The following is a 61,317-nucleotide window of genomic DNA, read 5'->3' on the forward strand; positions in this document are numbered from 1 at the left end:
GCTTAGAACCTTTAAACAAGAATAAATGATGCATTCGGATCTTCAGCCAACACATCTCATGTCACCTAAAAAATAGAGGCAGGAGGATATACTGTAAATGCTTTACTTTTTTCCAGTAGATGTTTTCAGCACTAAACAATGGCAGTTTCATATCTAGTAGCATCTCCCTCCAAGTTAAAACAACAATTAAAGGAGAAAAACCAACAACGCTAAAGCCGCAAACCAAAAGATACAAAATGCAAACAAACAAACAACACCCTAAACAAGTAAAAAACTAACACACACACGCTGTTTTCGGCTACACAGTGGGCCACCTAGCCAGTAACGCGGGATCTTCTTTCTTTTCTTTTCTTTTTCTTTCTTTAACAACAAAGCTGTTTTCGGCAATCCGAATGATGTACACTGGACCACCTATAGCCAGTAATGTGGGATCCTCCCTCTTTCTTTCTTTCTTTCTTTCTCCCTTTCTTTTTTTTCCTTTCTTTCTTTCTTCTTTCTTCTTTTCTTCTTTCTTTCTTTCTTTCTTTCTTTCTCTTCTTTCTTCTTTCTCTTTCTTTCTTTCTCTCTTTCTTTCTTTCTTTCTTTCTTTCTTTCTTTCTTTCTTTCTTTCTTTTCTTTCTTTCTTTCTTTCTTTCTTTCTTTCTTTCTTTCTTTCTTTCTTCTTTCTTTCTTTCTTTCTTTCTTTCTTTCTTTCTTTTCTTTCTTTCTTTCTTTCTTTCTTTCTTTCTTTCTTTCTTTCTTTCTTTCTTTCTTTCTTTCTTCTTTTCTTTCTTTCTTTCTTTCTTTCTTCTTTCTTTCTTTCTTTCTTTCTTTCTTTCTTTCTTTCTTTCTTTCTTTCTTTCTTCTTTCTTTCTTTCTTCTTTCTTTCTTTCTTTCTTTCTTTCTTTCTTTCTTTCTTTCTTTCTTTCTTCTTTCTTTCTTTCTTTCTTTCTTTCACGCGATGTCCTGTTGCCTGGAAGAAACCCACGCTAGTGAATGGAGAGGCACGAACTCGTCGGAAGCCTTTTTCCCGGAATTTCTAGGGTAGCACCCAGCCCACGTGGTGAAACCACTCTGCGGTTTGCAGTGGCATTCTGAATTCTGTGGGCGGTGTTAGGAATTTCCTCTCAAACCACGTTTTCACTGCTGCGTGTCTTATCGAAGCCCATACAAGTACACGAAGTGCAGAGCTTCGGAAGAATAAGAAGTGAATCTGGCTGGTTAAGGTTTTGAAATATGCCAATAATTCGTCGAAATCGAGCGAACGGCCGCAACAGCAGGAGAGAGCAGCGTTACACCGGTGCGGGAGGATTCAGGCGCCTAGATTCTGCGAATTATCCGGGAATGTCGACGGCACCATGGTCTGCACGTGTAGTTACTGCTGGTTTGCCAAGTAGCAATGGAGCTTCAGCCCGCCGCCACTGGACCCGCAACTGGGGGGCTCGGGTTTACGCGGCGGTGCAGCAGGTGCAGTCGACTCTATGGGGCAGAGTGGGTACGAGGCAAGATTCAAAACGCCCCTGGACCAGAAGTACTTATGTCCAGTCTGCCTTGCTGCTCTCCGCGACCCTATGCAGACAAAGTGTGGCCACCGATTCTGTAGAGCTTGTCTGACCAGAGCCAGTGGGTGAGATGATATATTTTGAGTTTGCAAATATAGAAGAGTAAATCACAAAACCATTTCTGTTTTTTAGTCACGTGACATGCACTTCGTTGGTATTTTACTCGGTGACACTACTGACAGATGCCAGATTGTATAATGCTGATCGATAAATTGAAATAGTTGCAAGTCTTCGTCATATGCCATTTCCATATAATGTAGGAAGTTGTCTTCTTTTCCCTTCACCAATGCTAAAAATTTCTTTTTTTTTTCTATGTAACAGAAAAATGCACAGCACTGACATATTATTGGCTATTATTTTCTGTGTGTGGTTTGTATTTCACAAAATCGAATTACAAAGAACAGTTAAATAGTGCTTACAATTGTATTGCACATATCTGTGAATACTTCCTCAGTAAATTGCAATATCTACGGATGATCTGTGAATACTTCCTCAGTAAATTGCAATATCTATGGATGATCTCTGAATACTTCCTCAATAAAATGTATTACTGATATTTCGCCTCCCCATGTAATGTATGAACAATGTTATACAGGGGCAAATCCAGAAATTCCGTAAAGGGGAGGCGCCTTTTCAATATCAAAAGGGGGCGCAGGCACCCCACCCATTTTTCTCTTTTTATTTCTTTTGTTTCCAAAAATAAAGAGGGGGCACGTGCGCCTGTTGTACCCCCCTCTTGATCCGGCACTGTTTAATATATCATGAAGTGTATTGTTTGTTTCTATGACATCAATTGCTTTCAATTTACACCAGATCTGGTACCACCGCCAAGTGCCCCCTGGACAAGCTTTGGTTTGATGTCAGGTCTGAGGTCAGTGTTACTATCACTTTACATCTTTTAACCTGTTGCGATGAGGACAAGTCCCGAGTATACTCGGGCAGACCATGTCTATGGGAAATGCGTGTTGTAGTAGCAAATCAAATTGTCCTCAATGGGTTAACAAACATGGCCGGTGGAACCGTGTGGACTGTTGGGGCTCAGGCCCCCACACACTTTTTGTGCATCATACAAAGGAATACATAAGCTGTCTTCACTATGGGCTCCCACTCTTTATTTTAACCCGGAAGTATGTAAGTGGCACTAGATAGCAAACATATCTTTTTTTTTAGTCAGCTGAAAAAAAAAAAAAAACTGGAAATGGAAGGGGAGAGATGAGCTGAGGACCGTTTTGTTTTGTTTTGTTTTGTTTTGTTTTGTTTTGTTTTTTTGCTTGTCAGCTGAAGAAACCCGGAAATGGAGAGATGAGCTGGGGACCTTTTATTGCTTGTTAGCTCATGAAACCCGGAAGTGGGCCCCACACTTTTGAAAATGCTCCGCCGGCCCTGTTAATAGTTTGACAGTGATGGTGGTTTTGTATCTCCATCAAGATCCAACTAGATAATGAAGCTGGGCAATGTAAATATTACTGGTATGATAATTTTGAAATTGCAAAATGTCTGGAAACAAAGCAAAACAACAAAACAACACAGTTAAAGCTACAAACACTTTGCATTTGAAAACTGTAATAAACTAGTAAGCGATGCCTGTGAACTTTGTCTCAGTTTTTATCAGTAATACTCTCGTATCATTTGAATGCATAACTCTGGTTACTGTGTAAGGAATAGGTTTGGTTGAAAAAAAAAGTCAAGTTAACATTTCATGATGTGGCATCTTTGCTGTTGCTTTCTTTATCTATATCATTCCTAGCATCCCAGTTTGGCATGCAATAACATCAGCCTTGAACTTATACCCTTCTACCTCCAAATGTCTGCCTTATGGGCAGATGTTTTGCTTTAGGACAATTCTAACCAAATAAATGATTATAAAGATCTATAACAATCAGCAAAATTTGACCTTGCACCACCCAGACATGCAGAGATCACTTAATGTTTTGTTACCACATAGACAAAGATCATCTAATGGTTTGTAAAAAGCATCACCTTTTGAGATGTAACTCTGTTTCTTCCCTGGTAGGTCTTTGAAGATGTAGCAATGAAAAGAGAGGTGCTATCTCTTACAGTGCTCTGTTCCAATGTGGACCATGGATGCAAGTGGGAAGGAGAGCTCCGAGTGATGGAGGTTTGTATACCCACTTCAAGATTTGGTATATCCTACACTTGAAAAACAAACTCTTCGGTGATTTCATACCTTGATTTGTACAACAAAACATCTTTTTGAGATATTGAATTATGCTTACAAACAACTTCTTGATTCATAGAATTGAGGGAACTGTAATCCACCAAGATATGTATTTTACATGATGAAGATAAACTGAAAAGCAGCAGAACAGTTAGTTCTTTTTTCTTTTCTTTTTCTGCTCTTTAATAGGTCAGGCATGTTTACAAATATGCTTGTCACTTCACCAAAATATGAAGAGTTGCCATTTTGGTAAATATTTTGTGTAATCACTTTACAGTGGTTAAAACCATAGCTGAAATACATATTGTATGTAGATATTGCATGGAATAATAGCATTGATTCAAGGAGCATCATTTTGCACACATTCACCTGATTCAGCTTCATTTGTTTACAGTACAACCATGGAGATACTTATCTAGATGAATGCTGTCCTGAATAAGACCTTGTCATTTGTCATTTTTTTTTTGTATGTTTTATTGAGGGATCAAAACACAATACAATCTACACAGGCAGATATAAATAGGTATGGTCAGTGGAAAAAAAAAACGGAAAAAAAAAAACAAACATCATTTGTTGTTTTGACGAGGTAAGTCAGGATGTGTATGTTGATTGTGCCGAGGCAATGATAATAGATATGTGTTATATATACCACCTTAAGGGAATTCTCTGTCACAATGCAGAATCCTCTCAGCCCAATGGCCTAATTAGCCTAATCAGCTAGTTTTTTATATATGCACAAAAAATAAAACATGTAAATTTCATGATGCCTATTATGATATGGACAAAGCGCATGTGTGTATTTTTTGTAAACATAGACCATACGGTGTGTATTTTTTTTAACATAGCCCCTCATTTCAAGAGGTGTAGGCCTATTTCTAGCTTCTAGTGATTATTCATCTAACTATGTACTTGTAGTTATCAGATGTAAGATAAACTTTTGATCCTGAAGACTTTTGAAGCATTGTGTAATTACCGTCATCATCATTCAATATGACACCACCTCAGAGAGATCATTTTCATGGGAATTTTCTGTTATTCTGATATTTTGTCTGTTTTGTATTACTTCTTCCTTTGATAGAGCCACCTCAGTGAGTGCCCTCATGCAATGATACTGTGCACAAATGGATGCCTGGCTCATCACAAGAGGATGGATACCGAGGAGCACCACAGGGACTGCCCCTCCCGTTTGGTGGAGTGTTCCTACTGCCAGCAGCAGGTTACCTTTAAGTGCCTCAATGTGAGTGGTTTTGTTTTTGTTTGTTGGTTGTTGGGTTTTTTTTTTAGTGAGTGGTTTTGTTTTTGTTTTTGTTTTTTATTTCAAGATTACTTTTGTTTAAAATTGATGTTGTCCGGCAGAACTCAGTCCACCATGTTGATTCTCAGGATTTGAGCATTCCATGTGATTTCAAGCAACGCTGCACACTGGCACTGGTCTGACGGTCCCTGACCAGAAAAAAATCACTGTCGGACTAGTAACTTTTTCAGGAATTGACCAGTGAAAAGTGGAAAGACTGGTTACCTCCTGGTTCGACCTGTCTGTCGGACCACTAGGAAAAAAATGAGCTAGTGTGCAGCCCTGTTTTAAATATGCACATCAGTGAGGCCAAAGATCAAGTTTTGATTCTCATTAGACAGGAGTTGAAATTCAAATTGGTATGTTGACCAATCAATTTCTTCTTTGAGATAATTTGTCATTTTTACAGTGAGAACCTCCAATTATTCCATTTGTATCCACCATAAAGTACATTCGGCAAGAAAATTATAATCAAATTGCCCACACTATTAGCATTGGGAAGAATCTACATAATATTCTTCTCTTTTCTCCACTACATGAACTTTGTGTTGAATTCATCATTTGTTCATTACAATGATGACTTATGTTAATCTGACCTTTTGAATTGGTATTAGTTTAGTAAATCCTTCTGACAGTGGACAAATCCCAATAACTCTTTACAAATGAAAGATTTGATGGTGGTGGAATTTCCACAAAATGTTGAAATATCTCCTCTTCCAACTTCAGCAACACCAGGTTCTGCTCTGTCCACGGTACATCTTGGACTGTCCTCTCTGCGGAAAGACAGGCTTTGTGCGTGAGGAGGTGAATACTTCCATCCTATTCTAAAATTTGTATTATCATTGACATTAAAATGATAAATTGATATTATTTTTGGGGTAAGTCTGTCAATTTATTTGATGTATGCATTGTTCTAAACGTCTGAATTATCTTTGCTTGTGCATTGTGAATCCATGGAGAGTGGATGCTTGCAGAAAGAAATCAAATCAACCAATCGTGTACATTTTTAAAAACATAAATAAAACATGTAGGGCAAGTCCAAGATAACACGCGCGTTACGTATGGGACATTCAGAGACTTTTATGACCTGAAAAACAGTGTTAATGGCTTTTGATCATATTGAACTTTATCATGGTGATTGATATCTAGGAGAAGTATAATCATGCAAAAAATGGAGAAAAATGACCTTCACAATTATATTCTAGAAGAGAAAATATGTGCCGTTACGTATGGGACCAGAAAAATTTTGTTTTTTTGAACATTTTTTTCAACCTCAAAACTCTCTGAAAGTATTTCATTCTTCAACTTGTAACTCACTGTGATGAAAGTCACAACACTCAAGATTATCACAGGTAAGTTTCGTGTCATTAGGTACAAAGCTCTAATTACAGGTTCTAATTAAAGACAGACATGACGTGTTACGTATGGGACAGTTACGTATGGGACAGTCTGTCCCCCATTCATTTAGTGTGTGAAGAACCATGTTTATGGGTATTTTGCATAATTATTGAAGTAAAATCAGTTGAAACTACTCAAATACTGATCCAGATTGTCAAGGAAACAATATTCCCCAAATATTCACCATCCTAATCATATTCAATCATATTTTTATATTTTTATGACCAACCTGAGTATGCATGCCCTTTGTCCCCCATTCGTTTAGTGTGTGGAGAGACATGTTTATGGGTATTTTGCAAAATAATTGTGCACAATACCCATAAACAAATTTTTGCATATTTTCTATTGAAATGGAATCAGTTAAAACTACTCAAATACTGATCCAGATAGACAAGGGAACAATATTCCCCAAATATTTACCATCATAATCATATCTAATCATATTCTATACTTTTATGACCAACCTGAGTATGTATGCCCTATTTTTATCAGGATAGTTACTACTGAAAAATTGAATAGTTTAAAGTGTTTACTTCCATTGATGAAGGGCAGTTTGCCATTTTGTTTCAATAAAAAACAACTTGACACAAGAAATATTAATTTTTATAAATAAGCAATACCTGCTGCGTGGAACCCCAGTGATCGAGTAGATATATGATGTCTGTCTAGCAGTCAGGTCATTGATACGAGTCACACCTTAGTATGTATACCCATGAATTTTGTCGTGGCTATTATTGAAACCTGAATAAGGACAATTTGTGTATCACTTGCAATTTAAAAAAAAATCATTTTACTTTATATTTTTTTTAAATATTTATATCACGACCATTTCAAATTGGATCTCAATCACTAAACTTTGAATTCCTCTAGTCTTAGGATTGTATGCTCTTTAGTAATTCATATAATTGGTTTCCAATCATCTCATTAAATGTTGAAAACTGAATCCCCATTTCTACAAAAAACTATACCATCCCTTTAATGCTGATTTTTCATTGTGTATTTTGCCATTTTCCCCTCCCCCTTTCTGAAAATTGTTCAGTCAAGTACATGTATTGTCTAAAGTGTCTATAACTCAAAAAGTAGCTACAATGTTGGGATGCTTTCTGCAGGATGATTGACCATTTGTGTACTGAGAGACCTTCCCAGCTAGCTACATGCATTCACATGCATTATGTATGAGGATGTCCCATACGTAACGCATTTGTCCCATACGTAATATTATTTCAATGCCTAATAAAAAATATTCCTTTTACTGTTTTTTCTTTTTTCTATGGTATTTAATTTTTCTAAACAATAAATTAGAACTTTCCAAAAGGGCATTAATATAACCTTAGCAATTTCAGAATAAACCTAAAAAAATGACCTCAATTTGTTACGTATGGGACATCTCATGATAGGACACGAGCTAATTTGCATAATAATTTGCATAATCCCTAAATTTTCATACCAAGTTAAACTATTTGATGAACTTCTTATGTCCACATATTAATCAAATATCATTTGCTTTCCTTTGAATTAATATGAATTTTTATAAATGTCCCATACGTAACGCTGTGTTTCACATTTATGCAAATGAAGCCCTTGAAATTTGCATAAATTTACGTAATATAATTTTTTCGTCCATGGAAATCAAAACTTCAACTCATAAGCTTCAAAATGATACCAAACATGTCAATATTGAGCAAAGATGAAATTTTGCCTTCTGAGGGGACCTTATCTTGGACTTGCCCTGTAGCATTGTAAACATCTAAATGTCATTAAAATCACAAGCCAAAATGATTATAATAACTCTGTCACTTGATTATTATATCCCCTTAACAACTATTCATGCTCATGTGAACAAAAGACTAGAATTAGATTGTGTTCAATTTTGTAATTAAAAAAAAAGAATAATAAAGTAAGAAAACTATAACAAATGGCAAATGACATGTATACATACAATGCTTATGTAAAATTAACGCAATGAATGAAAATGCTGTCTACGAAGTATTTAGTTTTATATTGTTTTAAATGATGCAAGAGAAGAAAGTGTTCATAGCAATGAGACAGACACTCAAAATACATGACCATAGTGTTTATTCAATTCATCAAACAAAATGAATGTAATGGTCTGTTTAAGATAAAAGCTTTCAGAAATTGTCAAAATTTGATGTAGATTTGTGCTCAGTTCACACAGTAAAGCCTCTTTTGGAACTGAAATGAACTGAAGACAATTATCAGAAAAAGAAACACCTCTCGCTGTCTCCCCCCTCCCCCCCTTTTTTTTTCTATGAGAAGAGATATTTTTCTTGTTGGCTGATACAGAACACAGATTTGGGTATTGGCTGCTCTGGCAGTGCAAATAGCATTCTTGATCTTCTTTGACCTTTGACCTTGAACCATATCCTCTCTTCTACATCATATTTGGCAGCTGCCGAAGCACACAGACCACAAGGATGGGGACTGTCCCAAGGCTGTGGTGCCCTGCCTGTTTGCAGAAATGGGATGCCAGATCCAGGTAAACTTTTACACTATACAGGGGTGGATCCAGGAATTCCATAAATAGGGGGTGCATTTATAAAATTAAAGGGGGGGGGGCAAACACACCTCTCCCCCTTTTTTTAACTTTTCATTTCTTTTATTTTAACAAAAATATAAGGGGGCACGCCCGTTGCACTCTCCCCTGGATCCACCACTGCAATAGGTTTTACTTGTCTGTCTGTCAGTTAGTCCGTCTGTCTCTGTCTGTTGGTCTGTCTTCATGTCTTTTGATTTTAAATTTGAATTGGATTTATGATATGTTTTACATGGCTCTTTAAGAAGCATTGGATGCTTGTAAGCCAACTACCGTGGGGCTGATGATTTTCACTCCCCTTGGAAGGACTAGGCAAGGAGGAGAAAATGTCCTGCCTATTTAGACACAACCACTGCAGCGAAGGGAAATTGTCACATAGTGACCTAGCACCTTGTCACTCTGTGGTTTTATTTTTTTTTAGACCTGCTAGTTCATCTACTAATAGCAATAATAACTACCGTTATCGCTACACAGCCACAATAAAACTTTAATAGGCCCATGATGTAAACACGATTGAATTCACGTGCACACAAATCAATGTTTGACTGACCGTTTAACACCACTTTGTTTATTTACTCATGTGTAAATTCTACAACAGGGTAATGATGCCTTGTGAAGGAGCTTGGCATTAAGTCTATGCAATCACATAAAAATTATCATTAGTGTGAGCACTCAACTTAGATACTGTAGTCGACGTCTGCATTGGCTATACCAATACACGCAGCCTCTAATACACCACACGTCCAATACAGCACTGCCTCAGTCTGTGTTCGCAAGATGTCCCCACAAAACGTCTCGACATCGTCCGTCCTTCCCCAGCCGGATCCAGATCGTCGACCTCCACTGCTAAACCCTCAGCACAGCACGACGAGCGTCACGATCATTGTCTTCGATGAGAGCTCACCGACCTCCACTGGTAAACCGTTAGCACAACGAGCGTCACGGTCATTGTCCATGATGAGAGCTGACTTGCCTATCGTGGTCGTCCATGCTTCCTGCTTATCCTCTCCCCTCAGCTGTATCTAATTTCCCGCACGTCTACCTTACCAATCTCCCGACTATAAAATGCATAACCTCCCATACCGAATGTACGACACTACAATACGTCCTATACAGACCGCGGCGCACGGAATGTGGTCGCGTGTCAGCTGTTTACCTATGGTCTACTGATTTGCATACGATAAACACACAACTACGCAAATTTTCAAACCCACCATATCTTGGCTATAATACTTCCATTGATCTAAACTTACACTGTTCTCTGTAATAAAAAAAAACAACTATCGTGATCTATCAATACATGCTTGGAAACCTAAGGAAATACATGTTTCATCCTGACAGACTTGAACCAGGAGCCTCATGATTGAGAGTCCATAGCCATATCCACTGAGCCACAAGAGTTCTGTGCTAGTTTCTTCACTTGCTCTTAGTAGTCTTCAAACATAAATGTATTCTTGGATGAGCCCATTGTTGTTTTTTCCTTGTGCAAATCCGTACATGCTTCCTATGTAATATAGATCAAGTTTTATCGCATGTGATGCTTTCTATAAATTGCAACAAAGAAAACATGTATGCATACGGTCAGGTGTCAAAACAGCCTGATTCTTGGCACCAGTTTTGCAGTCTGGCCAATGTATGTCAGAGGTGCTTTGAACAGTTTCAGTTTTATCACGTTTCCTTTAGATAATTCCTTTCATGTTTCCCCCCCCCTTTTTTTTTTGATATTCTTCCTGGTTTTTCTTGTTATAGATTCTCTCCATGAGCTTGTGCCCTCTCACATGATTATCTTCTCATTCTCTTCTCCTCCACTGTCCCTTCCTCCTCTTTAAAGAGGAATTCCATCCAGAGTATTTATTCATTTATTTATTTATTTATTTATTTATTTATTCATTCATTCATTTCCATTTCAAAACATAACATTCACAAAAATCAAAATACAATTGTCTTGGTACAATTTATACATTTTGAATGGAGGGATCATAAAAAAACACACAAAAGGCTCGTTGAAAATGATCCTGTACAAATAATAATAATTTTGAAAAAAGTATTATGTTGCTTTGCATGAAAACAAAAGAGAAAAATTAGGAAAGTACATCGGTGAAAATTTTGGGAAAAAATAAGACATGCAAACAAGTTATGAATTGGTAAGAGTAGAGAGGAGCACAAATTGGCAACTCTGTGTGATATTTGTGTTGATCAGCTCTCCGTTTGTTTTGTACACACAATTGCTTTTATTGTTCTTTTTTTTTTCTCAAATATTTGGGCATGGACAGAAGTTGTACACTGAGGAGAACATGCAAAAAACAAAACAAAAAAGAAGCAAAAAACAAAAACAAAATAAACCCAGACTTCTTATGATTTACCAAGCACAGGTCTGAAGAAAATTTTTCTTGTGGGGAAAAAATGAAAATCGCTTAGTTTTTTTGTACAAATCTAATGGAGAGCAGCTCAGTCAGCACCTGCCGTATGCCACGTAGAGTTACCAATATGTCTTACTCTCTAAACTTATCGGTTCATAACTCTTTTTTGTGTCTGATTTATTTCCCAAATCTTCACTAATTTACTTATCTGATTTTTCTGTTTTCATACAAAGCAATATAATATTAAGATGGACTTTCCCTTTCATCTCACTTTCCATCCCATTTAATTATATTCATTATTCCCCACATTTCTACCACCTTCATGACCGTATTCCATCATGTTCCTTTATTTCTATTTCATTATTTCCCTTTGTTTCCCTTTCATCAATCTTCCCTGTTTTTTTATAGCCACTTCATATCTTCGCCTTTATTTGATTTGATATTCCTATTTGTGTCATTCTCTTATGATCCCTCTTATCTCCCCCCACAATGTTTTATACAGCTGTATAATTCTTTATCCTTTTTTTAATGTAGTTAGGTGTTGCATCTTTTTATCATGATGTTTAGTGTTATAGTTTCATATGGTAAAGTAAAAAAAAAAGAATTTCTTTACTTGTGCCCATTTTCTTATGTAGTAATTGAGTATTACTTCAGTTCCTTAAATTATGTTATATAATATGATATGATATGATATAATATAATATAATATAATATAATCTTATATTATATTATATTATATTATATTTATTATATTATATTATATTATATTATATTATATTATATTATATTATATTATATTATATTATATTATATTATATTATATTATAACATATCATATCATATTATATCTTATATTATACTATACTATATTATACTATGTTATATTATATGATTATAATTGACAACACATTGTGGAAGATCAGATTTCTTTCTGTCTATCTCGGTCTCTCTGTCTTTCAATAAATTCCTTTTTCATTTTGTGCAGATCTAATGAATGTAGCTATTTCCATCTAATATTTCTCCAGTATAAGAGGATAAAACTCGGAGGTGCCAATGCTTTGATGAAAAGATGATAATCCCTGCAGCAAAATTCCTTTGGGACTTCATGGTTTAACTTGCACATTCCCTGTTGTGTTCCAGGTAGGGCGCTCCGATCTCCAGCATCACTGCCAGGAGTCCCTGGGATGCCATCTGGAGCTGCTCCTGACTAACCATGTGACACAGGTTGAAAGGATGCGGGAGCAGAACTCTGTGATGCAGGAGCTCAGGGAGACCTGCTCCAGACTGATGTGCCAGAAGACAGAGACAGACGGGTATCATCAATATCAGGGGGGCGTTTCATGAAGCAACTTGTCGGATAAAATATCTGACAAGTCAATTATATCCGACAAGTTTTGAGAAATCCTGTAGTCTGATTGGCTGATTTCTCTGAACATGAAACACCCCCCAGGGGGGCGTTTCATGAAGGAACTTGTCGGATAAAATATCTGACAAGTCAATTATGTCCGACAAGTTTTGAGAAATCCTTTAGTCTGATTGGCTGATTTCTCTGAACATGAAACAGCCCCCAGGGGGGCGTTTCATGAAGGAACTTGTCGGATAAAATGTCTGACAAGTCAATTATATCCGACAAGTTCAGAGGGATCAGCCAATCAGAATAAAGAATTTCTCAAAACTTGTCGGATAAAAGAGACTTGTCAGATATTTTATCTGACAAGTTCCTTCATAAAATGCCCCCCAGATCTTGAAATTCACTGCTGCTCTCTTTTACATAGCACACCTTTCAATAAATTTCCAGTAGGATGTTTGTTTTCAAAACAACAATAAAAGCAAAAATCTGCTGTAAAATACGAAATATATTCATTATGATTTGTGTTTGATATCAGATCTAACTATTGGTAATAATGTTCTCCCTTTGCAGTTCACAAACTGAAATTTTCAAGGGAGACTTCTGAGCTCAAACTTTGCTCCAAGATCTGTGAATACAGACTAAAGATTTACCACTCAAAATGGTGTATGTTTTATGAATATGCATAAAGATTGATTTTTTTTCTTGTCAAATTTGAAGGAAGCATGTCCATCCATCCTATGAGGAATGTTTTGTAGAAGATTTTTTTTCTTTACTCTTTCTCTCTCTCTTTCTCTCAAATATGTATGTATTTTGTTGTTGTTGTTGTTGTTGTTGTTGTTGTATTTGATACCAAAATGCACGGAAAGGTTGATCTCATCTTTAAGATGATATACCTGAAGTTTTCGTAATGCAGTGCGTGATTGGACATAGAGGGCTCACTCCATATCAAGGAAATTTAACTATGTCATACATGTGCATTTCATATGGGGCATATGATTGTCAAACATCTGCACATGAAATGGAAAGAAGAAACATAACTTGAAAGTGAACCAATTCTTTTAAGCTTCGACTCATCAGGTAGACCAGATATGTAGCTTGTTTGAATTTCTTCATATATAATTATTCTCGTTAAATGCAACCGAAGTGTGCGGCCTATACCGTAAGCTGACGGTAGAGAAACTGTTACTTAAAGAATAATTTTTATGATTGTTAAATTAAAGGGAAACACTATGTCAATGAATTGATTTGCATACATGAAAATGTAAGTATGGATGTATGGACATAGGATAAAGAATCCTAATGTTCGCTGACTGTTTTTGAATGGTTGTAATCTTGCAGCAAGATAGCCACCTTGACTGAGGAAGTGGATCTCCTGAGGGAGGAGCTAGCCTTGTCACGGAGCATCAACTACACTGGCCAGCTCCTTTGGAAAGTCCAGATCTCCTCTCGGGACTTCACCACACCCCTCTTGAGCCCTCCTTTCTTCACCGCCCCCTGCGGTTACAAGCTACGCCTCTGCCTGGAGCTACGTGGCCACGTCACCCGCTCGGATTCCTACACCTCGCTCTTCGTCATGCTGTGCAAAGGGGAACACGATAACAGCCTCTTCTTTCCTTTCAGCGCGGTCTGTGCGCTGACTCTCTTTGACCAGAGCGAGGGCAGCAATCACCTGACAACCAACATCACGTGCCAGAAGATGCCACGCCCCCAAGAGGAGCAGAGCCAGATGCAGAGTCGGGGACGGCTTAAATTCATGAAGACCGACACACTAGTAAATGGCCGCTTCTGCAAGGGAGGGACCCTTTACTTTCAGGCCAGGGTGACCACTCAACCAATGCTGCCCAGTATAGGTAGGCAGGACTGACCTCACAGTGTTCACTGTCCAGCACAGCTAGGCCAAACTGACCATTCAGTTTGCATCGCCAACCTAGATATTCAAATCCAAAGCAGGGTGAAGAGTCAAACAACTCTATGATCTTTGTCCATTGGGCCAAATCTATTGCCATGCAACATCCTGTTCATAATCAGCAAGTGAAAACCACAAGTATGCTATATTTCCTGGCCATCATAATCCAGTTCACTCCAGCCATAATACTGCACTTCTTATTTGCCAAATTTAACGCAAGATAACAAAATCACGGTCCTTTACATCCACAGTGGCCATTGAAACATAACTGCCTATTTGAGCTAATATAGAATGTCAGTTCAAATGACGATAGCTGTTATTTTTGCATGTACCATAAAGTGATAATGATAAAATGCTGATCAGTATTTTTAGGCCATAGTGAACTACAAGCTGAAAGAGCCCACCACTTGCCTTCCAGATGAACAATTCATTGGACACCTGTCATACTTTCAGAAGAGAATGACTACAAAAAAATGTGTCCTGCCATACTGACCACTTGATTGGTAATTTTCACATTTTGGCTTGATACATCAGCACAGAACTTTGACTGCGCAAGAAAAGCTGTCCCTCAAAAAGCTTTATCTCTGATGAATGGGCAATAAAGGGTCAACATGTTTGATGATTAAGCTTGCAAGGTTGAAGTTGCTCAGGTTCCAGAATGTGAAATCTTTGTGTTTCCACCATGAAATGGTGCCAGAGATGTCATGTCTTTTCCTGTTTGCCCATCTGTATTTACTATTTCTGTTATCCATAACATTACAGAGTGACTTGAGATATCAGTACAACATAACAAATTAAATGGTGCATGGTCCAGTGTCGCCAAACCAAAGTTGATGCCCAAAAATAGAGTTTGAAAGAAATATACATGTTAAGAAGACTTGGTCCAGTAATTATCTATCAAAATCTATTTTCATTTGTGAAATCATAGATGGAAGTTGAAGATGAGATTCTGAAAGTTTACTCTTTTTTTTCAGTGACATGGCAAATAGATAATGAAATTAGAGCAGATATTGTAAAATTGTTAAGAGCGACAAGGCAGTTGGCTAGTTTGATTTTGCAATTAATCTTTTGATTGTTAATGTCATATGTAGAATTTTAGAGGTATTTGACTGAACATTTCCAAAGTTAATACATTGACACTGTAACAAAGTGCAATATGTGTGTAGAGCAGAATATTGTGATGGCTTGTTTAGTGTATTCTCCATAAAAACGTATCTGTCATATGATTGTCTGTGAGTCATGATGTGTAGTCTTGCAATATTTTATGTGCGCTTATTTATTTTTGTGTATTCATGTTCCATGCAACTGAGTTTAGCATGAGGAAAATAATGTGTGATTGAAAAAGAAGTTATTTTATTTCACTTAAGCAGTTCTTGAGTGGTTTAATTTGTGATGTGTGATTTTAGGTTGTTTGAGCTTTGGGGAAAAATATATGGTTGATCACCAAAATCTTTCATATCATTGTAAATGAATGCTACCTCCATATTGTCCTGCCAAGAGGAGTAATAATACTATACAAGCAGCTCCAGGCTGACTCAATGTTTTCTCAAAAAGGGACTCTGAAAACAGGCTTTGCCATTTTGACAGCTGAAAGCAGTGTACCATATTCCTGTGTCATTTTGTTTGTTGACATGTATTTGTGCATATTAGTCTTGTTTATATGTAGTGCACGATATGTTTTATATATTGTATTGATCTTTGAAGACTTGAAAGTATTTTCTGTCCTACTGTTTTGTCTTTTATGACTGCAGCTAATCCTTGGATCTATTTTCCATTTAAAAAAAAATACTGAAAGCAATGGTATAAACCTATTGTACAGCAGTATGAACTGTCCTGGACTTGAAACATTTTGATATAATTGATCTCCATAATGCTAATTCTATTTTGTTTTAGGCTAAGGATAGAATCATTGCATTTATCAATACAGAAGCTGTATGGGTGTTTTATAGTCTGCAAATGTAATGTCAATTTTTAGTGTGCTCTGTGCAATGCTTTTAAATTCTAAGTCATTAAAATTATATTCTGATGTGAAAAAAACCCCCGAAGTCTACAGGTTATCGTAACTGGTGCTTGAACAGAAGACATCAATTTCATGTTGGGTGTGAGTAATTTTCGTCATAGATACATGTATGCTTGTGTGATTGCCTACAATGATTTACTGTGATATATGTAGTATTATGCCCAGCGTTAATGTTTTGTTTGTGAATTCAAAGTGTCACTCAAAAGAATGCATAATATAGACACATATGCATCACTATGCATGTGATCACGAAGGTCACGCCACTACATCTGTGAAGGAATGTCATAATTAATTGATGGGCTTAATATGAAAACAATAATGAAAATCATTTTGGAAAATATGCTTACCAATTTCATGAGAGAGTGTGTGTGTGTGTGTGTGGATGTTTATACCGGTATTCTTGAAGTATTGAGGTGTATTCAATGAATTTCACCAGTATTAATGGCTGTAAGATCGCCATTTAACATTCAATAACAGGGGCGGATCCAAGAATTCCGTAAAGGGGAGGTGCCTTTACAAAGTTAAAGGGGGCGCACATGCCCCCTCCCACATTTTGCTTGCTATTTCTTTTGTTTAAACCAAAAAAAAGATAAAGAGGGGGAGTGCGCCTGGTGCAGTGGCATATCGGGGGGGGGGGGGGGGGGGGGCATGTGCCCCGGGCGCAAAAAGAAAAAAAAACTCGAATATACATAATCACAAATAAATGCATGACAAAGAAAAACAAACAAAACCTCTAAGTTTTTCAATTTACTTAATTAGCAATTCAATATACTACCACCAAATCATGTATAAGTCATCACAGACATTTCCTCATTAAAAACAACAAGAACAACAACAAATCAGTAAACACAATGTTTATAGCTGTCACATATAATTATGAGAAATTTAAAGTGCAAGTTTCATGTTTGACAACTTAGGGTGCATAATTATTCCACTTTTTTTCTGCAGTTCTGCCAAATATAAGGTACATAATTTATGTAAAGTTGCCTTGAGGTCATCACAAAAGTGATTTAAATGTTATTTTTTCAAGTCCTCAGTTTGTTGGTATAAATCGTTATCTATAAGGCCGTCACTATATCTTGATTAGAATTGTAAGATTTAATAACCCCAAAAAAATGACAAGAATTCCATGTTTTGTAAGCTGAAGTACATTTAAATCACCCTCAAAAGACCCCTTTTAAGTGCTTAAAAAAGCATATCATGTGGACTTTTTAAAGTCCCTACCGGGATGGGGTTGTGGTTGAACACGTTTTCAGAAATGAGGGGCGCAATTTTCGCCCTTGCCCCGGGCGCCGTTTTCCCTAGATCCGCCACTGACCTGGTGTGCCCCCCTCTGGATCCACTGCTGAATAAAACAAAATTGTTGGAGGAGTCTGCACCTTTTAAGGTGTTTTTTTTAAAGAAACATGGAATCATCATCGTCATCATCATCACCATCATTATCATCGTCATCATAACCATTTTGCAAAATACACCTTTATATGGTTTCTGACATCTTATTTCATAAGCATTCTAGATAACAAAAATCATTATGCAGGGTTGTCAACAAAATACTGCACATGCAGGGGCCATGGATGCGAGCGGCTTGTAGGTCAATGGTACCCTTTCTCTTCCCTCCCCCCCCCCCCCCGCTTCCTTCATTTTTTTCTTTTTTTTTACAGACCAAAAATAAGGGTTATTTCAGCCCTACAGCCTCCCCCACCCCCTTTCCGTGGTCCTGCTGCACAGCGATGAAACTTCGACTTTGGAATTAGTGACAATTAAACAGGTCTATGAAGTTTACCCTGTCTAGCACACTCACATTAATGTTAGAAGACGGGGCCCTCAACAGCATGACGGTATGCAAGTTTGTATAAGAATCATCGTCATAGTAAGTGTCGAGGTCACAGTGCAAATGCGTCTGTTTGTCTTGAGGCCATATGAAGACACCTCAAGGATATGCCCTTCGATCATCAAAGTTTCTGTTTATACAGCATGTGCTATATTTCCCTTCAAGGAATTCATGAGTAGGAGAGCGAGCACATAAATTTCCGAATTAAGTTTTATGTTATTAATGTGCTACATACATGTACCAAAGTTCGGTGCAGCTTTTACGGTGCAATGTATTATGAGATTTAAAAAGTACATTACTCATGGGCATTGATACACATAGCAAGTCCAGTTTTTTATATAACACGTCCTTATTGTATATTTAGGCAAATCTATATATCAATATCATCGTATTATATTTCAAAGTCAGTATACTTTCAACTTAAAGAATATAAGACATTTCATTCACCAAACATTTTGATTAGAGCGATATCAAGTGAAAATGTTACAACGCGGCTGTTGCAAGTTAAAATGAGTTACCTTTTCTCCATACCACGGATTTCAGGAACTTGAACTTCAGGAACAGGACTGTATACTTTCAGAAATGAAAAGGTCCATAGGCCAGACCGAGACTACCTCCAAAGTCTCATCTTAGCCGACCTTGAGCTTGCTCAGCTGTCTACCCCCTCCCCCCCAAAAAAAAAATAAAATACAAATAAAATAAAAAATAAATAAATAAAAGCTTTCCGTGATTGTTTTTTATTCAGGATGATATTAGTTGACAGAGGTCTTTAAAAAAAGCAAGCACTTGGAGATCAGTAAGAGATTTTTTTTCTTAAATTTAGTGAGCGAATCAGCTCAAGGTTTTTATCTGCTAATCATTCTATGACGACAGTAGAGGTTCTGCTGATAAGTGAAGCATTGTGATCTCACGACTCATGCCGGTGGCAGAAGAGAAAATGAGTCATTTCTTATTGAGAATACATCGAGTGGAATTGAGAGGTGAGACAAACGCAACAAAAAGAACAGTGTTAGGCTATTATTTAATTGTGCTCGGCGAAAATGTGGCATCATTTGGATTGCTCTGAATTGAATAAGAGCCCAGATTCTGCAGCTGCCAAGAAGAATCTCTTCAGCATGATTAAATCATGGAGGTACCTGTAGCTCCATGACTAAATTGTTCGAATTTACATTTTTGAGAGGCCATTTAAGCACCTACCTAAGCTTGATTGAATTGATGCTGACATTTCAAGGAACTGTATTGTGTTTTCCCATGGCTGTGAGGAAAATTGAAACAATTATATCTCGTTCGTTTCTGTCGTTCTCTGTAAACACGCACAAGTTTATTCAGAGACAGAATCCTTGAGAGTTAAAACAATGGAAAGATCATATAGATGAAAATCGCTGTACATTATTAAGAACATACAGGACTAAACATTCATTCTCTATCTAATCTGCCATCACAAAATCAAAATGATTCTGTATACATTGCATGCCTATGCCCTTATAATACAGATTGAAAAAATAATAATAACCAGAAATGATGGTATCGTATCTGATCGAGAGTTAATACTTGTTTGAATACTTGCTTTATTTTGATGTCGTGCATGTCACATGTAGTCACGCTGAAGGTAAGCATGGTAACGGACCGAAATTGTTATTTCAAGGAATCTGCAATTCCTTGAATTAGATATAACTTTTAAACAAATCAATGTGTTCCCCTATCAGTGAAATCACAGATCACACAAACCGCAGATTGTTGATTTTAATGTCCTTCTGCATCAGACCGACTGTTTTATTATAATCACTTTGCAGATCAGTGTTGTTGTTTTCCATCGTCCTATCAGTGGTTTCATTAATTTTTAAAGATGGAAATGTATAAGCGTAAGGGTATAGCCACAAAGATATATTAATTTTCCCCTATCATTATTATAATTTATTTAGTGGAAGAGATGATTGCATTATTAGAGTGTTGACTGGAAGCAGTTTGTAACCGCATTAAAGTTCATCCTGTCTGTAAAACAACCACAGATTTATATGGTGAGTCCTTAATATATCATTCCATGTTCCTTAGTCCCTTCAATTCGGTCATTCCTTCATCTATAGATGATGATCATAATATTATAGTTGGAAAGGTTCTTGTACACCAATACTCCTTTTTCATCGTAATTCTTAAACTGCAATTCCACACTACGTTCAAGTCGACTTTGACAAATAATGTGTAATATATAGAATCAAACAAAATCTGCCAATGTGCGACCTTTTCAGTCAAAGAATTTTATATATAAATGCATAATTTCACAGTTGAAGCTCTTGCCGCAATATCATCAAGTTATATGTGACAACTAATAATAAAATAAATGCACGCACCTGTTTCTCTCTTTTTTTTTCAAATGTGCCCCAGATGTCGCAATTCCATCGGGATTATCTATCATCTTTATGTTTTGATGAATGAGTCTTTCCTGCTATCAATAAAGATACGTGCATCATTTAAAACAATCCGTATGTTACCTGATGAGCTAGACCAAGTGCCCTTTCGTTGATTTTTGTTTTTAATTGTCGTTTCGTTGTTATTTTCATACTTTCGTGTTTTATCGTTCTCCTATTCCATCTCTAATTGTTTATAGTTCCCGCCTACAGAGGGCGGCATGCATTAAGCCAAACCAGAGCCTTCTGACCAAAACCTGACCAAAGATCCTTTATCCATGCACGGAGGGGCTCGAACCAAAGCTATGAAACCAATGCCATAAACCGCACTGACCCAAACTTTGCAATTGCCTCCATTACTAATTTGGTACGCATTATCTGAGTTTCTTAAATAGGCCCTATCATTTTCATTAATCTGTTGCATACATATACACATGATTATAATTATGCATACTTTGACCACGGAACTACCCCCTCCCCCCCCCCCCCCCCAAAAAAAAGAACAAGAATTCGATGCCTTTAATGTAATCACTTGTATTTCACGTCCATTAACTCTTTCTGTACCAACGAGTCAAATGCCTGTGCACAAATTTCAAGCACATAATACTTATGGACTAGATAACTATGCATGTGAGAGGCCGAGGGTTAAACAATATCAGTGATCGGATTGGAAACAGTCAAACCTGCCTTAGCGGTCATTAAAAAAAAATAGGAAAAACGGGGGTCATCCCACTATAAGACCGACACCCACGAGTTATACAGCTCACGAGTCGACATTGAAAACAGGTCCATGAGTCATACAGCTCACGAGTCATACAGCCCATGAGTTCGACACTTACTAGGCAAAAGAAGCCATGAGTTCGACACTAGAATAAAATAGCCCACGAGTTCGGCAGATACATCACGGAGCTTCATGTGTCGGTCTTGTGGGCCTTGTTAGCTTGGTGTCGAACTCATGGGCTGTATGACTCATGAGCTGTATAACTCGTGGGCTGTATGACTTGTGAGCTTTATGACTCGTAGGCTGTATGACTCGTGGGTTGTCGGTCTCGTGACGTGCACCCGAAAAAAAATCCCCTCGAGAGAAAAGCCGTGTTAAAGGAAACTGTACAGTACTGGTTGAGGTAGGGATTCATGTTTTGAATATTCCTAATGCCCAGTCACCATGTAAACACGGATGCTCAAGGATTTACACGGTGATCCGGGGAGATCCGGGGACGTCCGGGGAGATCCGGGATTTTGGTATGACTGTACACACGGTATCAACACGGCAGCTACACGGATAAGGCTGGAAGAGCGCGGCGTCTACACGGACAAACACGGCATCTACACGGATCAACACGGCAGCTACACGGCAGCCACACGGACCACCCGAATTGCTCTGCCAAACACGGCAATCCCCGGATGACGCCGGATGTTTTTGACCTCAAAAATTGCCGTGGTTGGCCTCCCGGCGTCAACACGGATCTCTCCCCGGATCAGATCCGGGGTGGTCCGGGGTGATCCGGGATGTCTATGTGACTGGGGCTGAAGTGAGATAATAAGAAACCTGTAATGAAATATGAAAGAGCACATATATACAATATATTATTTTAAGAAGGATTCAACGTTTATTTGATGAAAATTGGTTTTCAAATGGCTGAGATATCCAAAAAAGTGATGATGATAATAAAAGGCGACAGACCATGCATTTTATTAGGATCTCTTTGTTTCACCTTGTTTTTGGATATCTCAGCCATTTCCAAACCGATTTTCATCAAATAAATTTTTGATACCCCTAAGAATTACATGCTCTTTGACGATCTCATAGTGTGGTTTCTGAATATCTCGCAAAACGTTAAAAACTAAATCCTCACGCACCTCAACCAGAACTGTACACCACCCTTTAAGACCTTGACAATAGCGACCATCTGTCTTTAACGGCCATTTGTCGTCTCCCTAATTGTGCTATATAGAGACAGGTCTGACTGATATATCTTAAGTGATGATAATCACGACGTACAATTTGCATATTGCTGGGGCCTGTGCCAAAGATAACTGTTTCACGGAAATACGTGAACTTCAAAATCTCATATCATTCTTTCGTATTTCATGTCCGATGCCAACTTCTTATTGTCCTTTCTGCTTCTTTGATTTTACTCGACCGTCATGCACTTAAGTTAATTTCTTAGTTGAATGCACGGTTTGAAACATTCTTTTTAACTCCCTCAGGCTGTGTCCTCTTGCATTTGTACTCGTATTTCAGTTTATTATGACACATTAAAAAAAATGAATGGTCCATATGATAAGTATGACATGACTGGCCTTTTATAAATTGATGCAACAGAAGATTAGGGAAAAAAAACTTGCTCAACCCTCAGCAAAATAATTAAGGTAGAATAGAGAGGTTCCAGTTATAGTTATCATTTCACATTGATACATGGATTACTGATTGTGTTTGATCGTATACAGAGAATCAGATACGACGTAATCTTACTGATCTATCCTGGCCGAAGGTTTACCAACTTTTCGTCTGTTGCAAAACATCAATGAAATACGAGAAAAAGGAGTACATTTTGATAGCTGTTTCCGATGGCTTGCTGGGGTCACTGAACCGCCAAGTTGGATGGTCGCAGCAAACAAAACAAAAACGAAAGACACCCCCACTTGAACAAGGTTCCATCCACATTCTTGCCGAACGGGGGGTGTGGGGGGGGGGGGACTTACCGGGGAACATTAACCCTTGACACAACCACTTGTAATAAGAGCGCTAACTATTCCCACTCCCAACACACGCAAGCCAGCACACACACCCACACGCACACACACGCACATAAACCATTAATAGGTATACTTGTGGGAGTACCCCATTGTTTTCTCCCATATAAAGAAATACAAATACTCCCACAATGTCATTTTTATTCCCCCACAGTGCCTGACTAAATAAAGCAAAACAGAAGATGGAACCCCCACAAAAGTACCTCTTGATCGAACACATAATACACGCACGCACACACACACACACACACACACACACACACACACACGCACACACCAAATTGTTCTGCCGTCCCTGGTAGACGAAAACCCAGCAGGCCAAATCTCTAGCCAAATCACCAGTGGAAAAAAAAAAAAAGAAGAAGAAAAAAGCATGCAGTATATGCAAGTACCTTTAAGCTCCTTGTATATATGAGATGCGCCGATCGGGCATCATCGTCATCATGCGTTGCTTAGTAACGTGCAAGTCCACCTGTCTCATCTCAGTACTGCAGCCGCGAGACGAAAGAAAAGTCCGCGTTTGTGCAGTCTACACTATAGACCTTTTTTGTTTGCTTATTTCAATGCCAAAATATATCGGATCACGTTATAATCACATCACATCGATCAATAATAATATTGATGCACAGGTCTGAGTACGTCAGTAGGAATTGTGTGAATAAGGTAACCATGGAATATCTAACCCACGACATTTTGTGCGTGTTCTTCTACTACGACGTAAATAGGCACAGAATCTAGACTATGGAGGGTGTGCAGCTCGCATGCAGCTCGCGAGGCCATAATCCTGAGTGCGGCGCGGAGGGTGGGGTGGGGTGGGGTGAAATGCCTTTGTCGTGCAAGAAAGCCAACATCCGGACTCCCCCTTTTCACAGACTCGATATTACTTGCATCGATGTTTACGTGAAATAGACCCTTTTCACTGGTCAGAAAAACATAAATGATACAAAACTGCGATTTCTATTTCCACATTTCGGCTCTTGCTAAATCTGATGACGCAAATCAATTGCTTATTTCGATACATACCGCCTTTTGTCACATTAGAATAGATACATTCTGACCCGACCCTGCGAAAGCACAAGCCCGGCATGCAGCACGTGCATCGCCGTGTGACAATCAATCCACCGCGATATCGCTTTTACCAGCAGCTATTGTGCAATGTGTATTCCGCGCATACGTGACGTGAACGTGAGTGATCCACACTGCGGAGTGTGTGTATGCTCGGACGGGCCTCGCCTCGGTCACGTTTAGTGTCGACATTTTTACGTTTACAGCGGAACTCATACCGGTAATGGAGAAAATCGGAAACAAGAACTGTCGCTAGTTGCAGAAAGAGTATGACTTCGAGACATGGACATTTCTGATCGTCTTTGAATGATCAACTTCAGCCTTGGGTGATTGAGACATCCGTCTGCGTAAACAGTTTTCGTACCCAATGCAATGTCCTATAATAAAAACAAAAGGTAAATGGACACACGAATTACCGACATGGACACCGAAAAAGTACCGTTGAGACGGGAAGACTTTGTGCTGAGGTGAGTAGGTTTTGTCTTTCGATTCCTGATGTATGCATGATGACACGTTTAGCACGTACAAAGTTTGTTTTGTATGACATAAAATACAACTGTATGTTGCGAGTGTTGACGACAGCAATCCCTGTTAAATTGAGAAAAAATAGCTTTTCACAACCTAACTTGTGATAATGTTAGACATCATGTCATTACAATTTTACATTTTGTGAATACTCATTTCTAGCACGTTAAAACAGAGTTTTTTTTAGACTTAGACACCACAGCGATACGGGATCTGCGTGGGCAGTGGAAGGCAGTGGTAGTGTTGACATGAATGAGCCTGAGTGAGGGCTGGGCTGATCTACCATTTTCTATTTTTTTAACCATTTGTTTTTGTTTTTATACATTGTAAATGTAGTAATAGACTCTACTATAATTCCTGCATAGTCTCGAGAAGTGCTCATGTTATGTGTCACAATATTATCAATTTAAACAAAATGTCTTTGATGTCATTTTCTTAAATTCTATAAAATTTACTAAACCTAACTGCGACAGCCCGCCGCACGAAGTCTCCGGGGCTATACTAAACCTACATGTAACTATACACAGCCCTGTCGCTGTACACACAAGTGTATTAAAGTCGCGATAGGGCTGTACCGTGTGGACACTACGTTACGTAATCTTATGATTCCGGGGCGCCGATACTATTTTGAATTACTGCACCATATTTGTTACTGAGACTACAGTACATGAGATGAATTCATGAATTCATGATGTACATGAATTGTTTCAGCACCATCTGTGGGGATCATTTCGAAACCGTCTAACGGTTGATCACAGTGGCTAATTAGTTTCGTCATATATTCTATGTGCTTGTAAATATCTGTAAATAAATTGTATTATAATGTAAATAGCTCCAGTCTGCAAGAATCTTCAGTCTATTGAAGGAGGCAGACTTAATCAGAAGAAGAAGAAGAAGAAGATGAAAACTTTATCTATTTAGCTACATGTACCGTCTGTAGCTATCGATAGTGACATACAGATATTGCAACTTACCGAAAATGAAGCTTTTTTAATCGTATACACTGCCGAAATTGTAGAGATCGCAGAAATGATTCGAATGTCGGCGCAGCACTGCCAAATAATGGGCAAAGGGGGTGCTGTCAACCGTTCGGGCGTTAACGCACAAACTCTAGCAGCGCAATTTGCATTGTTCAAAGCTGGGAAAGATTTACTGTATTTTGACTTCACCCAGCAATGATCACACTCATTTTTGCTCAGTGTATGTTGCGCGAGGGATTACTATGGACTGATATACCATGCTCATCAGTCTAAGCATCTCAATTCACATGAGTGATTTGTAAAATTTATGATAAGAATTTAGAAATTTTCAACAGTTCTGTTGCTGTGTGGCCGTGTTCGAGGGGTTTAGTAGATTGGTGTATCACACACCGTCAGACGCCGTGCGCTAGCACGGCGTCTGGTCGGGCTTCCTATACACTGTACTAAACCCCAAGTGATTGGCAGATTATGCTGTCACCCCTGTGAGTGTAATGGGCTCAAATGTGTTTTTTTTCATTTGCTTCTACGGAGTACTGCTACATGTACTATTAAAATCTACAGTTATACGAGCTTGACCGAAAGATCAGTCTGTACATGTATCTTGTTGTCAAGGATATGTTCTTTGGAGACCTATCCCGCGTTCACATTAGTCCCTGTGATGCGGGGAAAGTCCCCACGCTGCGGGACTTTCTCCTCAAAAAACCATAATGTGAATGCTCGCTGGGACTTGTCCCCTCGTCCCCGCGAAGCAAGTCGGGTACGGGACAAGATTTGGAGGGGAAAGTGACCTTGGGGCAAGAATTGATAGCGTCCAGCTGTTGTCATCAAATGTGCGAATGCGCTATGCCTGGTTGCAAGTGGCAGAGCTCGCCCCAAGCCCCAAATGCCCCCACAGCTCAGGGACAGATGAGATAGCAGTGTGGACGGTCGGTCATAAAAAGATAAGATCTCTTGTGGCTGTCCCCGCGTAGCAGGGACTAATGTGAACGCGGGGTATGTCTGGCTTCATGGTACAAGTTGTATCTCCCGTAAAAGTATTTCTTAAGTAAAAAAATGACGGAAAAAAAAACCTCCTCCAGACAGGTGGATTTTTCTGTCCACACACAATAACATGTATGGGCATAATCCTGATCAGAGTGATAACACTGAAGTATGTACAGCCATGTTGAGTTTGTTTGAAAAACTGGCATGATATCTAGATCCTACATAATTGTTTGTAAGTGTCTAGAACCTTCAACAAGCGTAGCCTATATGGCTATAGACTTGACTGAAAAAGTACAGTGTATTTTATCGTCAGGGATATATACCCTGTATGTTCCACCGAGACTTCATGATCTGGCTTTTGAAACCCCGCAGGAGGATGACTGTAAGAGAGTAAAACATGTCATAAATCTCCTCCGGACAGACAAATTTTTCTAACTCTAAGCGTAGACTTGACCGAAAGATCAGTCTAGATATGGTCGAGGATATACAATGTACATGTAGTATGTTCCGCGGAGACTCTGTCTCTCTCACACCTCCCTGGTCTGTCTGAACGATCAGTCTACTCTAGATATTGTCAGGGATATGTTCCACAGAGAATAGTGAAAATATCTGGCTTCATTGAATCCCTCTTGTCAAAGTCAAACAAATTTTACAAGATTCCTCCAGACAGACAGATTTTCTGTCTAAGCCAAGGCAATGTTATCATATCCATCATATTGCACCAAACACACACTAGGAAATACTGTACTTGATGGAGTGTGGATAATAATGCTGTATTTTCAATCTCTCATTTAAATTTGAACCGAATTGGTTGTTGGCAGCATTGATCTCGATGCCAGCTTTCCTGGCATCATGCAGGTCGACGTGCTCTTTGTGAGCGACGTATCGCAGGTAGCCATCTACCTGATATTACATGACTTACATTAGTTGTATCTTTCAGATAAAGTTGAATGACGAAGTTGAAAGAGGTTGTTTGAGAAATGCGCGCATGTACAGTTTGTACTTGTGCATTGTACATGTGTCTTCCTCTGTCTCAGTGTCTGTTTGTGTGTGCTATACATTTTTTGTAGGAACTGCAGTTCTCAACCGACTTCATTTAACTTGTCTTAGATTATATAGTATTGATTTCTAGCCACAGGTTAGTAGAAAGAGTGGACATCACATATATTAGCTGGCTAACTAAAGTTTCATATTGTGCAGGTAGTGTATTTAGTGTTCATCGTGATCACTCGCTGAGAGAGAGAGCTGTTTTGAGCGATGACATGAAAGTCAATATTGATATCAACGCTTTCTGTCTTCTGATAGATGATCTGTTTCAATTTTACACAAGTAATAGGAAATATTCTATCTTAAAGTATTTCCTGTGATCTTTGTGCAGTTTTAGTGGGCTGACATGGATACAAAGGTACATTAACACCGAAGGTTTATTGAGCCAGATCAGACAAACTGTGAGAAAGCAGTTGCCAGTGAATCTGAATGCATATAAGCCATCATAAAATAATAAGATATTTGTTTGATAATAAAAATCTCAGATCAAGGATGAATGATCCTTACTGCTCTGCAATTCTGGTCATGTACTGATAAATGATGTCATTACTGATCATTTACTTTTATATATTACATGTATTATTGTTTCATCCTGCTTGCTACAAAGCTGTACAGTATGTACATTGATGACAAAAAAAAAGCTTAGTATATTATAGAAGGAATTTGTATCATATCTATACTGTATAGTTAAATGGATGAAAAAAAATGTTCCTGAGATACAATTGTTATTTTTCATAGTCTTGGTTAGTGAGAAACAGCAGAGAGAGAGAGAGAGAAAAAAAAAACAAACTTATGTGAGTTTCCTGTAACTTTTACACTAATCACAATTCTTTCGTCTTTGTATAATTTTCTTATCTCTCCACTTCCCTCCTTTTTGGTAAAACATTTCCATTTGATATTGTATAGTTGATATGTGTACAACTGCATTATACAAAGTGTAGTGAGATGGGTCCCTGACTTCATTGTGTGCATAATTGTATAATAATCATAGGTCCCTTCATCACCCTTGCAATGCTGTCTTCTGCATTGTTGGTGATATAAAAAAAGAGTATATTATGATAATTTGCTCTTTTTTTTTATATCACCAACAATGCAGAAGACAACATTGCAAGGGTGATGAAGGGACCTTGTGAGCTAGTTTAAAGGTTGTGTACAGTTCTGGTCGAGGTGAAGATTTAGCTTTTAACGTTTTGTGAGATATTCAGAAACCACTCTATGAGATGTCAAAGAGCATGCAATTCTAAAGGGTATCAAAAGTTTATTCGATGAAAATCGGTTTTGAAATGGCTGAGATATCCAAAAACAAGGTGAAACAAAGAGATACTAATAAAGTTGGGGCATGTCGCCTTTTATTATTACATGCTTGTAGCACTTTTTTTGGATATCTCAGCCATTTGAAAACCAATTTTCATCAAATAAACGCTGAATCCTTCTTAAGATTACATGCTCTTTCATATTTCATACATAGGAGGCTTTTCATTTTCTCACTTAGGAATGTTCAAAACATGAATCCCTACCTCAACCAGTACTGTACAGTCCCTTTAATGGCTGGGATTATATCTGGTGTGAAATGACAACATTCACTTTCTTTTTGAGAAGCAAGGAGTTATTCAGTGGTCCCCCTTTTGCCAACAGTTGAATCCTGTTGCATGATCTTGGAACTTGTGGCTTATATTACACATGTAAATGCATATACATATATATACAATATGATTATTCGTGTATTGGGAGTAGCATGTCCCTATTAGACTTCCCAACTGACAACATTTGGATGATAAAAATTTCCTGAAAGAGTGGTGTTTTTGATAGGATAAAGGATAGGAAAAGAATCAGTTGAGCTTAACTTGTAAACATGTGTGTTTTATTTGGATTCAGTGTTCGATGCAGAAACTGTAGTGGAACACTCTGAAAATAGGTGGAATATTTGAAAATGTTAAAATTGTTGAAAGTGATCATGAATAGAATGAGCGACCCTCTCTAGATAGACCTCCTCAACAGTTTATGATATTAGAGTAGTGGAACAATCTCAAGGAAAGCTAAAAAAACCCCCACCTTCCTGGTACTTCCATTTGAAACCATGTACAAACCTCATTTTACAGCAATGTCTGTGATATTAGTAGATTTGCAGTTAAATGGTAAGAAAGTAAACATGTAATTCCTTGGATGAAACATTATACATTTTTGATTTCAGATGGTACATGTACCATTGCTTTTATATCCATGGGAAGAATGATTTGTGGGAAATATCTACTTCTTGTTAACCCGTTGAGGACGAGTCCCGAGTATACTCGGGCAAGTGTCTATGGGAAATGCGTGTTGTAGCAAAATCAAACCGTCCTCATCGGGTTAAGATGGAAACACAAATGGAAAATTGAGCCACAGTATATTTGCATGAATTACTTGCATACTTGCATGAATTATATCTATATCATTTGTTTTGTTGTATAGCCATTATATTAAGGTCACATATCAGAACAAAAAAATAATAATCTTCACAAATTTCCATATCTAATATTGTCCCCTCCCCCATCTAGTGCAAAGGATCTGGTTGAACTCCATCAGAACAAGATGGTGATTCCGCCCCGGGGTCCCAAGGAGTCCCACCCTGATGGCAGCAGGCGTCAGGAGGAGATGGCGGAGCGCCGGAGGGAGCAGCGACAGAATCTCATCAAGACTCCCAGGATCGCCAAAATGTAAGAGACCATCTCACTAAATGAAACATTCTTGTTTCATGGGATAGGCTTTCAAGGGAGAACAAGTCTTCAGCAAATTTCTGTCCTGTCTTCACAATTGGTGCCCAGTATTCCAGAGAGATCTGAAGTTACTGTATGTTTGTTACCTGTATTCCAAACTCCTCGAATGTCATTTTTTTTTTTTTTTAATGAAGGGGTAATTCTATTAACCTTTGCAGTGTAACTTTTTAGTTTCTGCAAACCACTATATCTCAATAAGTGGTTCAGCATTTGTTGCCTTTTCTTAAACTAAACCCATCAATATCCCCACAAATTGTTTGCTTCGATCAGAGGGTCGCATAGCAATGCAAATTTCTTGCACCCTCTGTGAACACCCTCAAAAAGTCAAAGATCAATTCTGAATTTATCTATTTTACTGCACATCTCCAGTCCATGCATCTTTAAGGCATATATGGTAGATTCTGTACCATATTAATTTGTGTAAATTTTGTGAGTTAACTAACCCATGAAATTATTGCATCATATAGCATAAATGAGCTACAGCTGTATATCATCTCCAAGATGGGAAATCACTACCATTCGTCCTAAAAGTGGAAGCTACTTGTGTCTCATACCATCACTGTGAATCCTAAATGCTGATTCAACAACTTGCAAAGTTTCCTTGCAAGTTCCAATTCACCAAATACTGTACTCACAAAATTCTTGCCATACAGTAATCTTCCAGATTTGTAATCTTGGTCCAATTGGCACTTTTCAACTTGAAAGCACAATCCCTTTTATGCAAGCCTTTTCAATGTTCCTTTTTTTTTTTTTTTTTTTTTTTTTATCCTAAAGGTATCACTTGTGGCAGAATTGATTGAACTGTTATTCCTTATTCGGCCAACCCCTAAGTCACTTGACAACATTACATGCTCTCTGAAGTAACTGAACATGATTTGATCACAAATTAAACATTGCTGAATAGAACAGGACACTTGCTATTTTGATACTAAATGTCATCGTATGATGTCGTTTGAGTGATATTTTGAGGAGTTAAGGAAGAGGACAAGTTTGCTCTCCCCTGGAAGACTGTTCACATGCATGTCCACAGGAAACATCCTGAGACAACCAACACAAGGGGGAGGGGGGAATTGGCCTCTTTATGATAGCAAAAGTCATAGATGATAAGTACAACTGGCTAATTCATGACATTGGGAAAGTCCTGTTACAGTGAAATGTCAAGGCAGAGTTTGTGATTCATTTTGCTGCTGTCATGATAAAGACAGTCTCATACTTCTTGAGGTATCTTGTGTACCCATCAGAGTGAGTCACGTTTTCATGGTACCTTTTTTTTTTGTCCAAAACAATAGATATTGTTTCTTAAAGGTACTGTTTACCATTGGGAGCAGTGATTTTAAAAAATGTTCAAGATATCACATTTGATGCATATGTGTTGTTCAGTTGTGTCACAAAACATCCATCCATATAAAAAATTACAAGAAAGCCTAAGATGTAATTAGATATCACTTTTTCTCAATAAACCATAACTGTAGACGGTTTAGTCTGGAAACATTTTTATTATAACCATTGTTCACATTTTGTATATCTAAAAATACTTAACATTGATTATACTGATTAAAATTTTTACATTTGGTGTTTCTATCCCTAACTCACATTTTAGAACTATTTTGAAGCACTAATGCGGGGGTTTTGTTTCATCTGCAAATAGTAAATTATGCCTTTAAAATTTTTGTTCTTCAGGTTTTGTCAAATGAGTGGTAAGTTTTATTTGTATTTGTCTTTTTTCATGTTTTAGTGGCAGCCTGTCTATGGGTGTGTGGGAGCCAGATAAGGAGTTAGTTGTGGTGAAAAGTCACAAGGTTTGTATCAATTTTCAAAATCTGTTTGACTGGTCTGTGTGTCGTCATGTTGCATTTTGAACTGTGGGAGTCAAAGCAGAGATCTGCCATCCTTGTTTGCCAGAAAAGGCAGAAATAACACCAATTCTGGATGATCATGCATTACTCACTAGTTGTTAATGAGGGCCATCGTGAACGTGAATGTCAAGAGTTGAAAATGATGGCTTGTTGTGATGAAATACACATGTATGCAGTGTTGATATTCCAAAAAGGATATAAAGAAAGAATAAGAAGGGGAAAAAAGCACTTGCAGTTGCTTCTTAATTTAGCTCCAAAGCAGTCAGTTGCCTTGCGATTTTGCGAAAGGTCATCTATCACAAACCATCTATAACTGTAGAAGGAGAATTTACACCACAAATATTCAGGAAATGTTCCATTGTGATCACCCAGAAGAGAAAGCAAAAAGGTATTTCTAATCAGGCAGTATTATGTCATTTTTCTTTGCTGTTTCCATGAGGCGACCCTGAAGTGCTCTTGACATTGTCAACTAAGTCCAACTGTTTCATCTTTTTAAAACTTTTAAAACTTTAATTCTTAACTTAAAAAGTTTTACTGCTCTGATGCATGAGATTTAGAGTTTTGTTCAAGCTCATTTCTTGCACCGTCATTGTATATCATTCCCTCGGATTTGTTGTTTTTGTTCTTTGTTTCTAGGGCAAATTCTGGCACACGATGGGATACATGTTACAGGGTCAGAAATACTTGTATCCAGAGGAAGGGCTCTTTCTCCTGGAAGTGGTAAGCTGAAAAATGCTGGCATTCAGAGACGAAAATACACACGTTTGCACTTACAGACTTGGGGAAAAGTCTTATGACATCCTGTGTCTTCATTCTGCTTAGTGCTGGAAGAAGGCATACAATGAACACTTTTAGCGTGGGTGTTGATGACGACTTCTTTTTCAATGCCTCAAACGGAGGGTCATCCTCATCAGTATACACCATACACTTTTGAAAGTTACAGGTGAACCATTTCATAAAAATGCATAAACCGTACCATATCATTTTCAGGATGACTTACGACAAAATTTAGATTACTTGCTATGCAATGAGGCAGTAGGTAAGTGGACTGTTTACACTGGTACACTGGAAGATGCATACTAATGTATCAAAAGTTGTCAAACAATATATTGTCAGTTTGATTTGTTATAGATCTCAAGGGGCAGAGTTTGGTACTAGTAGGTTTATAGTAAAAAGGACAGATTGTCAACCTGGCATGGTGAATCATAAAGGAAATGAAGGAAGGGTGAAGAATTCAATTTTTGCATGTTTATAAGTAAATTGTTGATTGAAATCTTTGATGTCCACATTTGCGCAGTTTGATCTTTTCTCTCATAGGAGGTAGACTAATTCAAATAAGATGGATTGTTGCAATTTGGAGTCAATATTTTCCTCACAATGCATTGAAAGAGTAGTATTATTCCTAATCTTAGTGACTCATCACACACAAACTTGCCAAGATTTAAGCACTAATTTTTGTACTACTTGCTCACTAAAACCAGTGAAAGAGTTATGTCATTATACTCCTCTTCTTCCTTTCTTCTTCCTTTTCTTAATTATCTTCTTCTTTTTTCTTCTACTTGTACTTCTTTTGTTCTTGTTCTTGTTGTTCTCCTCCTCCTTTTTCTTGTTTTGCTTCTTCCTCCTCCTCTTCTTCTTCTTCTTGCTCCTCCTCTTCTTCTTCTTCTTCTTCTTCTTCTTCTTCTTCTTCTTCTTCTTCTCCTCCTCCTCCTCCTCCTCCTCCTCCTCCTCCTCCTTCTTCTACTCCTTCTCCTTCATCATCATTTTTCTTCCCTTCCCATATTTGTCTTCCTCCCTCACGTTCCTTGTTTCTGTTGCCAGGGGTCCATGGAGCTCCACTATGGTGGTGTTCCGATGTCCATCCAGAGAGCCTACAGTCTTCTCATTCCAACATACTTGTCCAAAGAACATTACAGGGTAAGAAAAGGAGATGTTCTTCCTACCATGGAGCTAACATGTTGCTACTGTCTCTGGCAGGCCTTGCATGGGTTTGGCAAGTTTCATGAAAGCCACAGGGGGATGATTTAGCCACAAAACTGATGGGCTCTGATTCAATGTTCCTGAGAAAAGATGAAGGCTAGATTTTTCATACCAAGCTGCACACACACATATGCACAACCTCCTCCTGTGTCGACACACACATGTATGTTAATAGTAAGGCTTCTATTTGCGTTTGCGTTTCTATTTTGAAGGTGTTTTAGTAACTAGCCATAGCCCAGAGCCATTTTGACATTTAAAGAAGAGACCAGGGTCCCTGTGTCGATCGAACCAGTTCTTTTTTCTTTCTTTTTTACCTCCACCAAGGAGGTTATGTTTTTACTAGTGTTGGTTGGTATGTTTGTTTGTTTGTTTGTTCGTTTGCCTGTTTGCAAAATATCTCAAAAAGTTGTGAACATATTTTTGGATGAAACTTACAGGAAAAGTTGATTATGCAACCAGGAACAGATGATCAAATGTTGGTAGTGATGTGGGAATTTTTATGGATTTTTGACCTTTTGGCAGATAGAGTCAATGAACTTAGAGAGTTCAAACTGCGCATACAGTATTTGAGGTTTGCATATAGTAAAGTGTGTGATGTGGCGATGCACCGCGCAGCTGGAAGCTTATGACGTATAACAAAAGGCTTCTGTATTGGGAAATTGGGCAATTTTCAACATGCATCTATGAATGGAAATCACTGATCTCTATGGGAAGAACAAGATCAGTGGTGGAAATGATCTGCTTGGTGGAGGTCTACACTCTCAGAGCACTTTTCTAGTTTCATTTTGATTTCATTAATGCTACGTCTTACCTTATAATTGCTCTACTTACTTGAAACCTTTGACCTGCATTTTTTTTTATAATATACATCTTATCACACCCATTCTCCATTCACTGTTAATGTGTCCACAGTTGCCAGATTGTAATTACTTAATACATTGTTTTATAGAAAGTGAGAAGGTATGTAGTACAAATACATACAGAAACACAAAAACTGCTTGGGACTGAAATTGATGAATGTGTGGTTATAACAGGCATTACAATAGAGTACCAAAGTGTTGATGTCACTGTCTTTTGTTTGTTTGAGCATGGTTAGCAACCATTGTATTCATAGATGTTCCTGCTATGTGAGGTTGCTAAGAATCAGTTTCCATGGTAATGAATGGCTATGATGTCGCACTTCACTCTTTTGAGAAAACATACATTCATACTAGTGATAGGGAGAGTTTTACATACATCCATTCTATGAAATGTTGTGTATATTTGCTGATGATTCAACCCTAGGTCACAAAAGAGATGACTCTTTTTCCGTCTTGAGCAATCCATGTAGACAGAGGTCTGACTGTACAATGCAATCCCGTTATAACAAAATTCCAGTTACAACAAAGTAAAAGTTCAGGCTGCAACATTATCCGCTCTGGTTTTTTATTATATATTTGTATGGTTAGAATGAAATTTTGATGTAACTAAAAAAAGAGACCACTGTAGTTGATTGAGTCATGGCTGAAAAGTTCTATCTCATCCCACTGTTTTGAGTTTGCACAAACATAGTGGCTTCATGGCATGATAGATAATCATGTCTATCCATGTTGATAGAGTGGGCAAGTTTGGTTCATTTATTTCTGTTTTTGTTTTGTTTTTGTTTGTTTGTTTCTGCAGGTGTACTGCCATCTGATGCGCTTAGGCTACATCACCACCCGCCACATAGAGTGAGTAATCTGAATTTTAGGCAGGAACCCCAGACTGACTGAGAATGTGGAGTTGGAGTACATGTTTCACCTCCCTGGCTCTTAATGAATAGCCTCGCAGTAGCATTTTGCAATTTCATTCAATCAATACGTACACTTGCTCTACTGGTGATAGGTGTTACTGTTTCACAGGTTTAAGAAAACTTATTTGAATGTTTCTGTTAACTTTTTGTTTTGTTTTGTATTTCAACAAGGATGAAAATCAAGCATTGTTCATGACTGAATCATGTTTGAATGCAAGTACTGTATTCGCCGAATATTTCGTGAGGTTTTTATTTTCGCCAGTTTTGCAAATCAGGTGCTATTCACGAAATTAAAGACACGCGAAAATATTGACTCTGATCCCGATGTGGATGTGAGGTATGCGTGTACATTTCTCTGTTCAGTACAGGACTCCACGATCGCAAATTTAACCACTCGCGAAAACGTCGGGAATTCCCAATTTGCGAAAATGTAGACTCGCGAAATATATGGCTTTTACAGTATTCAACAACAATAACAATAACAAAATACATGTGAAATTGACATTTCGTCACACTCAAGTGCAATTTTTAACTCACGCACAAGATGACTTGTGAGAAAAAACAGAGTTCCGACGTGGGTCTGAAGATGCGATGAGATGCATCATGTTACCCCATACCAAGGCTGGGGATGTCACATAAATGTGCTTTGCAACAGACTATCCATCCTCCACAAAAGATGGTCTATTATTTCATTGAGATCTTGTTCTCCTGTTATGTGAGTAATGTTATGATAATGATAGAGATTTGTAGAACCATGATCAAGTCGTGCTTTTCTCTCCTTTCAACAGATCTGATATCACAGACTATGAGTACCGCCTGCGCATGCATCAGTACCGACACACCCAAAAGCTGGCCTACCACAAGGTCCAGGGCTGGTTCCAGCAGATAGGTGATGAGCCGATGAACTCTATCTGGCCCGACAGTGACCTCAACCTCAACAGCCTGTCCACCGACTCCCTCAAGACCTCGCGGAGGCGTGACGGGCGGATGTCAGCGACGAACAGCAACGCCAACACGCACAACAGTGGAGGCAGCGTAGTGCAGTCTGGTTGCGACTCATCCGAGGTGGGAAGTGCGGGGGAGATGTCGAGGGTGATTAAGGCACGTCAGAAGGTACACCGTGCCAGCGCCAAGTATGGCAAAATGTGCAGTGAGGACAAAGGGCAGACCGGTCTGAAGCAGAAGTCTAGTAGTCAAGCGGGAACGTACAAGTCAGATTCTCTGACGGGTGGACAATTGATGAAATTCATCAGAGATGTGAGTGCAGAAATTTCAGACGACTCGGGAGAGGCCTCCAAGGGAGAGAAGGCCGCAGCTGAAAACTCTGAGCAAGGAGGCAAAATCACTGAATTTGTTGAACCTAAGATGGCTGATATCGGCGAAAAAATTGCCAAGGCTATAAAAGAAGAGTCAGATGAAAGTTCAGAGTACTCGGATGGTCCGGTCTATCCCGAAGAAAAAGAGGCGAGTAAAGAATCAGCGTTTGATGAAACCAGCATAAGCCTTTTGGACTTCCATAGAAAAAGGCTCGGCGGCAGCAGTGAAGAAGGCTCCAACCGAAACAAGAGGCTGAAGATGAGTGACATTGAGAGCAATAGCAGCCTGGAAAGGAAAAAGCCGCCGTCATATTCTTCTGGAGGTGATCAGTGCTTGGCGACAACCAGAACTGAGAGGAAGAGCAAAACCGTTCAGGATGACAGTGGTAAGGACACCCATAGTGACATTGAGCTTTGTCCAATGCCATCCTTGGACAGGCCAAAGGGCGTGATGACCAGCCCCGATGGAGCCTGGATTCATCAGAGAGTGGGCAAGGGCAAAAAGCATGGCAAGCAGGGAGGGAAGTTGGGGATGAAGCCACCAAAGGACAAGTCCAACGAGAGCCCCTCATCCGACCTTGGCCTCTCAGACGCGGCCTCCTCCATGTCTGTAGACTTGGAGGAGTTCCTGGACATGGTGGTTCCCATGTTGCATGGAGCTCCAAAGGGAGCTGTTGGGGATAACAGTCAGGAGCTGCAAGCCTATCTGGAGTATCCTCACTGGAACTTTGACAAGATCACCCTGCCAGACATTGCATCCAACATGAAATCCTCTCTCCTTCCATTTCCAGCAAAGGAGCTGGTACCCGCCAGCATCGCGGAAAGTCGTTGCATCGAAGACTTCAGTACTGTCGAAGGCAAGCAATTAGAACTCACCAAACTCTGCAACAACAACAAAATGCTGCTTGCCAAGTCGAAGAAGATCATCAACGTCTTGGAGCTGATAGGTGACTGCAAGATGCCGGACAAAAACCAGGTTTCAAAGAATCCCTCCAAAGAGGCGTCCGTGGAACCGGACAACTGGAAGGAGTACAAGGAGAAGAAGCAGCAAGAAGACAAGAATATGACAGAGCTCCTCAACTCACCTGTGGGACATCTCTGGCAGGGTGATGTCAAACCTCTGGTGAAGCCTTCTGATGCTAAATCCACAGGTTAGTTGAGCTTTTACTTGTGTGTTCAGAGTTTATCTGTAAAAGGAAAAAACACCCCCCCAAAAAAAAAAATTAAAAAAAATAAAAAAAATAAAATTAAATAAATAAATAAATAAAAAACAAATAAAATTAAAAATAAAATAAAACAAAACAAAACAAAACAAAACTAACACACACACAAAAAACAACCCAACAAGAACAACGGAAACACACACACACATGAACAAACAACAATCCCTTTTCTATATCTTACTATCCTACTAAATGCAAGTTAGTGTATAAAGTGTCACCTTGTTGTTTTTTGACGTTTGTTTGTTTGTTTGTTTTTATTGGGTGGGGTGATTTTGCTTGTGATACATTCATTGACATTGTCTTTCATTTTTCCTGTTGCAGGCCATGTGCTGAACAAGTTGCAGGTCATCGACGGGGCCAACTTGACCTGTGAACATTCTGGACACAGGTGAGTTTAATGAGCAGAGAATGAGATATGTGTGAAATGAATACACTACTACTGCTGTTTGCATGGAAGGAGTCTTGAGTTTTTGATGAAAAATTCCTAGCTATTGGGGCTACATCTGATTATAATTTTCTGTTTTGTTGACTTGCAAGTCAGTTTTTGCTCCCCCTCCATTAGAAAAAAAGAACCTTGTCACCTCAAAGAGGTGTCATATGATGTTGATTTGAAAAGATTTTTCTCAATGAGTTTCGTGTATTAAATTGTGATGTCACAGTCAGTGCATGACTACTGCAGTACAGAACCAATAGATAGGTTTAAAGATGAACAAAGTGCAAAGTATGGCCTTTTTTTCTGAAATTTTCAAGTAAGTAAATGTATGTATGTATGTATGTATGTATGTAATGTCAAGATTGACTCAATGACTAAAAATGTCATATATTCAGGTGAAAACTTTGTATTCACTTATTCGACCTCGAGCAATGTCATAGTAATCGATCTAAGATGAATGCATCAGTATGAATTGGTACAAAAGCAAGAATTTACAGGATGAAGTCACAGCGCTTGAGCAGATGGCATGTGTTTGGCAAGAATTGCATAGCATGTATGGAGGCATCTTTGATATTCCATTGTATTACTTTTTTGTTTTTACACCTGTACCATGAAGTGTCACTGGATGCATTATGTTTTCAGGTTGTCCGTCCTTCCGTCTGTCCATAATCAATTTTGTGAACAGAGTAATTTAATAAGGTATGCAAATGAAACTTGGCATACGTATGTGTGAGTGGACGAAACTGTGTGTATCAAGTTCTGGGCACACACTCATAAGATCAAAGGTCACAGGTGAAGGTCAAATACTAAAATTTCACCATTTCCCTTGCAATTCCTGAAGGTATTTTCATGAACTTCTCTCAAAGCATTATCATGAAAATTGGTATTTCTTATGGTAATTATTTCCCAATCATGTGAAACCATTGTCTCACTTGGGCAAGATGTTGTGAAAAAGCAGAGGCATACAAATCGCCATAGTGACATTTCTAGTCGAGTCTTTCATTGGCTGGGAAATTGAGATTATCTTGCTCATCTATTGGAGACAAGTAACTGTAAAAGTGGAGTTTTTTGCATTATGGAATTTTTTACGCAGAAGTGCGAAAATGCACACAAATATTTTTACCTGTTATATGTACAACTTCATAATGTCTTGATTCAGCATAAAAGAAAACACACAAACTTCATCGTACTTTATAAAAGCAGAGCAGGAAACTATCCTCTTTTACAGAATGTTTTCTTTTGAGTTGTCTTCAAAAGCCTCTTCGAGAATCATGTGCTATTCATTTAAACTACTTTCCAAGCACAATGGTCGGGAACACATTGTTGTCTTTCTTCAAGAGGTTTCCAGTATTCAATCTTTAGAATTCACTCTATGCTTGCTGTAAGAATGTCATTGACTCTAGTACAATGGGGGGGGGGGGGGGGGGGGTGTTCACTTTGTCACTGAATGTGAATGACTGGAGAATATCCGGCCTTCCTGAAATAATCACATGTGCATGTGCATGTGCATGTGTCCCGCTGGCTAGCAACATGGATCAAAATGTGATCTCCTTCTACAGATTCTCTCCACCGCTGATAGACTCCAAGATATCCTTTGATGTCTTCATGCCAAACAAGAAGTACAAGAAGACCAATCCAGGCCAGCCCAACTTCTGCGTCGTTGTCTGCAGGTAAGGAGATAAAACCAAGTTGATGTAAAACACAACAGAACAAAATGAAAGTCAAACCACTGCCACTGCATTTATACTTTGCCAAGGTGTCATTTGCATGTATCTTGTTGTTGTTTCTTTTTTTATGCTTCTTCACTTGATGCTTTGATTATTAAAAATGAAGAACTGAAGTTTCAATACAGTGGCCTCTCATCATTGAAAGTTCAGATACAACAAGTTCACATTATAATAGAGCAAATTATCGCTCTAGGGGTAATATCTTAAACTTCAGTAAACCTTATTATGACATTTTGAGAAAAAGTACTTGAACTGCACACAGGATTTCATTACAATGAAAGTGCACTGTACACTAGGGGGCCTATCTGTTGTAAAGATCTTCTGTTTGATGTTTAGGTTTTCTTCTTGAGTGACTTGGCTGATAAACTCATTCTTTGATGAGATGAGTGACTGTGGGTCCCTTTAACTCTGCAAGTCCTGTAGGAATTAAGCTTCAGAAAATGCCATCTCATCATCAAATTGGCAACTCTGAATTTACTCTGTGTCTTTTTTTTTTTGTAGAAAAATAAGATGAACTTGCAGAATTCATTTATCGTGCCTAAAGTTGGGGGGGGGGGGGATTAACATCCTCATCAATTTTAGAGAGAAATGAGAGCTTCTAACAGTATAATGTTCACCAAATTAAAGAGCTGGAAATAGTTGTAGGATTAAAGAGGAATTTGAAACTCTGCAACCTAAACACAATTATATATGAACAGCAAAGGCCTGAAGCATTACATTTTACTTGAAATGGTAATGATTATATTTACAAGGTGTTTTGCCAAACCACAATAAACATGCCATTGTGAGACCTACTGGGTTTAAAGGGGATGACTGGTAACTGATCAGTGGGAATCAGTGGAAATGCTGGGGATGATTGTTCCAATCCTTGTGGGATTCATTTAAGAGTACATTATATATGTATTGTTGTGTGAAAATTATTGGTTTAAATGGTTTAAATGGTTGAAATGTCTTTGTTTGATCCAATCAGTGAGGAGGATCCAGTACCAGAACTGGCTGCCCAGCTTGACCTACTCATCAAGGCAGACCCCATTCCGGTCATTTGGGGCGTGGTCGACAACGCCGACATCAACTTCTACACTCTGAATGACATTGAGCTGCCTGTGGACATAACCCTGGGATGAACCCTTCTTTCTTCAGAAAAAAAGAAAGAAAAAAGAGATGATGTTGTTGCCAGTAGCGATGGTGGCGTGGATGAAGGAAAGCACATGGGGTACTCTGAAGAGAAAAAGAAGACTTTGGACAGGTGCCTGGTATCCTCGATAGCCCATCCTGGCCTGTACTCTTTGCTAGGAGGTGTGTTCATGCTGTCATGGTAACCGCATCGCAGGACACACTGTGTAGCAGAAATGAGCTGAAATTGTCCATTCTGCTTTAGCCCTCATTGAAATATACGATCGAAGCGGCGGTGTAAATATTGGCCGTGCATTCCCCGCCTCCTTGCCTTGTAGGCTTTGGACGCGTGACGTTTGTCCTGAGGAGTCTAGACAACTTTATGCCAGGATTGCGATGCATCACAGAAAGTTCTAGGTCTCCCTTTATGACCTATTACTTGAAACGATTGTTCATCTGTATGTGATGGTGTGTAAAAAAAGTTTTTGTTCCAACTTGAAATTTGTCTGTACTGTACTGTAACATGGTTTTATTCACTTGTTTTGTTTTGTGTTTTGTTTTTTGTTTGTATTTTTTTTTGGGGGGGGGGGTGGGGAAGGGGTAAGTAGGCATTTTGCTTACTTTGAAGATCAATATTGGGAGACAAGTGTATTTAATAAGCCAGATATGAATTTTGGAGCATGATATTTAGCAAATCAGAAACCGTAAAACAACGGCAGGAATGGTTACCTTTTTGATTGAGAACTGCAGCGATATGAGAATTATCCCTGTTTATAGGGCAAGTTAGCAATTTCCGCCTCGGAGACCAGACATATTGTATTTGTGTTTCAGTAATATATTTCTCTAAATGGGAGACATTATCATGTTTTGTTGTTCATTTCTCAAAGATCAATCAACTCTTGAATTTTGCGAAAATAAAAGCACTGTAAAATATGTGGGCTACTCAGTGCTCCCTAAACTTAAGACCTTTTATGTGCTCTAGGATGAAGCTATCATGGTTGTGATAACGTATACAAGGACTCTCAGTAACATTACAATGCAGTACATGTAGTATACATAGGTACTTCTAACTGCAGTATTTAAAGTGGCTCTGGGGTCTGTTGTGTAGACATGTTGAGGGGTGCAACATGTTATGGGAAGTCTCAAAAGCTCACTGCCAATTTAGAATTTAATCTTAACCAAAGTTGCTGTGGGCATTTCTCATTTGTTTGCGATGAATTTTATGCGTTCGTGGAAACTTGAGGGATGGTGTGGGAAGGTGGGGGTCGTGGGAATGGAAATGTTGATTTTTTTTTATTTTTTATTTTTTTATAGCAGTTGCTTTGTTATCACTTTAATTAAAAAAGTTCTCTCACGTCACCACAGGGAATACAAGATGCTGTATTTACACATCCCTGAGCTCTGCAACCGGCTCCAAGAATGTACTCTATGCGTTTCAGGAGCAGTGGCTGTGGAATTGCTTGGGTATTGCTCTTCTACCAGTGTGGATTTTGAATGCTGTATTTAAAAAAAAAAACAGATCTTTCCGTGATATAATGCTTTTCCTTTGTTAAAAGTCTCACATTGCCTGTTTTGGAGTCTTGATGTCTTATTTATAGTGATCAGGATATATTTTTATCTTTGTTATTTGTTTTACATACATCTCAAGTTCACGGAATACTGTGTTGTCGAAAAGCAGGAGCCAAAATGTACAAAAATAGGAATAGGTCAGCTTTATTATTGTCTGATGTTGAAGAAGTGTGTGATGCAGTATAGTGGAGAATGCAACCTCCTCCCAAGAGTCAAGGGTAGTGCTTATGATTGGATTAATGATTCTCAACCCCCCTGTTTTTTCTTTAAGGATCCAAAAGGGGGAGGGGGTGGGGGCTCCCGCCTCAGTCCCTGGGTTCCACAGCCCCTGATTTGAAAAGTCCATGATGGATTGGTAGATGTGTTTTCAGAGGTATGGAATGTACCAACATTGGTCAAGCATATATGAAACCATGGTACCTACCTGTTTCTATCAGCTGACCTGACAAATGTAACGGCTAGATATTGCATGGGAGTGTTTGATCATACGTTGTATCCTCAACAATGTGGACCAAGATGATGTGACTTTGACGTATCTTCTCCGTTCAAACTGCCATATTTTCTATGCGGATGCAGGGTTCATGGCTGTGGTTTTTAAGGAATGTAGATAAGTACCAGGAGCGGATCCAGGAATTCACGCCTTTAAAAAATTAAAGGGGGTGCGCACATGCCTCCCCATTTTTTCTTGATATTTCTTTTGTTTTAACAAAAAATAAAGAGGGGGTGTGCGCCCGGTGTGCCCCCTCTGGATCCGCTACCGAGTACTAGGAAAGCCCATTATGAGGATGCTGGGACTGTCGATTTTACCTCATTATAACTGATACCTCCTCCTGTGAAAATGCACTAAAAAAAGAGATTAGCTAAATGTAGAAATCAAACATCAGGACTGCCGAATTCACCATCTCATTTTAAGCGAACTCTTTATAATGAGGTTGCCCAGTATTTGCTTTTTTCTTTTTTTTTTTGAGGGTGGTTCTTTTTGCAGTGGAGGGATGGTTTCTGTGAATTTGTAAATTCTAGGGCCATTGCTGAAACAAACTTTGTGAAAAGAAATGTAAATTGAAAGCCATGAACAAATGTTAGATATGTATATGAAAAATATATATATGTATGTACAACTGTATATATCTTCTAATAATTGTGGCTTGGAAGAGTAATCAAATTCTTTCATATTGCAGTCATTTGTAGTGTATTGTGTCTCGATTCTCCCAGTACATGAAGTGTGGAAAAGGACCATAGTGCAATATTAGATAACACTTCAAATTGTTTCTGTAAAGTTTTATGTATTCCCCTCTCTGCTTTGGGGGAAAACAAAATCCACAGAGTAAATTTTGTCAAGGTTGGCTGTAGTATGGCCCTAACCTGGACTTGGCTTGCTTTAAGATTAAAAAAAAATAAATAGAAATAAAAAAAATTGACAAGTTTTTCAACATGAAAACCAGCATATTGTAAGTGTCCACACAAACACATGCACACAGCTACAGCAAGGAACATTTATCCAGAGTTATGCATGTCTAAACTACAAGCTAGCAAGACTTCATGTGAACAAGGATCTGTGTGCTATCAAATTATTGAGATGATTGCTACAAACTGTCAATATCAATCTGCTGTTTTGAGGGATTTTTGTTTGCATTTTTCCCCCTTTTTTTATGAAGAGAATACATTTGTCTGTTCTTTCATTTCAGTGTGTTTATATTGTGCCAGTTTGATTACTAGTCTGCAAGTCTTTTTGTTTTTAATCTTACACAGACTCCAGGGCCCATTTCATAAAAGATGTTAGGATAGCAACTCTTGCTGGAATGGCAACTAACCATAGCAACAACCAATAAGGAAACTAGATTCTTGTCATTTCCATGGCAATTGCCATTCCAGAACTGTGAATTTTAGCGGCACATTTCTTTTTTACTTGCATTTTCTGGTACAGCAGGTATTCTTGGTCTGTAGCACATACAGTTTTATTACATGTACTGTACACCTTACTTTTCCACATTATGAACAAATATGCATGGAAACTTGCATGTTCAACCATTAGAAACAAAATGTCCCCTTTTCTCCACTTTTTGTCTTATTCCTTATTTTTCAAGGGTGGTATTCTGAAAATCTTCCCAAGTTTCCTCCTAAGTCAGAAAGTTAGGAAGTGCCTCAGAAAGACAGAATTAGTATTCTGAAATTTCTTCCCGGAACTTCTTAATGCAAATTAGGCCATCCTTATCCCTGCCCGTGGCTTTTCTTAAGCCATATGAAATGCTGTATCATTAGGAACCAACCAATGACAATCGCATATTATAACCGGTATGACGTACAGTGTAGGGTTGAATACACATGTGTGCGCCACGTCCCCTTTCTCATGCTCATTTCGCGTATCAAAGTACATGTTGCGCGCGGTGAATGACAAGCGCCTATCACAATGTTTTGTAGCTTGCTATATCTTTACAACATACATGTACTTAGGACAAGGGTGGGGCTTTCCTAAATATCTTCGTAAAATTCTTTCTTAAGTGCATTCTAGAATACCAACTTCTTCCTACTGTAAGTCAGAAATGTGCGTATCTCATCATTTGCATATCTTCCTCAGTTTCTTCCTACGTTAAGGAAAAAAGGAAGGAAGATTTTCAGAGTACCACTTAGGAAAAAATGCTGACCTAGGAACAAATTAGGAAGGATTTCAGAATGCCACCCCAGGGCCTCAGTGATTGTTCCCAAACCTAAACATGTACTTGAGGCTTTTTTATATTGATTTGTGTTGGAATATGCTTTTGTTGAATGTCCCTTTTATGAAGTCTGTACTGTGTGGGCTGTGTTATCTGTATATAATGAATTTTCTGTGTATAGCACTGACTAACGTGTGCCAGTGTGCATAAAGAAATGTATTTGCCCACTGGATATTATCTCTCAAATTATGGTGCTGCTCACAAAAACGCTCGTATCTGGAAGAGTCTCCATTGGGTGTAAGTTATATGAATATTATCCATACAAATATGCATTTAATGTAATTGTATGTAAAGCAAGCCACACTTTGTGTCATCAAAATTCATTTAACAAAGGTGTTACAGAGCTCATTGCACAGAGCAAGCGTGATGCAAATAAAACTGGAGCATTTTGTGAAAGTGATATAAATGCACCCATTTACAAAGAAGTGTATGTCTGTCAGTGTTAATAATGTATGTGTTTCTATTGATCCCCCAAACACACACACACACACACACACACACACACACACACACACACACACACACACACAAACAAACAAACAAACAAACAAACAAACAAACAAACAAACAAAACCCAACACACAGACACATGGAAAAAGACTAAGATAGTGGTCCCTTTAGCTGTATGCTTGCATTATAGGCAATAAATCTTACCCATTAAACTGCTGACTGATCTAGCGCCTCTCTCAAAGCATCAGGACTGTCCCCAAAAGAATCACTTTTCTCGACGAGTCATATTTCTCAACAAGTCTATTTCTGTAATTTCTGAATTTCCAGTGTTCTCCTACACACACATACATGTACATTTCTACACAGACTACACAAGAAAGAATGTGCCATCTTGTGAGGTGCCTACAGCTAATTTCAATCCTGACGTGCATTTTAAAACACATACACACATTTTACTAGAAAGATCAGATGGAATGTGGGTCTGCTGCAGATGGACACAGTGATGTGTAAATACATCTGTGCTGGAATTTGATAAACGAAGCAAAATGCAGTACTGCATATACAGTCAACCCTGCTTAAGTTGACCTCGCAAAAATTGAATACTGTATACGCCATATATTTAGCAAGTCTAAATTTTTGTGAATTGGGGCTTCCCGACAATTCCGCGAGTGGTTAACTTCGCGATAGTGGAGTACTGTACTGAACGGAGAAATATATATGTGTGCGTCACATTCCTATCGGGATCAGAGTCATTATTTTTGTGTGTCTTTAAATTCGCGCATAGCACTTGACTCGCGAAATTCGCGAAAATAAAAACCTCACGAAATATTCGGCGTATACAGTAATCTCCTAAGTCAAAGGTCTTTGCAAGTCCTCTTCTCTTTATATTTTATTGATTTTAATCCCTCATACATCTAGTCGAATTTTCACTAAGTCAAAGCTATTTCTTCAGTCCAAATAGATTCAATTATAGGCACGGTTGACTGTATATCACGACGGCTTCAAACATTTACACATCACAGTGAGGGAGGTGCCAAAGAGCCATCGGGAAGATGCTTGTGTAAAAGGTAAACCTCAACGAGCAAGTATCATTCCCACATCAGGCTGGTTTTCATCCTCCCTTGTCGGGATGTGAACAGAGTTCTAAGTATGTTAGTCAGGAAAAGCCTGAAAAAATCTGAAAAACCTTGGAGATGTGACAAGCCCGGTATCAACTCTCTGTGTGCCATGGTGTAAACCCACGGTGTGAAATACATGGTATTCTGAGACCACAACTCACACACATATTGATTTTCATAGCCACGTAACTGTTTAAAATACTAGTAGAAGCATTTATGCTAGGAATGCAGTACAGCAAATATGCAGAGAAAATTGCAAGCTTTGCTGCGATGTGAATTTTAAGACGGCTACAGTGTTTTCAGCCTACTGTGGCATATTGTGATTTATTCATCAGTTTGTGCGAGGTTGTGCACTTCAGCAAAATATGCAAAGTTGGCAAACCATCGACTGAGTCAGATGTGCGTATGTGGCACACAGAGTTAACTTGACACAGACGGACTACTGCAAAATGAGGAATGTTCGCGTGCATTTTAATTTCACATATTTCGTGAGAGCCAAGATTCGCAAAATTAAAATGCACGCGAAAGTTCTTATCTACCCTATGTGCACTGAATGTTACAGACAACTCGCGAAAATTCCATGCCGTGAAAAAGGGCGTTGGCTCCAATTCGCGAAAATTTCATGCAGCGAAAATGCGTTTTACAGTATCATTGACAGGTGTGTAAGTGGTAAATATCCCTTGTGAGAGACTTTGCCTTCTTCTTGGCAGCAAAGTTAACATTGGTAAAATCACACAAGAGATGGTGGCCTGCTAAAGAATCTAACTTACAAATTCATAAATTTTTCCCTCTGCAACTGGTAAGATACATAGCATTCCCTGTATAACAAGGGCACAACATACACAGAAGGTATTGAGATAAACTTTGTCACTTATTCATGTGCAAACTGATCATTCCTGTGCTTACTTCATGTAATGGACATATTGTACTCTACAGTTCACTAGACACAGCATTGTTTATAAAACACATGACACAGTATTGTTATGTACAAATGTACCAGGTAGTCGTAAAAACTGCAGATGCAAACATACAAATCGATATAGTCTTACACCCATGCCTCGCATCACTTCTCATCCCAGATCGCAAACCATTTTCAAAGCGGCCTTTTGAGGTACCTTCCTTGAAGTAAAGACACATTGCAGCATTGACTCATCATTATTTCTTTACTCTCATGTGCCACTGAAAACCTCAAATCATTGGAACTTGGGTTGTCCAGTCACATAGCAGAAATTTACACAGTCAAAACAATTTAATGAAATCGACCATCTAATGAAGATGCACATTGCCAATACTTGTACAAACACAATTATGACCATTCAAACAAACCAACAATAAGACACACTTTTCCCAGATAGAGTGAACATACCTTCAAAGCATTCGCCAGAAGGAAAAGTCAAGATCACATGAAGCTCCTTTGTACACATGTATGCAGATTATATTATTCCCATTATATCAGGGTTTCTTTCATCCCCACAATGGACCTAAACAGAGGATCAATTCAAAGCACTGCTTGTGATTGAATGTAATTACAGGATTATATGGGGCCTCTTGTGGGGAGTTGGGCATTGGAACACAGCAATAAAAAAAGAAAAAACAAAAACATCACTTCTAGAAATATTAGCAAAATTTCTGTTTGTTTGCTTAAAAGAACAGAAGACACAAAAAGGTATGTAAACCTAAGGCTGCAGAATATAATACATTTCATCCATATCCCAACCAAAGAGCGATGGGGTTGAAAATTTGACAGTAGCACATGTGTCTTCAACATCCCTGACTGCTTTTGCAAACAAGGGTTATAATGACTCCCACCATATCCCTAGCATTAATTCTACAGCAGTGCCATAAATGAACAAAGCCAGTACTTCTAATGTTTTTGTGAAATTACTCTGTACAAAATGACGTTCTACTACATCGAGGGTCGGTGCAGTCAATGACTTCACGCTCCGTAATATTGTCACTGATGTCAACATAATTTTTCTATCCTTTCTACACTTCAATCAAGAATACACGAGAAATATCATCAGCACTAAACTACCATACTGTTGCAACAAAGTATTAGTAATGTACAAAATGGATAACCACAGAGTAGAAAACATAGATTTGATGATCCTATCTTGAAGAGCTTGAGCTGGAGCGGCTGTATCTGCGACGCCTGGCGGGTGACCTGGAACGTGACCTGGACCTGGATCTGGAACGGGATCGAGATCTGTTGCCTGGAGATCTTCTCCTGGGCGGTGGTGACCTTAAAGGGGGAAGACAGAATGGAGGAAAGCATAGAATTTTATTTTCTAATAGACACTGCATGACAAATACCGCACAAAGAAATGAACTATATTTTGTTCTAAAGTTGAAGAAAAGTACAATGAATCCATATACAGTGCGCTCCCGTTGCAATGAACAAGGTTATAACGAAATTCCGGTTACAACGAAGTAAAATTCATTATCACAAAATTATATTAAAATACATTATCCACTCTATATACTTTTATTGTTTATTTGTTCTGTTATAACGAAATTTCGATACAATGAAAGAAAACTGCCTGTCCCAAGGACTTCGTTATAACGGGAGTCCACTGTAAGAAAACAGGAATTTGGGATCAAATATATCATTCATTTCTTTTAAGACTACATAGGTATATCAGGGCCATTTTGTACAGAAATGAATTGTCGTAAAAGTGAATTGTCGTAAAAGAGACAAGAATCATCCAAAGTCTTGTCTGTTCCTGTGTGTTGAAATGAACACTTTCATAAAGAAAGTGAGAAGCAAACATTAGTGGCCAAATACAATATCTCTGTGTTGGTCAATCAGACTTCTACCTAGCTGAATTACTTTATGCTACTTGTATGCAATATGTTACCCAATATTGATATCAGCATCTATAGATTCTCACTAATTTCTTTATATAACTTCTGTATGTCAGACATAAACACCATTTGATCATCACTCCCATCTTCCTACTCTGTAAAAGAATATCAGCATTAACATTCAGTCTTTCGGTTGCATTAAAGGCAGAACTTCCCATTTGCAGATGAAACAAAAACCTAGCATTAGTGTTTTAAAATAGTTCTAAAATGTGAGTTAGGGAACAACCACTGTAAATATTTGAATCCGTAAAATCGATGTTTAGTATTGTTAAATATACAAAACGTTAACAGTTATAATAAAAATGTTTCCAGACTAAACCGTCTACGGTTACGGTTTGTTGAGAAAAATACAGATATCTCCTTTCATTTTAGGCTTTATCGTGAAAATTTTATATGATAGGATGTTTTGTGGCACAACAGACCTGCATATATGCATTAAATGTCATATCTTGAAAATTTTTAAATCTCTGAAACCTTTAACATTTCAAAGGTCTCCTTTGCTATGAGCTCCAGTGTACCTCTCTTTAAACATTTGCTTTACTGGGCACTGGAGGTTTTGACAATTGGTAAGAACTTCTCCCTGAATCTTTTACTGATCTTTTCAAAAAAAAGTGCTTGCAGAAGAAAAAGCTGCTGAAACCTGCTCATCCAACAGTAGCAAGCCAGCAGAGTAAAACAAATACTTCATGATCATTTATGCATGTTTCTTTTTGTTTTTTGTATTTTTAAATGTACACATTTTACCTTCTTCTGTCCCTGAATCTGGGCGGGGTACGTCTCCAGCCAGGACCCCTTCTGGGGGGACTGCGTCTCGGTGGTGGCGGGGGTCTGGCCCTTGGAACGGGGGCCAGGACAAAAGCTGCTGTGATTTCCTGTCCATCAATCTGACCTGGGGGTGACAAGCATTTGAAAAGGGACAATGTTACATGGGTAAATAAAAATGCTACCTTTACTGAAAACAGGCAAAATGTTAGTAGTGAATAATGAAAGAACCCATTAAGAAAACTGGGGGAGCACTTTGCATCAGTATAAAAACTGCAAAGCAGAAGATATTTGATAATGTGTTTGATGGTGTATCAAAACATGTAAAACTGACAAACTGCTCCCAGGCAAAAAAAAAGAAAGAAAGTGAAGCAGTAATATTCTATCTTCAGAATTTAACAGCTCTGAGTTGGATCTCTGGGAGCTCTAATGGGATTTAGCACATGGCAAAAACACGCATTAAATGAACAGATGTACTGCCCACACAATCTTGCCATAAATTCATAGTGGTACAGGTGATGGCTGCAACAGATGTTTGTGTTTGGGATATGCCTCATCAGTGTACAAGTATCCATTCACGTGACTTTCCATATGACACTGAACAATGTACTGTAAAGCAAGAACTATTTGCGTTATGACATTTTCACGAATTGTAGACGACAGACATTTTTGCAGCATGAAATTTTCGTGAATTGCCACTGACATTCAATGGATATAGTGTAAACAAGAACTTTTACATACATTTCAATTTTGCGAATCTTGGTTCTCGTGATATTCGTGAAACTAAACTGCACTTTACTTGTTGTACGGCATGGGTGAAAAGAAGTAAAGAGGGTGCTTTTAAAATTCAGAGATTTACAAGATTCCCTCATTACCTCCATCCATATGCTTCAAGGCCTTCTCAGCATCGTTCGATGACACGTAGTCAATGTAAGCAAAGCCTCGGGACATGTGTTGGTGCACACGGTCATTGGGCAGCTCAATGCTCTTCACTGCCCCGTAGATGGAGAAAATCTCCATCAGGTGTTCTTTATTGACATTGCGGGTCAGCCGGCCAACATGAAGTCTCGAAGACTTCGGGGATGGTGTACGCTTGCGACGAGGCGGGCTCCTCGACCTGAGGCAAAACACACAATCACAGTCAGGTCTTCCACACAAGGTTTGTTGGCTGAATTAAATCTCCTAACTTTCCTCTATTATACTCATACACACATGGATAAACACGTGTCAATAGTCCAGAAAGTTTTTCTATACTGTAATCCACATTTCTTGTACCAAACAAGAAAAAATATAATTATGATCCATCATCACAACTTATGTTCACTCTAAAGACTGATTATTGTAAGCAGAAATCACACAGAGGAATATTGTTCTCAAATGACCATTATAAGGTTGACATGATGGAGCCTGTGTGCAGCTGAAGTCCAAACAAAAGAAATCTTCCAAAGACTTTCTTGCAAAACATTTTTTTTTGCTCAAAGTTATAGCAAGGATTGATTTTTACATTTATTTAAAAGTAACAAAGCAAGACATATAAATCTATTTCCATCACAAAAAATGCATATGTGTTGTGACATCATAAGTAATGGATATCACTGAAGACAATAAAGTGGAACAGCTGAAGTTGTGGGGGGGGGGGGGGGGGAAATGATTATTCAACAACCCCCACATCTACACACTTGTGTATTATGTTGCTGACATCTTCACCATGCCATCAACTAAACAGTATGAGGGAGTGCTTATCCAGTAAACAAGCCATGTACACGGGAAGATGTTACCTATGGTTCTTTGGACTCACCTAGATCTACTCCTTTTTGGCTTTGGCTTCTCTTTGACTTCTTTCTTCTTCTCCTCAGTCTTCTTGACCACCTCCTTCTCGGCTCCTTTCTCCTTGTCTCCAATCCCCGCCCCTCCTCGTCCCTTGGACGCACTCCTGCTCCTACTCTTGCTGCGGCTACGGCTGCGGCTCCTGCTGCTCCCAGAGTCACTGCCCGACCCGCTGCCCGATCCACTGGAGCTGCCCGAGCTGGATCGGCTGCTTGACCTCGACGACCTCGAGCGGGATCTCGAGCTCCCCGAGCTGCTCCCCGTTGAGCTGGAGCGGCTCCGGGATCGACTAGAACTGAAAACGTACGAGGACAAGGAAAAGTTGGGACATTATTCAGAACTTATTCAACCCATCAACCTCACTCCCAATTCACTGCAGTCTAACCAAATCTCTGTTTTCAAAGGCTGTTTAAAAAGCCTACGATAGTGCAGCATTACTGTACTCAATACTTAACTCATAATTTGTCTGGTTTTTAAGTCCTCCTCCCCATAGAAATATATTCTTCCCTTTTCACAACAGATATCTACTGCACTGCAGTCTTCATTGCATGTAAGGCCAAGCAAAAAAGAACAAAAAAAAAAATAGTAGTTTCTCGTCCCTACCTGCATCGTTATTTGCCATGGCTTAAAAATTACAGCAATAAAAAGATGAAATTTCTATTGATTTTTGTTGTTTCCAGCTGTTGAACCTCACACATTCACAAATTACATATCGTAATATGCCTAGAAACGACTGGAAATTTGACTAAATTAGACTGGAAAATGGTGTTAAGGCAAGAAAAAAAAAAAAGAAGAAGAAGTGCTCTCATCCTCCTTTGGTCAAAAAGTTAGGACAAGACACTTATAATATTCTTTCTGCTTGGCCTACTGGGTGTAGAGTGCTCACCTTCCTGTACTACTGCCTGATCCTGAAGAGCTCCTTGATGAGACGGACTTACTCCGTCTCTTCTTGTCTCGCCCACGGCTACGCCGCTCGCCTCTTCCACCACTACGGCTCCTACTTCTGGTGCGACTTCGGGGCCTGAAGAGAAACAAAGAATGCACATGAAGAGTTCAATAATAAAGTTAAAGCACATATCACTCAGCATGGAGAAATTATCATTCATCCTCCAGCCCAGATCACTCTACTTTTTTTTTCCAGGAAGAAGAGAGCAAAAAAAAAAGAAATTTTTCATAAGCTCTGCATAGTAGCAAATTTAAAGGACAGTGAGTTTCATTTACAGGAATCACACATTAATATTACTTCAGTACAAGTGTACTTACACACCAAACCAACGCCATAGTACTAGTACTAGTAGGTCTATCTTGCATCTTGGAGGAGGCAAGCAGAATTCAAGCAAAATGGTATCAGGAATAAATCATGAAATTGGTGAACTTACTGTATACGCTATATATTTCGCTGGGGTTTTATTTTCGCGAATTTTGCGAGTCGGGAGCTATTCGCGAATTTAACAACACGCGAAAATATTACCTTCCAAAATGAATCCCTTGCCTTGATGATACGAAAATTTCAGTACTAGTAGTATACCATGTCATGGCTTACCGAACAGACCATATACTGTACTGGCTAAGCTTGTTTACGTACATATAGCACGTCCACGTCTACTTACGAATGCTGTAGAGAGCCAATCCATTATCGCAAGGGGACCACTCGTCAGAAATCTAGCGCGATGGACTTACAGTAACCACTTCAAAAATGTTGAATTCTAACTTACTAGTTAGCAGAGTTTGGTAAGTTCTTTTCAGGCAGTGTATAACTATCTAGTATCATTCTTATTTGCCCGTAAATTGAAAATTCACACTTTCTTTGCCACTTCATATTTTCTCTGGTCCCCCAATCGCGAATTTAAACCACTCGCGAAAATGTGTGACACCGGCAATTCGCGAAAATTTATGTACGTGAAAATTATAGCATATACAGTAACTCATTCCTCGAGTATAAAGCAAGCCCCCCTCCCCCCCCCCCCCCCCCCATAATTCAATCAGACGGCCATCCACAATTTGAACACAGGCTACATGTAAAATTTTACGATTTCGATCGCAGTCAAATTTTGGCATTGGAGGACCAACCTTGGACTTGGTGCAGGTTCTTTAGATCTACTTTGTAATTAAAATAGTCTAAAAAAGCAAGCTGCCCATAATTCAAAAATAATGCCGTCCAAAATTTGACCGCCGACTACGTGTAACGCTACATCGTACATCCCTATGCATTTGCGGTCAAATTTTGGCATTGGATGTTGAACCTTGGTGTGGGTTTTTTTAAAGCTATGAATGCCAAGCTTTGTGATTTCTTGTAGTTTTAGTGGAAAAAGGGGAATTCTACCCCATTTCCTAGTCCTACTTGCTGTTGTGAGGCGTGCGAGTCCACACAGCAGAGTGAATGGAGAGATGGATTGGAAGATATACTTTGTGAAGGACCGACTGTGTAATGGACAGCACAGTTAACAAGAGGCTACTGCACTCAACCAGAGAGGCAAATTTTGGTCTAAACTGATAGTGATACAAGTCTTCAAGCCAAGGCACCCCACCTGGCCAAGCTAACGTTAAATTTACTCATATTTTTAAGCTTTATCAAGTCCGTGATTCAAGATGAGGCAAGACTGAGAAGAGGTAGATTTTGGGTAAATTAGATAAGTTCTGCTGGTGGCTGAGCTGAATACCCACCTCAGCTCAGCTCAGGCAATAGATAACTGTATCATCAAGCTAAGTCAAGATTTTTTCGCATAATTCTAAAAACAATACAACCATTTATTGCCGATGCGAAAACACATCAGTCCCACACGTTGATATCTACGTGTGCTTGAAGCAGTTTTCGCATTGAATCCTGGCAAACGCGTATGACGCATTGTTGAAAATACGCCTGAAAATCGAAGTAATAAAGAGAACAAATAGGTAAATGCGTAGCATTTTGTATGAGAGGAAATGTTTTCTTTCTAGAATAACTTTTAAATATGTCTTTTTTGGACCGATGTAAAAATAACAAATGGATTTGACTCACATTTTCCTTAGCTCCACAGCATCAATAAGTTGCGATATGTGTAAGTGTACGCAGTGTACATTAAAAAACACCGGTGGGACGTGTGTATGTGTGTACTGTTCTCATTATAAAGCTACGTACGCAGGTCGCGGCGGGCTTGCTGAGCAGTGGCGGCTGGCGTACAGTATGTGATTATTGGCGGCGATACTAGTACACTGCGTAGCGACAGCACTACCAGGGAACGTATGGTATACGTACAAAGGAAAGAGGATACTAGTACAGTGTAGTAAGCTGAAATTTTGTACGGTAGGTTTGACGTTCGGCCTGCCGGCGTTCGATCGGCAGTATGAATTTATTACACTTGTATAAAAATCTTTATAGATTCAGGTCATTTCCATAAGCATTCACATGAAGTCAGCAATTACCCTGTCATAAAGTAGGAGCATCTATTGCGAATGTATTTAAGCTAACAAAATTACAACAAGTTCATGCATTGAGGAACCTATAAAAACATTATAAATGGATGATAGTTCTGCATGGTTGTGAGATTAAAACACACACACACACACACACACACACACACACACACACACACACACGCACGCACAAAAAAAAAACTTGTATGAAATATTAAATAGCATGGGACTATGATATAAGAGCAATTCAAACTTTATTTGATGAAAATCGGTTTTGAAATGGCTGAGATATCCAAAAAGTGGTCCTAATAAAAGGTGGATCCCACCTTTGATTAAGACCACTTTGATTTACTTTTTTTTCCCTATCTCGGCCATTTTAAAACCAACATTTAACAAATAAACTTGTAATTGCTCATATTATTGTATGCTCTTTAATATTTCATATAAGTGGTTTGTAATTATCTCACTAAAAGTTAAAACCTGAATCCACATCTCAACCAGAACTACATAGGCCCTTACAATTTGTTATAGTTGAATATATGGTCCCAAAATGAACCTATACATGTAAGTGAATGTAAAATAATATTGCAACTGATTGACAAATTGCCCTACATCGACGTAAAGGTAAATTTACGACGTAAATTCTATGAATTTGAATAACGATATTTCATGTTGAACTTGTGTGAGAGTCATTGCACGTGTGTACGAGGCATGTGAAACAAGATTTAGCTGGCGAGTGGAATACAATAATTATTATGAATACATGGCCATGCATGGCTTCTGGTATGAAACTGACTGAGGGGGCAGTTGGAGCTTCAAGAATAGGCTTTAAACTTTAGGGATCCAAGATGGAGAACTTCTCATGCAAGTCATATGAATTTTCAACGACTTGTGTTAAAAAGACATCACTGGAGTTTGTAAACGAAAGTGTGAAATTAGAATCACGTAGGCCTACCTATTATCTCGCATTTGGAGATTTTTGAATTTTCAACATTAAGGTGCGGCTATATGTAAGTGATCTTTCATCCGTCGAAATATGAACTTTCGAATTTAAACAAAACTGCAGTTTTGTTTACTTATTTTAGGACAGATTCTAGGTGTTTCTAGCCCTGCTCATTTTGGCTCAGAATGATTTGGTAAAACCATTTACTCTCTAAAAAAAAAAAAATCGAGTGAAAAAAAATCACTCTTAAAGGAGTGAATTCAAAAAAGAGTGAATTTTGAGTGAAAATATTCATTTTCACTCATTTTGGAGTGACCTCAAGGATCACTCGAAGATTTTGGAGTGATCCCTGACGTCACTCTAAAACGAGTGAAAATGAACATTTTCACTCAAAATTCACTCCAATTTCACTCTCGATTCACTCTTTTTTGAATTCACTCCTTTAAGAGTGAATATTTTCACTCGATTTTTTTTAGAGAGTAGGTGCCTACTATGTCCAGTGACGTGCGCGTTCTACCCACGTGTCAGCGGCATCGTCTTGATAAAGTGGTCCAACGGGTTCAGTGGTCGGATCAAGATGTGAACTTAACGTTATTTACTTAATGGGGAATCTTTTAAATTACATACATTGACATAATAAATACCGCTCACACGCAACTGTATTGCACACCTGATTAGTCCAACAATTAACTCAGAGACTATTCAACAAAACGTAAACAATTCGGGGAAAAATCCCGAAAATCGTGGAAACGGGAGTCTTCTGGTATTATTTTCCCAAAGTGCTTTCAAATTTCAGAGCCATGCACCCCCCCCCCCCCCACACACACACAAACAAACCATTCAATGGGAAGAACCTTGGGAAGTCATGCCCTTACACATTATCACACAGATACACACACTTTGACTCATTTTTACGGACGCACACACACACACACAATCACACACAGTCAAGTTGCATGTACATATACACATACCACATACACCGTCGTACGCACCGTATATTGTAATAAATGATTTGATACGGTTCCATCGTACACATCACTTTTAGAAATGTGCAAAGTTATTTCTGTTTATATCAAATTTTTCCTCTGCATCGATCTATAATAAGAAAACTTTTCTGTATCATAACACAGCTCAACAAAGCACAAAGGTGAAAAAGGTGTGTGTTTTTTCCAATGTGTTTATTCATCCCCAATTCTTTCTGAGGTGGCGCTTTGCTAAATGTCTCTTCCACAGGCCCCTACACCTGTCGTCTCCACTTTCCCCTCCACGAGTTCCAGAGAGCGATCTGCCTTAACTCGGTTTCTTTTTCGTATCGAGGCTTCTTCATTCGCTTCTGTAAAGAAATAATGAAAGACAAATAAGTAATGAACAAAATTGGAAACTATAAACACCAAAAGCGTGCTAAAATACTTTGAGGGCTGTGTATATTTGTGTATTTACTGTGAAATGCTCAGTCGGGAGCATAACTGAAGAAAAAAAAAATTGAACTATTAGTCTTCATGCTCTACCTGCTTCTTAATTATCAAACAAGTATTTAAAGATAAAGCATATGATGTCATTACAGGCAGCTAATTTGCGGTCTGAAAATAAAAGTTAAACTTTACCTTTCTTTGAAAGCTAAGGTTGATATTTTAAAAATTGATCATGACTTTATAGTGACTATTATTCATAACAATCATAATGAATTCATGAGGCTTTTAGAATTTCAGGTTGAACGCGGGAGATCAACTTGCATGCAGTTTTGGGAGTGTTTATTTATTTGTTGGTATATTGGTTTAGTCACCTTACGAGGAAGCCGTTTAGGGAAATCTTGGATCACTGGACGAGAAGGGGTGATGAAATATCGTCCCTCTCTTTTGCCCGGTGCGTTTTTTACTGAAGTCGATCGTAGGCTGACTCGTCCCCGAACTTGTACTCGGTGCTGTTCGTGTGCGGGCCTTGCCCGTAGAGGGAGATTGCCCACCTGGGAAAGTGAATTCACGGGGAAATAAATTTCCACTTATATACTGTTAATTCATTATTCAGTAGCATCCTTAATATGTTCATTCAATATCGGATTAAAATGACTGACTGATGTTATTTCTGCATTTCTTTTTATACGTACATAACACAAAGTCAAATTATTGAGCATTGTTTGGACCTAACAGTTGAATCAGGTAAGTGATAAACTGAAAATGTGCGACATAAATCCATGATCATACAAAACGACCAAACATTCATGCCATACAACAACCAACGAAGATTGAGGTAAAGCAATCACATTTGAACAGCGCATGACACGGGCACTGGCATACCTGTCTAAAGACACGTCCTTCACCCTCGACCCAGCTTCGGGTTTCCACCTTCTCAGTGCCGAGATCGTCATGACGACTACTGATGTTCAACTGATTTTCGATGTCTGCTGGCACTGTGTACCTCAGTTGTCTGACTTTTTTACTCTTGAATTGAGATTTCTGAAACAAGAAATACCAGATATACAAATTTAGAAAGAAAAATATGAGGCTGTCCAGAGTTTCTCTCTATATAGCATTTGATACCAAAAGTATAGTTGAATATTAAAGATAATAAGAAGTACCTGCTTTAGGTGCATTTCACAGAGTGAAAGCATCGTTGCCCACCTGCATCATCAAACGATGGATTTCACTCCAAACTATAGTTAGTGCTCATCGTAATCCGTCAAGTCATACCAAGATCAAAGTATATGAAGCTAAAAACTTAAAAACCATATTGAGTTTGCAAGTACACAACCAACTGTCCTGCAGAGATATATTTATCATAAGTTTTACAAATTAAGCAAAGAATATAGTAACGGATAAAGCGTCCAAAATGAATGTGTTTTACATTCCTTTCATACTGCAGTGCGACATTGCTTCATACTTGGATGAATAGTGTTTACCTTTTCTATCTCATTTGTAATCCAGGAGGAGACCGTCGACGTGGATTGAGACTTGCTGGAGACAAGAAAATCTTCATCTCCAATCACTACTTCTTCATCTAGAGCATCCTCCCAACTGTCTTCCTCCTCCTCCTCCTCCTCCTCCTCCTCATCGATTTCCTGCATCGCATCCTCCCACACCTCTTCAGCGGGATCGTCTTCATTAACCCGCTGCTCATCAGACTTTGCAGAGTGTTCTACGGCTCTGACTCTCTGCACGTGGAGCGTCGTGTTAGCGACACTCTGAAAGTACGAATAATGAAGTTGAACATTAATACAAAGTAATGTATTAGAAATCGTGCGATGTAAGTAGTTAGCATGAAAATTTGATGACTTGTAACAATTATTACGTCCAGCTGGCCTGTTATAAAC

At 38.6% G+C, this 61,317-nt stretch overlaps 3 protein-coding genes across 3 annotated transcripts; 2 read left to right on the plus strand and 1 right to left on the minus strand.

The window, feature by feature from the left end:
* The first annotated feature begins 1,460 nt into the window (after window positions 1–1,460).
* LOC139725895 (TNF receptor-associated factor 6-like) lies at window positions 1,461–14,541 on the plus strand. The gene is made up of 8 exons (XM_071636977.1): window positions 1,461–1,606; window positions 2,355–2,412; window positions 3,556–3,660; window positions 4,799–4,957; window positions 5,741–5,818; window positions 8,823–8,909; window positions 12,467–12,639; window positions 14,016–14,541. The coding sequence occupies exons 1-8, from the start codon at window positions 1,461–1,463 to the stop codon at window positions 14,539–14,541; spliced, it is 1,332 nt and encodes a 443-aa protein (XP_071493078.1).
* A 10,373-nt stretch (window positions 14,542–24,914) lies between these two features.
* On the plus strand, window positions 24,915–42,380 carry LOC139726753 (uncharacterized). Its single transcript, XM_071637748.1, has 10 exons — window positions 24,915–25,128; window positions 30,732–30,890; window positions 32,686–32,749; window positions 33,443–33,526; window positions 34,628–34,723; window positions 36,446–36,495; window positions 37,346–39,024; window positions 39,418–39,484; window positions 41,089–41,199; window positions 42,227–42,380. Exons 1-10 carry the CDS (start codon window positions 25,061–25,063, stop codon window positions 42,378–42,380), a joined length of 2,532 nt encoding a protein of 843 aa, XP_071493849.1. The 5' UTR covers window positions 24,915–25,060.
* Window positions 42,381–50,326: 7,946 nt separating this feature from the next.
* Window positions 50,327–56,697, minus strand: LOC139726763 (uncharacterized). Its single transcript, XM_071637757.1, has 6 exons — window positions 56,670–56,697; window positions 54,558–54,692; window positions 53,643–53,966; window positions 52,720–52,961; window positions 51,827–51,971; window positions 50,327–50,459 (listed from the first exon to the last, which is right to left on the minus strand). Coding segments are annotated over exons 1-6 (981 nt in total). The 5' UTR covers window positions 56,672–56,697.
* Between the last annotated feature and the right edge of the window lie 4,620 nt (window positions 56,698–61,317).

Source organism: Diadema antillarum, unplaced genomic scaffold (assembly GCF_040938485.1).
Source record: "Diadema antillarum isolate AM-2024a unplaced genomic scaffold, OU_Dant_1.0 scf00000017, whole genome shotgun sequence".
NCBI classification, from domain to species: Eukaryota; Metazoa; Echinodermata; class Echinoidea; order Diadematoida; family Diadematidae; genus Diadema; species Diadema antillarum.

Bases quoted from the DNA above. Each gene is read 5' to 3' on its own strand.
- LOC139725895 (XM_071636977.1), top strand. From the start codon at position 1,461: ATGGGGCAGAGTGGGTACGAGGCAAGATTCAAAACGCCCCTGGACCAG. The intron at 1,607-2,354 runs GTGAGATGATAT...AATTTACACCAG, and splicing joins TGTCTGACCAGAGCCAGTGG to ATCTGGTACCACCGCCAAGT. The intron at 2,413-3,555 runs GTCAGTGTTACT...CTTCCCTGGTAG, and splicing joins GGTTTGATGTCAGGTCTGAG to GTCTTTGAAGATGTAGCAAT.
- LOC139726763 (XM_071637757.1), bottom strand. The intron at 52,962-53,642 runs GTGAGTCCAAAG...GTTTTGCCTCAG, and splicing joins CCAAAAAGGAGTAGATCTAG to GTCGAGGAGCCCGCCTCGTC. The intron at 50,460-51,826 runs GTAAAATGTGTA...TCCCCCTTTAAG, and splicing joins AGATTCAGGGACAGAAGAAG to GTCACCACCGCCCAGGAGAA.
- LOC139726753 (XM_071637748.1), top strand. From the start codon at position 25,061: ATGGACACACGAATTACCGACATGGACACCGAAAAAGTACCGTTGAGA. The intron at 36,496-37,345 runs GTGAGTAATCTG...TCCTTTCAACAG, and splicing joins ATCACCACCCGCCACATAGA to ATCTGATATCACAGACTATG. The intron at 39,485-41,088 runs GTGAGTTTAATG...CTCCTTCTACAG, and splicing joins TGTGAACATTCTGGACACAG to ATTCTCTCCACCGCTGATAG.